General features: G+C 32.9%; 1 protein-coding gene across 2 annotated transcripts; it reads right to left on the reverse strand.

Annotated features, from left to right (window-relative positions):
• Window positions 1-30,949: 30,949 nt before the first annotated feature.
• Window positions 30,950-50,889, reverse strand: LOC141909553 (calmodulin-alpha-like). 2 transcript variants are annotated; one of them, XM_074800000.1, is made up of 6 exons: window positions 50,821-50,889; window positions 50,281-50,317; window positions 50,151-50,181; window positions 49,900-50,043; window positions 49,564-49,806; window positions 30,950-31,374 (listed from the first exon to the last, which is right to left on the reverse strand). In XM_074800000.1, exons 2-6 carry the CDS (start codon window positions 50,281-50,283, stop codon window positions 31,346-31,348), a joined length of 450 nt encoding a protein of 149 aa, XP_074656101.1. In that variant the 5' UTR covers window positions 50,284-50,317; window positions 50,821-50,889; the 3' UTR covers window positions 30,950-31,345. The 2 variants fall into 2 exon arrangements, with proteins under 2 accessions (XP_074656101.1, XP_074656100.1); XM_074799999.1 differs by lacking the exon at window positions 50,821-50,889 and having other exon boundaries at window positions 30,951-31,374; window positions 50,281-50,388.
• Between the last annotated feature and the right edge of the window lie 21,200 nt (window positions 50,890-72,089).

Genomic DNA, 72,089 nt, shown 5'->3' on the forward strand with positions numbered 1-72,089 from the left:
AATTAGATAGAGAATTTAAAAACTGTGTTGATTTAAAATTAGTAAATGTAAGTTTATGTAACTCTTTTTATAATGGATCGGATAAAAGTTTTGATCATAGGTTGTTTATGATTCATGATAGAAATATGAATAAATGGTTTCATCTATTTCTAAGACCAGGATTATATAATTTAGAAACATTAGCGCAAGAAATTAATAGAAGAGATTGGTTAAAAGTGGGCGGATCTGTTGGGTTAAACATTAAATTTAATACAATTGACAGTTCTAATAGAATAAGAATAAAGTTAACTAATGAACAATATAAATTCATAGTAAGAAAACCATTAGCTAAAATGTTAGGAGTTAATCCAAATAAAGTTTATTCAAATGTTGATACTACAGCAAATTTAATGCCTTTTACGCACTTTTATATTTATTGCAATTTAATTGATCCTACAAAAACATTTGAAGTAACTAAAGATACAATTTGTAATTCTGGTTTATTTAATATTTTACCATTGAAGAATGTTAAACAATTTGGAACTCAAATAAATTATAATTTAGCTGAGTGTGATTTCAAACCATGCATTCCAACAATTAACAATTTTAAATCAGAAATAAGAAATCATAATGGGTATTTAATTGATTTAAATAACTTTCCTGTAATTTATCAATTATTTATAAGATGTAGAGAGTAATTTTTTGATATATAAATGAATATAACTGTTGGACCGGGTATATGTTTTGGATCTGATTTTAAACGTGAGAAAGAAATGAAATTTGATATTAATGATGTAATAACTGATATCAAAAGTATTACATTTTCTAATGAAACAACATTTGATTTTGAAACAACAATAAATAAACAAACTTTTAATATAGACAAGATTACTGATTTAATAAGAGGGTCATTAAGATTTTATGAATTAGATGAAGATTTTATCATCGATTATATAAAAAAAATAATTACTGAAATATATAAAAATCATAAAAGTAGTAATGAAATAAATGTTGAATTAATCATAAATAAGATAACTAAATATTTTGAAGATGGTGATTTTTTTGATAAATAAATGGCAGATCAGAAGTGGATAATAACTGGGTTATATAATGGAGCATTACTATCAGTTGGAACCGTTGGTTATTCAATGGTATTAGAAAAAGTATTTAAAATGGGAAGTGTTAATGTTGATAGATTTGATATAAATGATATCTTAAAATTAACATTAGCAGTAACTTTGTCTAATTTAACTATTGATTATTTAGAAAAACAGAAATATATTCCTCCTTTATAAATGCGTAATTTTTTGCTAAATAAATGGCATCTGCAATTATAACTATTATAGGGTCAGCAATTGTTTACGCTTTGGCATTTACTGGTGGTGGATAAAACAATATGGATTACATCAATAAAGAATTATATAATCAGAAAATTACACATAGAGATTTTCAATCAGTTGATGAAGCTATGAGTTTATATAACGCAATAACAAATAAAGAAAAATTACATCTATATAAACCTAAATTATCGGATTATTATACCCCAAGAAAAGAACAACAGAAATATGAAATAATATGGATTTTAGGTGGAACATTTATTATTATATTTGTTGCATATAAATTTACTTATTAATTATATATTATTTTTTACTAAATAAATGGATGATAAAGTTGATAATATTGATATTATTCCTCATGATATAAATAAAACTACATTAAAATTATATTTGGAAAAACAAATATTAGAATTTGAAAGTAATAAGTAATGAAATTGATAATAATGTTTTACCTTCTACATATTATAATGAAATAAAATTAAATTATAGTGAAAATAGAAATTATTGTAGTGAAGGTGAATTTTCAAACAGCCCATCAAATTGGAATAACCATATGAATACATTTGTACATATTACTAATGTTATAAAACGCGTTGGTTTAAGAGAATTTGTAGAACACCCATTTAGAATGTAACAAAGTTTATTTCAAATAAAGAAGTAAATGGTCAAAATTTATATAAAGATTTATTAGGTGAATTTGTATCAAAGGAACCTGAACACAGTAAAGATGAATTAGATTTAATTGGTGCTAATAAAATATTAGGATCAAACATTGTAAATAAAATATTAATACTAACCCAAACACTAAGAACGAAAATAAGGGAAATATAGTTACATATAAGCATATTGATAATGAAGATTATTTAGATACAGATTGGACAAAACATGAAGTAGTAACTATTGATGTTGCGGTAGATAGGTTGAAAAAGGATTATAATGAAGAAGCTTATGATGATCCGGTAGATAGGTTTAATAGATTGTTAGAGTCTGATGATGAATTGGAGGATGATGATGAAAATGATGTTAATTATCTCACATTCACATAAAATAGTATTTGAAAATGGTATAAAATAATAGTTAATAAAAAAGGGGTTTTAAGCATTTTGGTATCTAATACGTGTATCTTATGCATAAATGCTTAAAATACCTTATTTTATAAATTAATATTCATAAGGAAATGTAGTCTCAAAAGTAATTTTGAACCTTTATTATTCTTTGATTTATTCATTTAATTTGATTTTCTTCCAATGATTGTTGCATCGATTTTCTATCTTTATTGTGGAATAATACTAGAAATCTTATATCCTCCCAAAAATCTTTAACAATTGAATTATATTTTTGATTTAAACCCCAAGTTGTTATCCCAAAATGTCTACCAGAGAAAGCTAGATAACATAACTCACTTTCTTTAACTTTTGAATAATGTAAATTAGCACAATCATCTATGATGAATAATGTATTAGATCCTTTGTAAATATTGAATGCTACTTTTATACAATTGTCTAGATTTTCTTTTACTGTTTTAGGATCTAATATAATAAACTTTTTTTATCTTAACTAAATCTCTATTATATGTTTTATTCAATTCATAAGTAGGACAGAATAATATTATATTATCAAAATGATTTTTATAAATAGTTTCTAATAAATCTAATATGAAATGTGTTTTACCACAGTTGGTTACTCCAGTAACTAACATATTATGCGGTTCAAATATAAATAAATCTTTATTCATTTATTCTTTTAGTTTTCCAAGATAAAATCCATTCATTAAATTTATCATCATACCCTTTATATTTCACAAGAGAATACTTTTTTCCTTTAAGAGTTTTTGTTTTGTAATACTTTTTCTATTTTGTATTCTATTTCATCTGGATTTGGTACAAGTGATAATTCTTGTTCATAAAAGTAACCTAATATTTCTTCATCTTTTAAATCTTCTTATTTATAAACAAAAGGTTTAGTTAATATTATCTTTTTAATCTTAAATATTTCTTCAGTAAAATTTGGAGTATAACCTTTATAAAATGTTTTCGATATTTAGATATTCTAACGTGTTGTCCAATTTAAAATTTTGGTTCTCCAAAATCATGTGTAACAAACGCTCCGTATAAATTATTCCAAACTATTTCTGAATTATCTTTTCAGTTTTATTTTTGATTGGAATACTCCATGCGTATCTACTGAATATATCTATAACATTTAATATCCAAAAATATCGTTTATTGTATTCCTCTAAGTTCTTCATGTAAATTAAATCTGCTTGCCATTGTTGATCGATATATGAAACCATAACTTTTCTTGTTAAATAATTTTTATCCATTTTCTTATGGATTTGATACGTTGGTTGATTTTGTAACCATAATCTTAGTTCAATATATTTCATATTTTCTTTATCAGATTTAATTTTATCCCATAATTCTGAAATACTAGAATATGATACTTCACTCTCTGGGTTATAATATAAATCTCTTAAATATTTTTATTTTTTCATCTTCTTTTAATCCATTCGTAATAATCTTGGTTTATTTTCAATGGTTTTATCATTTGACTTATCTTCTGGTATAATAGGTTTATCATCGGAATCATTATTATTAGATTTGAATTTATATTTATATATTACACCAGAGAATATAATAACTGTTACTAATCCAATTGTAACATATAATTCATTATTACTTCCAGCATTAGAAGAATGAGATGGATTACCATTCGAATTAATAACAGATAATTTCTGTGGTTCATTTATATCAGTTAATTTCTTTTTCTTAGCTTTTTTTAATTCTGCAGATCTTTTAGCCCATTTAATTTGTTTCTCAGATCTAGGCTTAACATCTTCACTCATTTATTTTAGTTAATTTTTGTACTGATTCAATATCTTCTGATTTATTTTTATCTTTGTATTCTATAGGTTTAATGTTAGAAAATGTTATAACTCCAGTAGAAATTAATGTCATAATTCCTCCTAATTGGAATGAAGCGTATCCAAACCATTTTTGCAGTTCTGTCATAACTAAGTAGTCATTTTTTAAATCAGTATATAATTCATTTTCTTCATCAATTGGTATTATCCGGTTACATAACTTAGAGTAACATTTAACTATTCCATCACTTATAGAGTCGTTTATTCTAGCTAATCTAGCTTCTTCATATATTTCGAAATGTTTTATTACTTTATCTGGTTTCATGGCATCTAGTTCTTGATAAGTTATAATTTTTCCCAAGAAGTTTAGATTTGCCGCCGGCAATCAATAGTTCTAGATGGTGCTTACACGTCAAATAGTATTCATAATCAATATTATAATCAATATTATTTTCAATTTTGGTTGGAATATCCTTATTATCACTAATGCCCAAATCATCTAAGATTTTTCAATATCAGATTTCTTTGACATTTATTTTAGCAAAAAAGCGAAAAAAATATTATAAGTATTCTTCAAATGATGCTAATAACTCTTTGGGTTAATACTAGCTAGTTAAAGTTAAAGAATTTTAGTATTGACTAAGAATACTGGCTAGTTGAAGATATGTAATTTTTATTCAATTCTTATCAAAATATAAAGTATTCTCCTTTTGAAAAGAAATAATAGATTTTGAATAAAAATATAATAGAATTCATTATATAGTTGAAGTTATTGTTTTTTTTTTATATCTTCTATTTGAGATATACTAATCTTTAACCACTCAATAAAGATTCAACATATTTTTCATTATTTGGATCAATATTCCATAATTCAATGAATTTCTTTGCATTATCTAATTGATCTATATATAATTTTGAATCTAGTTTGTCAGATTTACTCATATTTTTTTTCTTTTCTAAAGGTCTTAGATTCTTCCAATTCCAAAATAACTTCTGATTGTATTCATCACTCATGTCAAATTTCGATATTGGTAAAACATGATCAATATGAAAATATTCACCATGATTATTCATATTCATTTTATCGTCGAACTGATATATAATCCACGATTTTAAGAATTTATCTGAACAATCCAACAAATTTGTTAGTGTAACTGAACGCGTTTCTTTACTGAATAATTTTGATACTTTAGATCACAAACATTTTTTTCATTTTGTAATTAAAATCTGTTTGATATCTTTCCGTTTGATAATTGTTATTATACACTTTATTATGTTCTGGATTATTTGCCCGAAATTGTTTCATATGTTCTGGATTATTTTTGTAATATTGTTTATTATATAGTTTACGACAATTTTTGCAATAATAACCTTTACCATATTTAGTCTTTTTATCATTATAATATTCTGATAATGATTTATCTAATTCACATTTTGAACATTTCTTATGGTGAATATTGATAGTTTGTGATGTTCTGACTCCATTTATAATTCATATTTCAAAATTAAAATTGTTTAACACGTTATAATCCTGTTCATTATTTCCTTTTCTTTTGTTTCTTCTCTTTTAAATTTTAAGTATTCTTCTAAATTGCAACCATAAGCAACTGTATGAATTCCATCATCTAAAATCAGGGGCGGATCCAGACCGTATTAGCCGTATTGCCCAATACGGTCTAGAATTTTTAAGTGCCCTTCGAAATTTCACCGGCAGTATTTTTGACGGCATTATTTCAGCAACCGCTAATTCCGTGTTTGTAATCCGGGCATAATTGTAAAATTAATCGGTATATACTGCTGCCGAGAAAGTGAGGAGAGATAATCATTTTGTAAAGCCTTTAATCATGATAAATTAAAAAGGGCACTTTCCGTTTGCAAGGGGCACTCATGCTTTAGATGAGGGCACCTTGTCCTTGCCTTTTCAGGGAGGGCTAAAGGGGCACTCGTACTTTAGAAGAGGGCACTATACGCGGAAAATGTTGGAGAAAAGGGCACTTTTTTGCCTAATTTTTAAAATTTTAGGGGCACTTTTGGTTTTGAAGATGGCACACGACATAAGGATAAATGTGAAGACGAGGCAATTTTTGCCGATTGTTAACAATGAAGGGGCACTTAGCCGTATTCTGTATAATTGTTAAGGGGCACTTTTAAAGATTATAGGGGCACTAGGCGAAGTTGGCGACAACCATGCTTTCATGGGTTCGCCAGCTTCATTTTTTATCCGCATGTGTTGAAATCTTGTCTTGAATTCGTTTATTCTGGATTGCTCTGCTAGCCTCTAGAAGCCCTCTAAAAGCCTTTAAATGGTACCATATTTTCAAAGTTTTCTGGGGGTGGGCCCCCAGACCCCTCCCTATAAGGACTTCGCGCCTTCGGCGCTCGCATTGACCTGGATACTGGGTGTGCCCTAAGATCTGAAGGGTGCCCTTAAATTTCCTTCCAATACTGTCTACCCATCCCCCTGGATCCGCCCCTGAAAATATATCTTTTATCATCAAATGGGTTTAAACTTACCTTTTCAATTTCTTCAATAATCATCTCGTGGTACTCAGATCTTAAACATTTCATCTTGTGTTTTCTAACTTCTTCATTGAATATACAATTGATGTAATCTTTGAAATGAATATTCTTTTCTACTCCGCTTTTGGTAATTCCTTTCAATTTCTTTGATTCATGAGTTTTAGTTTAATATGAATACATTTTAGATCGAATACCTATGAATTCTATCATTTCTTCACCTCCAATTTTTAGGATAATTACTGAAATCAAAATGATGTTTTAATCTTTTTAAATCATCTGTTATGTTATTAGTTTTTATCTTTAATATGTAACTGTCTGTATCAAAATATAAGATTTCTATATGCTTTTCTCCAAGATGAGGTTGTAATAATAAATTTAGGGTATGTTTGTAAATGTCTTATTCTTTTACCATTACTAACTAACTCAATATCATTTCTATTTCTAACAGTTTCACAAGTCTTACCAGAGAATGCATTATTCATTAACTTGAAGAAATCTTTCTCAAAATCAGTTTTAGCTTTAGTTCTCTGTTAAAGTCTATATATTTTTCCAACCATTTAGATTGACTAAATGAAATATATGTATGTACTTTTTTAGAATCATTCCTTGATTCAAATAGAATTTTAACATTCTATAATGTACTACATAATTATATTTATCTTCCTGAGTTACCATTAACTTTTCTGTATGAATATGATTTTCGGGTTTAATTCTTTTTTGTTAATTTGATAATTCTTCATGCGTAACAGTTTTATGTTCGGGACATTATGCTAGATTTCTAGATTTAAATTTCATGTTTTCAGGATATTCCAAATCTACAACAAAGAAGTAACCAGTATCTGAATCATCTGCAATATCTAGAATTCTTTTCTTCCAATCAAATTTATCATTATTTTCAGGTTGTAGAACTTCACTTATTTCAACTGCTCCATAAGGCTTATTGAGGTACTTCTGAGGGATTTGCAGTTTGCTGACGATGCCGCCTTGGTCACCCACAGGAAAGAAGATCTGCAGCAACTCATGGACCGTTTTGCCCAGGCTTGCATAGACTTTGGGCTAACTGTCAGCATCAAGAAGACAAATATCCTTTGTCAAAACACCGATGACACACCAGAAATAGTCATCCACGACTGTGTGCTTGAAGTTGTCCACCAGTTCACCTATTTGGGTTCCACTAACTCTGATAAGCTGTCCTTGAAGTGCGAGATAGATAGAAGAATTGGAATGGCATCATCGACATTCTCTCGTTTAACCAGTCGCGTCTGGTCCAACAACAAGCTCACAACGAGGACAAAGATAGCTGTCTACAATACCTGTATTGTCAGTACCCTTCTCTACTGCAGCGAGACATGGACAACCTATGCTAAAGATGAAAGGCGACTAAATGCCTTCCACATGAGATGCCTCCGCAGAATTTTAGGTATTTCATGGCGTGACAGAATTACAAATGCTGCAGTCCTTGAACAGGCGGGTATTTCCAGTATGTACTCTCTGCTTAGACAGCGCAGACTCCGTTGTTTTGGTCATGTCCGGCGCATGGAAGACGCTCGCATCCCAAAAGATGTGCTGTATGGTGAGCTCACGCTCGGAAAACGATCCAGAGGCAGAGCTCATCTACGCTACAAGGACAGCTGTAAACGTGACATGAAAGCTATTGACATCGATGTGAACATGTGGGAGGAGCTCGCAAAAGATAGATGTGGATAGCACCAGACTGTCAAGTCACATCTGCTCATAGGCGACGAGAAACTAGCAACTAGATGTACCCGTGCCAGGGACGTGAGAGGTCGACGATGTAATTCCATAGTCTGTTAAGACTGAAAGGGGCCTACTTACCTACTTGCTTGATGAATAAATGAGCATCACACCCTGATAAATTATGAAATATTACTGGAACAAAGTTAATTTTCTTAGCTTGTAAGTTACAATTCTCATGCACTACGCCTCTAAACTTTCCATTCAAATGATCATGGTCGCTAACTTTTTTATAATTAAATGTCTTTTCACAATAATAACATTTATCAGCAAACTCAAATTCTTCTTTGTCTTCTACTGTCATAATTATTTCTTTATTTTTATTTAACAATTTATTAAATTTTATTTCATATTCAATTAATAAGTCTCAAAAATGATTGATAACATTTTCATTTCTGTAATTATAATATTCACTTTTAATTAGTTCTGGATAATCTGATTTTATATATAACCTGAAAGCTGCAGCACTTTGATGAATCTTTTTAATATTATTTGTTATTAGAGGATCTGAATAATCAATTATATCATTTTCATTAGAATTTAATTTCTTTCTTTTATAATATATTTCTTTTCTATCTTGATCAGTTAATTCCTTATTTAATGATTCAAAATCTCCATATATTACAAATGGTACTTTATTCTTGTAATTATATTTTTTGAATTCTAAAACTTTATCCTCTTCATTTGGTAAAACTATTTTACAATAATCATGATTTTCACATAATGATTTATGATTTAATAATAATGCCCTTTCAGTTCTGAATTTAGTTATACATTTTCTACATAGATATATTTTATTATCAAAATCATTTTCTGATTTGAAAAATAAATCAATTCTTTTAATCCACATATAATGTTTCTCATAATATAATATATCTATAATATCATTTGAATCATAATCTTTTGATAAATACAAAGGTTCTAATGTATAATGTTTTATATTATTACCTTTTGTTTTTGGTAATTTGACTAAATCAAATACATTTATCTTTATATTATTATCTCTTTCTATTTTTGGGATATTTTTAATTCTAACAGGATAATTATCTATCTATTAATTATTTTCAAATAGTTTATAATGTGTTAATCTAAAACTATGTGTAATATCTTCTGTTGGATGTAAGCAACTTATAATTGACCATAGAAAACATTTATCATCAGAATTTTGTACATTTATTACAGCATTAGTTTTAAATGGTAATTTAATATAACTTGATCCATTAATATCTGGTTCTTTATAATATGATAAATTATTTTCATCAATTGGTTTTGATTTAGTTAATTTATTATATTTTGTATTGTATACATAGAAAGTCGAAAATATTATTTCATCAAATATTAAACCTGATCCTTCAAAATATTTCTCTTCTCTCTTATTTTTTATTTCATTATAACATTTGTCTAATTTATCATCTATATGTTGTTTTGAAATAATATGTTGTGAACGAGAATTTATATTATATATTGGTTAATCTTCAGATTTTAAAAATTTAACTTTAGAAGATATACTTATTTTAGAGTATTCAACATCTGTAATCATTCTTATAATATTTTTCATATTTTCTAAATGTTTTTTATTTTCTTCTAATGTTTTACCTTTATGAAATTTAAATTCAATAGCAGCTGGTCCAATATCACTTTAAAATGCTTCGGTTATTCCAATATCTTTATTATCTAATGAATAAATATAATTTCTAACATTTTCCATATATGATTTCTTATTATTTAGAGTATCTTTTATTCTTTTAATTGTCTTCGGTTTATTTTTATCATTATCAAAATAATCTTCACCTAAAATATCATTATTCATATTTCTAATATGACTTTTAGATTTTAAATGTTCTTTATAATATCTTTTATCACTGAATGATTGATTACATGTATCACATTTCTTTTTCATGCTTTAATTCATCTAATTTAGTTTCTAATATATCATCGTTATATTCTAACTTTAATTTATTCTCTAAATGTGTTTTAGTTTTATTGTGTCTTGCTTTTTGAGATTTATCTATATCAATTTTACATGTTGAACAGTAGTACTTATTTGCTTCCATTTTAATATCAAATTTTTTATTAAAATTGAACATAACACTTACCTCTCAACGCATCCCGCCGCCACGTGTGAGTCCCACCACGTGTGAGTCCCGCCTATTTATACTACTCAACAGTGGGGAAAACCCAGCTGCGTGTTGAGGCTTGTAAATTATGAGGCTTGTGATTGGCTAGAGTAATGGGGAATACTCAACTGTGATTGGATAGAGTAATATTCAACTGTGATTGGCTAGAGTAATGGGGAATACTCAACTGTGATTGGCTGGAAAAACTCAACTGTGATTGGCTAAAGTAATACTCAACTGTGATTGGCTAGTGTAGTTTTCTAGATGGATGGTTCTAGAATCAACATGTATTACGCAACATTCAACGTGTTGAGGCTTAATTTATGAGACTTGTGATTATATAGAAGTAATAGGGTCTTAGTTGTTCTGTATCAAAGGTTGAATGGTCGAAAAATAAATGCGAGTGTGCGAGAATTTATTTTTCGACCCTTCGACCTTTGGTATAGAACAACTAAAACCCTATTACTGGTGTATCAGCATTTACAGAATCGTGATACAATATTTCAATATTATCAACACCTAAATTTCCAAATTCAGGTTGTAATGTCTCATAATAAAACTTGTACATTAAAAATTTTGATAATTCTAAAACTGTTGCACCAATGAAAACTGGTTTATTGAATTTCATTTTAGTACGTTTCATTTTAACTGCAGCTAAATTCCTTGTTGTTTTGGATAACTTTAGAAATGCCTAATTCTTTCAGCATGAGTAACTTATTCTATGTCACTTTTATTTCTTATATTTTCACAAGTCTTACCGTAGAGAGCATTATTCATTAACTTGAAGAAATTTTTTTCAAAATCGGTTATTGCTACTGTGCGTTGTTTTGTATTGAATTCTATATATTCTAGATATAATTCTAGATAACCATTTAGAAATTGTTTAAATTGAATATATCTATGTACTTTTTTAAGTATCATTCACTGTTCTGAATAGAATTTTTAAGTTTTATAATGTACTACATAATTATATTTATTTTCTTGTGTTAACATTAATTTTCAGTAGACAGCATTTTCTTTGGTTTTATCTTTTTCTGATACTCACCTAATTCTTCATCAATTACGTTTTTATGTTCCGGGCAATATGGATAATTTCTAGATTTATATCTAATTCCATCGGGATATTCTAAATCAATTATAAAACAATATCAAATTTTGGTTTTGTCAATTTTCTGATGTTGAGACTCTCCTGAATGAACGGAAAATTCAGCCCTACTCATAAGTGGCGATGGCAGATGCGACTCGGCGAAGTATGTTCTATACACAGTGATTGATTTATTGAAGAATAAAATCCTTTGCATGTAACTTGTACAAGTAAGATCTTGATAAAGTTTTATGATTTCGTAAAGTGTTTGGTATCATGAAAATAGCCCGGAAAAACTTATCAAATAATTCTTTGAGGCTGAACTGAAGATTATTCGTACTACGTTAATGAGCATGAATAAGACATCAGGTTCTGTAGAAAATCATTTTATCTTTGTTTTGAAATGATTCTTCATTATCTTCTGATGACTCTGGACAACTCTTCTGTGTAACTCAATTTAGGTCTGCATTAAGTGGACAAGAAAGTAAACCTGCTTTTTATCCACCAGTAGCTTCAACCCATTACTTGCTTGGAAAACAATGGAATCAAAGTCCTTTGAAATTACAGGAGGTGATTTGGCACATGAAGATGAATACACTGATGGAGATGGAGCTTCTATGTCATCACTGTTAGAGATTAAGGACCCTTTTCCAAATAAACACTGTTCTTTTTCAAGTCATGAAAATAGTTATGGCGTATGGTATGAGTGTGTGCGTTGTGGAGGTCAGGATGATGTGGACGATTTGGTAGTCAAAGTAAAGTTTCCTGAAGGATAGTAATCTTGTAACACTTTTGAAAGATATGTGATATGCGACACACGCACTTAACGCAGCTCCTTTCACAGTTCTTATTTTTGCCCACTAAGAACCTGAAAGATAAGAATGCAGAGCTCAAGAAATGAGATTCTTCCGGGGAGGGTGGATCCGAATAGACATAAACAAAATTATATAGGCCTTTGTATGGAGCTAGGCCTACTAGACGTAAATGTGATAGTAGGCTAAGCTAGTGCAAATGGTTTTCAATGGCCTAAAAGGGATGAAACCAAACGAAATTTTCTTGAACGGTTTGAGTTTCCGGTTATAAAAACCCTGAAATGAAACAAATTGAGTCGTATTTCTAGAATTGTTTGGGTGGATATGGAGCACCAAAATACATCAATAGGGTTGGAAGATTAACTCCATACCTACGCCCATGATGCCGACCTGTAAACCAAGTGGAAATTTGTTTGAAATGCACCCAAATTATGATAATTCCTGTTTTTCCAACTACGTTTTTCACTGTTAATGCGTTTATTAGCCAGTAATAGGGGTAATGGGCTTTCATACCAAAGGTCGAACGGTCGAGCCCATTAAAAAACAAAACATTAAAAGTAATTAAAAACTATAATATATTTTCATAACCGCGTGCATTTTATATTAAAACTAAATATTTATTCTAAGATATCAATAATTTAAAAAGCATATTGTAAATAAATCAATTGGTCGCTCCGCTTCGCTCCGCTCCGCTCCGCGACCAATTGATTTATTTACAATACACAAATTCATATAATCAAATATATTCAAATAATAATAATTATTCTATTATTCAACTGAAATGCACGCGGTTATGAAAATATATTATAGTTTTAAATTACTTTTAATATTTGTTTTTAATGAACTCGACCATTCAACCTTTGATATGAAAGCCCATTACCCCTATTACTCTTAAAATATTCATATAAATGAATAACATTTAAATCATTGAACTTCTAAAATCAATTTAGTAAAAAAATATGTATAATAAATGGAACCAGAACAACCACAAACTATCAATATTACAAATAACACTGGTGTCATAAATATATACTACAAGAAATGTTCTAAATGTGAATTAGATAAATTAGCTTTAACAGAATTGAGTAAGCGTAAGATTAGCAAAGATGGTTTTCAATATTGCTGTAAAACTTGTTTTAAACTATATACCAAACAATACCGAGAAGATAATATAGAACATTTTAATTATTATATGGCAGAATATATGAGAGAAAGATATCAAACAGATCTTAATTTTAGATTAAAACAATGCTTAAGATCTAGATTAACACAATTATTCAACAAAGAAACACATTCAGAAACACTATCTAATTTATTGGGTTGTACAAATGAATTTCTCAAATCATGGATAATATATCAATTCGACGATAAAATGAATATAGATAATTATGGTGAATACTTTCATATTGATCATGTGTTGCCGATTTCTAAATTTAACATGAATGATGAATACAATAAAAAACTTATTTGGGGTTGGAGAAATTTAAGGCCTCTTGAAAAGAAAGAAAACATAATTAAATCTAATAAACTAGATATACAGTTATATTTAGATCAACTGGATAAAGCAAAGACATTTGTTGAATTATGGAACTCACCACATAATGAAAAATACGTTGAATGTTAAACGCTTAGAAAACCGGTTTCTCTCGATCTATGTCAAACCGCCTGTATGTAATTGTATTAGGTTGTTTACAAAAGACATCTGTGCCGTATTTCATATTCAGTTGAATAGGGCGCACCTCATTTGAATATTGATCGAACGTGCTATTTCAGTTGAAAAGGATTAATCAATTATATTACAAAAGAAGGAACATCTGTTGCACCAGACGGTGTTTAGCTAGTGAATAACTACCAGTTATAAACGCGCAGCACATAAGCATAGGAACGTATTGGATATTCTCTCTTAAAACACGGTTTACAGTTCTAAATCTAAATGTAAGTAAATATATTATGAAGTAGGGAAACCTTTAAACATATTTAAGTACAGTAATTCATTTTCACGACATCTTTTAGATTAAAATGGAATACAAAGATGAACCAGAAATTCTAAGCCAACCATCGGAAAAGGAACTAATGCTGCTGGATAGTGAAACACAGGAATCAATAGAAATGGAGGATGAAACTCTCGTAACACACTGAAGGTCTTTAAGATATCAAAAAATGTAATCTCGATTGTATATATCTGTTTTAATATTGTATTGATTACTGTTAACTGTGTATTGCGCAATAACCGGTCCGATTGAACCGCTTTTCTATTGTTCTCCATTGTTCTATTATTGATCGTTGTTAATGGCGGCGGTTGCTCAATATTGATTGGTTACAGTTCTATGTTTGAATGTTGTAGTTAACAGAATAAAAATATAACTGTGTATTGCGCAATAACCGGTCCGATTGGACCGCATTTCTATTGTTCTCCATTGTTCTATTATCGATCGCTAAAATTTGTATAATAAATATATCTGTTTATGAAATAATATTTCCACCAGTCGTTTCTTTGAATTTATTTTCAGTTGAGGATTTGATATCGAGTATCCGAAATGACTTATCTGAACAGTTATAATTACTGCTCCTAATAGATAGACAATAGTAGTCAGATATCAAATAGAATTTAAATAAAATATAATAAAAAAACAATAACTTCAACTAGCTAGTGAATTCTATTATATTTTTAATACTTTCTTTTCAAAAAGAGAATACTTTATATTTTGAATAGATTCAAATAGAAAATCTTTAAATTCAAATAGCTAGTATCAGTAGTCAATACTAGAGTTCTTTAACTTTAACTATCTAGTATCATTTGAAGAATACTTATAATATTTTTTTTTGCTTTTTTCCTCTAATATAAATGTCAAAGAAATCGAGTAAGAATAATATTGATATTGAAAAGACATTAGATGATTTAGGTATAAGTGATAATAAAGATACAGTTGTTTCTAATTCTATTCAAGTTAATAACAATATAGATTATGAATACTATTTATATTGTAAGCATCATCTAGAACTATTGATTGCCGGTGGAAAAACTAAAGAGTTTTTAAATAGAATCATTACTTATCAAGAACTAGATGCTATGAAACCCGATAAAGTAATAAAATATTTTAAGATTTATGAAGAAGCTAGATTAGCTAGAATAAATGATTCTATTTCAGATGGTATTGTCAAATGTTATTCTAAGTTATGTAACCAGTTAATACCAATTGATGATGAAAATAAATTATATAGTGATTTGATAATAAACCTTTCATACCAGAAAATAAGTCAAATCATAAAGTCATTGAAAGTAAATCTAAATTATTATTAATGGATTAAAATAAGATGAAAAAAGAACAATATTTAAGAGATTTATATTATAACCCAGAAAGTGAAGTATCATATTCTAACGTTTCAGAATTATGGAATAAAATTAAATCTGATAATAGTGATTTAAAATATGGTGAATTGAAATCATGGTTACAAAATCAACCAACATATCAAATCCACAAGAAAATGGATAAAACTTATTTAACAAGAAAAGTTATGGTTCCATATATCGATCAACAATGGCAAGCAGATTTAATTGACATGAAGAACTTAGAAGAATACAACAAAGGATATTTCTGGATACTGAATGTTATAGACATATTCAGTCGATACGCATGGTCAATTCCAATCAAAAATAAAACTGGAATAGAAGTGACAAATGCTTTTAAATCTATATTTAAAGAAGCTATTCCAGATAAGATACAATTTGATGAAGGTAAGGAATTTTATAACAAACATTTCAAAAAACTATTATCTGATAACGATGTAAAATATTTTTCAACACACTCAGATAAAAAAGCATCTATTGTAGAAAGATTTAATAAAACATTGAAAACTAGAATGTGGAAATATCTTACTGCTAATGAAACATACAAATATATCGATGTGTTAGATGATTTGGTGAAAGGTTATAATAATTCTAAACATAGTTCTATAAATATGAAACCTATACAAGCTAGAAAAGAAGATAATTCGGAAATAATTTGGAATAATTTATATGGAGCGTTTGTTACACATGATTTCGGCGAACCTAGATTCAAAATTGGACAACATGTTAGAATATCTAAATATAGAAAAACATTTTATAAAGGTTATACTCCAAATTTTACTGAAGAAATATTCAAGATTAAAAAGATAATATTAACTAAACCTTTTGTTTATAAATTAGAAGATTTAATAGATGAAGAAATATTAGGTTATTTCTATGAACAAGAATTATCACTTGTACCAAACCCAGATGAAATAGAATACAAAATAGAAAAAGTATTGAAAAAACTCTTAAAGGAAAAAAGTATTCTTTGGTGAAATATAAAGGATATGATGATAAATTTAATGAATGGATTTTATCTAGTAAAATTAAAAGAATAAATGAATAAAGATTTATTTATATTTGAACCGCATAATATGTTAATAACTGGAGTAACCAATTGTGGTAAAACACATTTCATATTAGACTTGTTAGAAACTATTTATAAGAATCATTTTGATAATATAATATTATTTTGTCCTACTTATGAAATGAATAAAACATATAATAGAGATATAGTTAAGATGAAAAAGTTTATTATATTAGATCCTAAAACAGTAAAAGAAAATTTGAATAATTGTATAAAAATAGAAATTGATACTTATAAAGGATCAAATACATTATTCATTATAGATGATTGCGCAAATTTACATGATTCAAAAGTGAGAGAAAGTGAGTTATGTTATTTAGCTTTCTCCGGGAGACATTTTGGGATAACAACTTGGGTTTTAAATCAAAAATATAATTCAATTGTTAAAGACTTTAGAGAAAACATTAGATTTCTAGTTTTATTTTATAACAAAGATAAAAAATCTATGCAACAATCATTGGAAGAAAATCAAATTATACCTACTGAATTACATGATGAATATATGAATAAATTAAAGAATAATAAAGGTCCAAAATTATTACTGAGACTACAATTTCCCTATGAATATAAATTTATAAAATAACTATTTATATATCTATGTATTAGAAACCCTAATACCTGGTACCCCATTAGATACCCTAATACCTGATACCCTAATACCTGATACCATACCTGATACCTTAAATACTTAAAACCCCCTTTTTTATTTACTATTATTTTATACAATTTTCAACCTTTATTATTATTTGATTGTTAGATAATTAATTTCTGAATCACTTTCACTATCAGACCCTAACAATTTATTCAAATGCTCTACTGTATCTTCATAAATAATTGGTTTATTGATATACTTATTAGGCATCTCAACTATATCTTTATTTTCTGATTTATGTTTCATAGAATCTTTATTATCAAAGTTATCATTATTTTCTACTTTATGTTTCATAGAATCTTTATTAGTGTTTGCTCCTAATATTTCATTTACAGTGTTTGATTCTAATATTTCATTAGCATCGGTTAGATCTAATTCATCTTTATTAGGTGTTGCTAATAATAAATCTTTATATAATTCTTTACCATTTACTTTTTGATTTGAAACAAATTTTGTAACATATCTAAATGGGTGTTCTATAAATTCTTTTAAACCAACACGTTCTATTACATTAGTAATATGTGAATTTGTATTCATATGTTTATTCCAATTTGATGGAGCGTTTGAAAATTCACCTTTACAATAATTACAATAATTTCTATTTTTACTAACATTTAATATTATTGCATTATTATACGTAGAAGGTATTACATTATTAGATGTAGTAGGTATTACATTATTAGATGTAGTAGGTATTACTGTAGTAGGTATTACTGTAGTAGGTATTACATTATTATCAATTACATTACTTAAATTATCAACAACACCACTTTTATTATTATCGATTTCTATTAGTTTAGTTTTATAAATTTTGAAAATAGGATCAAATATCAAAGCTATATTACAAGGTATTACATAATATAAACCATCATTATTTTCATGTGTATCGATGTATGGAATATGTTTATATACTTTACCTCCTTCCATTTATTATATATATTTTTATTAAAGTTAAAATTTTAATACATAACACTATCTAATTGTGAATTTACAATATTTAATTGCGCGTCAGATATAATATAAATGTGCATTTTAAAATTTTTGATTCCTTTATTCTTTGTCATGAATAATTGTATTCCATCTTTAGTGTTTTGTAGTTTTTTTCCAGAACCATGTAATGAATTATCCTCTGTTGTTCTAAAATCTAACCATAATGCATATTTATTGCCGGTATAATAATCAATTTGATTAATGTTACAATTTTCAGATGATTTTACTTTTTCATTCATAAAATGTTTTCTAATTTCTGGCCATTGATCAATCATTCTCATTCCTTGACAAAATATTTTATTTGCTATTCCTTCGATAGTTATTTCTACTTTTGTTATTTCAGGATTATAATAATTATCAACATTTATTGCGCCATTAGTATATGTTGCAATGGTAAAAAATATTAATATACCTTTAATAGATCTTCTTAAAAAGTTAATATTCTCATTAATTATTTCATCATTTGCATTAATAGTTACGGTTTTAAATTTATCAATATAATCATATAATAATGAAAATCCTTGATTGTACTTAGTTTGAATTATACTTGAAATATTTTCATCAGTTACTGTATCATATTCTAAACATATATTCGATAATTTATAACTCATATCTTTATTAACGCTAGATAATACAATTTCATTTACAGGAGCAAATGTTATTTCGAATATAATATCTTCTTGAATTGCGTATTTATATAAAGGTGCATTATTATTTATCAATTCAAAGTCTAATGGAATTTTATATTTGCTTCCATATATACTTTTTATCAATTTATCTACAGCATTAGTTAATATTGCGCTATTAGCTTCTGATCTTAATTTATTTTGGTTTTCTGATTGGATGCCTTGAAATATCATATTATTTCTATTTTCTTTAGTTAACCATAAATCTTTATAATGCATAAATAAATTATAATCATCTAATGAGAAAACTGTTTCCGGACCAATCTTTATTGTTAACTTTTTAATCAAATATCTTCCAACATTATCAACAACATAATTATTATTATTACCGATTACTTTTATATCGGCCGATAAATAAATACTATTTGGAACATAAAAAGTATTTTGTGTTAATCGAGGAATTCTAACGTATAAAGTTTCATCGGGATTAATATTTGAAGGGTTATGAGTAATTATACGATGTGATCTTTCTGCTTTAATAGCATTAGATATTCTATGATTCTTAGAAGGATTGATATAACTCCCACTCATTTATTTAACAAAAAAATTGATTATTAATTTTTAATCATGGTTACTTGATATCTTTTGATACCATATTTACTAACCCAAAAATAATAGCACTTACAACTGTAATTAAAAATAAAATAATATGTTCAGCAGCAAAGTTAATAATGTTTCCTGCAGATTTCAATATAAAACCAAAAATTGATGCAATAATTCCTGGCAATGCTGCAGCAGATTTTTTAGATAGTTCCCATAAATATTTTGCTAATTTCTTTAAACCATCTTTAACTTTATCTTGTATAGAATTATTATCATTCGGGGTTTATCCGGTTTATTGGGAGTAGGAGTAGATTTCAAAGAATTTGATATTGCTAAACAAATTGTTGTAAATAACATAGTTACAGCTGTTAGAATTGAAAGAATTGTTATTCCTTCTAATTTAAAAAATAACTTTATTCTATCTTTTAATGATATTCCAGAATTTGGTTTTATTAGATATCTTTTAAAAACATCTTTTAATCTTTTAAAATTATTACCAAATTCTTTTAATAATATATCTCTTTCACCTTTTTGTACTTCTAAACTATCTTTTAAATTATCAATTTCTTTTTCTAAACGTAATTCTTTTTGTCTATACTCTATTTCATCAATTACTTGTCGTTCTAAATCAGACTTTAGTTGTTCTATTTCTTCATTTGCATTAGTTAATTCTTTTTCCAAATACATAATTTTTTGATCTCTTATACTTTTATTATGTGCAATTTTATCAGCTTCATTTCTTATACTTATAATTTCTCTAATTGCTTCATCAGAAAATATATTTAAATCTTCTAATTGTTGATCTGTTGCATCAAGTAATCCATTCGGTAAAAGTTTTTCAGTTTGAACTTCGTTTGATTTAATTTTACTAGTTTTGGAAGTTTTATTCTGTTCAGAAGTTGTTTCTGTTTTTGAATTATTTTTGATTGTTTCAAATAATTCATTAATTCTTTGTTTAAATACTCTTTCATTTTTAATAATTTCTTCTTGTGTTACATTTTCTATTTCATTACTATTTCTTATTCTTTTAATTCTAGATAGGTCTAACTTAAGCAAAGTTGATTCTTTTAATATTTTGTGTTGTTTTTTATAAGAGATATCAATATAATAATCACCAGTCAAATGATAATAATATTCACCATCTAAAAATTCTAAATTTTGTGCTAAAATTCTGGCGTCTCTAAAATTTATATTATATTCAGATCTTTCAAATATATGTTGTAATCTAAGCGCTTGGTTTATATTTTCTAAATCTTGTCTTATTAAATATGGATTTTCATTTTCAGGATTTATTCTCGATCTAGTTCTTCTATCAAATTCATCTGTTGATGGGACTTTAGAACCACTATCTGCTAAATTAGAATTATATGTTGTATCATTATCATTATCAATATTAGTATCAGCAGTCATATAATCATCATTGTTAGTATTGGCATCATCATTATTTCCCATGTTTTCCATTTCATAATCTTCTCCACCTTCTACATCCATTTACATAATAAAAAAATTAAAATTTAAAATATAATATTCCTCCGATTACAATTCCTATACAAGTTATAGCTAATTTAGTATTTTCATGGGATTTATTATCATCATTTAATTATATCATGTTGAATAATATCAGTTTTTATATTTTCTGATGTATTATAATCTTTTATTTTAGAATCATTATTTAATTTAATATTCTTAGTTTAAGTTTCTGTTGATTGAATGTGTTTTTTATTTTTTTCACCTTCCATTAATTTTGGAGCAGTAATAATCTTTTTATTTATATCATTCAATCCAAATGAATTATTTATTGTTGCAGTTTTAATAAGATTATTATAACCAATTATGTTCCCCATCTTTAATACTAAATCATTAGAAATACTTAATAGATTAGGGCCTATACAATAATTAAGCCTTACATGAGATTTATCTAAATAATTTTGATATCTTATAATGTTTTCTGGAATCGATCTATTTTTATCATTATGAATTGAATCTTCAAATAAAACTTTAAATTGTTTTTGTGTATCGAATGATGTATTCAAATTTCCAAATATCGGTGATCTTGTTTCAACTTGTGATCCTAGAATACAAATCAAATAAGTTCTAATAGATTGATTTATTCTTTCTATACCTGATTTAGTAAAACCATCACTATTTTCTAAAATAAAATAAACCCAACCATTATTGTTTTCTTGTTTTAAATGATCATAAAATTTCGGTAATTTATTGAAATTTAATGTTTCTAAATCCTTTGTTTCTATTTTACCATAACCTAATTTATTATTATAGATATTATAAAAACTATTAGATGGTATGGGAAGTGCACAATATTCTGCAACCTTTTTAGGGCAAGGAAGTGATCTTATTGTTCCAATTTTTGTTCTAAAATCAGAATTATTTATATCTATATCAAATTCATTACAAATTTTATAAAACTTTGATAAATTAATATTATTATCTAATTCTTTAATCGATCCTGGTAAAGCACACTCCTGATAAAGCATATATATATAGATATAGATCCTGGTAAAGCACACTCTAATTCATTTAATATTATTCTGATTTGAAAGTATGTATGAAATCTAAATAAACTTTGAATTAGTTTATATTTAGAATTATTCAAATGATCATTCCAACTTATTCCACATCCTGTTGTTGAACAATAAACAGCAAAATTTAATTGATTCTGCCAATACTTCATATTAGATTTTAATAACCATTGTTTTTCATCTTTCAATTTTTTAAAATTAATTAAATATACATGAAATATATTTTCCATCTTTGCATTAAAATAATTAGTTTCAGTAACATAAATTTCTAAATTAGTTAATGAATCTAAAACTTGATTCTATATGTTATATCTTTATTAAAATCTATTGCTGAAATATTATATTTAATTGATTTATTATATTGGAAAGCTTTTGGAAAACTATCTGCCATTTATATAATTAAAAAATCAATAATTAACTAATTCTTTTAATAATTTATCTTGTTCTTCAACTGTTATATGACCATTTAAACTTATGATATAATCTAGTGTGTTCTTTAATTTATTAATTTCTTTTATATTAGTTTTAATTTTTTCTTTATTACTTTTTATATTTAATTTTGAACTTATACCGGTTAAAACACTTGAACTTAATCCTAACACACCAATTGATATAGCTAAAGGTGTTAATGGGCTGAATATTGCTAGAAATGTTATTACAGAACTAATTGTAACCGAACCACTTATAATCAAATAATATATAATTTTACTTTTTAGATATTTTTTCTTTTTTATCTTTAAGTCACTTTCAAATTCTAATATTTGTTTTTCTAAATATGTTTTTAATTTAGTTTTATTTATATCATGAGGAATAATATCAATACTATCAACTTTATCTTCCATTTATTTAGCAAAAAAATAATTAATTAGTAAACTTATAAGCAACAAATATAACAATAACAGTTCCGCCTAAAATCCAAATTATTTCATATTTCTTCTGTTCATTACTTGGGGTATAATAATCTGACAATTTAGGTTTGTATAGATGTAATTTTTCTTTATTGGTTACCGCGTTATATAAACTCATTGCATCATCAACTGATTGAAAATCTCTATGTGAAATCTTCTGATCATATAATTCTTTATTGATGTAATCCATATAGTTTTGTCGTTTTTCTGTATATTCTTCTGCAGCTTTATTATATTTCTCTAACGCTAAGTTATGCCTTCTTTGTTCTCCTAATGAACTATTTTTATCAATATGTTTAAATAAATAACCGCCACCAGTAAATGCTAAAGCGTTAACAATTGCCGATCCTATAATAGTTATAATTGCAGAAGCCATTTATTTAACAAAAAAATTATGCATTTATATGGGAGGAATATATTTTTGTTTTTCCAAATAATCAATAGTTAAATTAGATAAAGTAACTGCTAATGTTAATTTTAAAATATCATTTATATCAAATCTATCAACATTAACACTTCCCATCTTGAATACTTTTTTTAATACCATTGAATAACCAACAGTTCCAACTGATAGTAATGCGCCATTATATAATCCAGTTATTATCCACTTATTATCACTCATTTATTTATCAAAAAAATTACTATCATCAAAATATTTAGTTATCTTAGTGATGATTATTTCAACATTTATTTCATTACTAGTTTTATGATTATCATATATTTCAATTATTATTTTTTTAATATCATCGATGATAAAATCTTCATCTAATTCATAAAATCTTAAAGATTCTCTAATTAAATTAGTAATCTTTTCTACATTTAAAGTTTCTTTATCTATTGTTGTTTCATACTCAAATGTTGTTTCATTATAAAATGCAATATTTTTGATATGTGTAATTACATAATTAACGTTAAATTTCATTTCTTTCTCATGTTTAAAATCAAACCCAAAACATATACTCGGTCCAACAGTTATATTCATTTATATAATGAAAAAATTACTCTTTACATCTTATAATTAATTCATATATCACAGGAAAGTTATTCAAATCAATTAAATATCCATTGTGATTTCTTATTTCTAACTTAAAATTATTAAATTTTGGAATACAAGGTTTGAAATCACATTCTGTTAAATTATAATTTATTTGAGTTCCAAATTGTTTAACATTTTTTAGCGGTAAAATATTTAGTATACTAGAATTACAAATTGTTTCTTTAGTTGCTTCGAAAGTTTTTGTAGGCTCGATTAAATTGCAATAAATATAAAAGTGTGTAAAAGGTATTATATTTGAGCTGCCTTCTGCGTTTCCAGTAACTGTAAGCGGTTTAATTCCTAACGTTTTAGCCAGTGGTTTGTTTACCATAAATTTATGTTGTTCATTAGATATCTTTATTCTAATTTTATTAGTACTATCAATTTTATTAAATTTAATTTCAAATACAGAAGTGCCCCCGATTTTCAACCGAGCTCCTCTATTAATTTCCTGCGCTAATGATTCTAAATTATATAATCCTGGTTTTAAAAATATATGAAACCATTTATCTTTATTTCTCATATAAATCATAAACCCTCTATGTTCAAAAGTTTTATCCGATACATTGCAAAAAGAATTACCTAAACTTATATTAACTAATTTTAAATCAACACAATTTTTGAATTCTCTATCTAATTGTACTAATAAATTATGTGATTTATAATTTGTAAGTTTTCTAGAATCTACAAATATTCTGTATTCTTTTAATTCTACCATTTATTTTACATATTTTATTCGAAATCTATTTCATGGTGCCCTTTTTCATTATTACCTTTGTATACGAAATAGAAATATCCAGAACATAATTCTTCTAAATCTTCACTTGATAATCTATGAAATCTATCCGGTAAATATGTTCTGAATTTATATGTATTTCCTTTTAATCCTTCATATTCTAAGTGTATAACTAATTTATCTCCATAGTTATTAGTAACTGTATCAATATTTGTAATTAGATATTTCTTATGGATTATTAATTCTGTTAACTTTTTGAATTTATAATCTACAGATTTTACATTTGTAGTATCTTTAATTCTATCTAGAAATAATTTGTTGTTCTCACTGTGCGCTTGTTTACTCTCCATTTTAATAACATATTTTTATTAAAATTTGATTAACACGTTAGAATTCTTTTCATTATCTCGTTCTCTTTTGTTTCTTCTCTTTTAAATTTTATGTATTCATCTAAATTGCAACCATAAGCAACTGTATGAATTCCATCATCTAAAATATATCTTTTATCATCAAATGGGTTTAGACTTATCTTTTCAATTTCTTCAATAAACATTTCGTGGTACTCAGATCTTAAACATCTCATCTTATGTTTTCTAACTTCTTCATTGAATATACAATTGATGTAATCTTTGAAATGAATATTCTTTTCTACTACACTTTTGGTTATTCCTTTTAACTTTTTAGCTTCATGTTCTTTAGTTTTATATGAATACATTTTAGATCTAATACCAATGAATTCAATCGTTTCTTCACCGCCTAATTCATCTTTGAATATACCGGGAACTTTTTTATTATCATTGCTAAACAATTCATGATCTTTAGGATAGTTACTAAAATCAAAATGATGTTTTAATGTTTTTAAATCATCAGTTATGTTATCAGTTTTTATCTTTAATATGTAAGAATCTGTATCAAAATATATTATTTCTGTATGTTTTTCTCCAAAAAGTGGTTGTAATATATTATAATAGAATTCATACACTAGTAATTTTGATAATTCTAAAACTGAAGCGCCAACATAGATTGGTTTATTAAATTTCATTGATGTTCTTCTCATCTTAACTGCGGCTAAATTTTCATCAAATATTCTGTTACCAATGAACTTAGGATATGTTTGTAAATGTCTAATTCTTTTACCATTACTGACTAACTCAATATCATTTCTATTTCTAATATTTTCACAAGTCTTACCATAGAATGCATTATTCATTAACTTGAAGAAATCTTTCTCAAAATCAGTTTTAGCTTTAGTTCTCTGTTTGGTGTTAAAATCTATATATTTTTCTAACCACTTAGATTGACTAAATGAAATATATCTATGTACTTTTTTTAGAATCATTCCTTGATTTAGATAAAACTTTAACATTCTGTAATGTACTACATAATTATATTTATCTTCTTGAGTTACCATTAACTTTTCTGTATGAATATGATTTTCGGGTTTAATTCTTTTTTGGTAATTTGATAATTCTTCATGAGTTACAGTTTTATGTTCGGGACAGTAAGCTAGATTTCTAGATTTAAATTCAATATGTTCAGGATATTCTAAATCTACAACAAAGAAGTAACCAATATCTGAATCATCTGAAATATCTAGAATTCTTTTCTTCCAATTAAATTTATCATTATTTTCATTCTGTAAAACTTCACTTATTTCAAATACTCCATAAGGTTGTGGTACCATCATTGCCCAACCATACAAATTATTTGCATCTATATATAATAACTTATATCCAGGGTTATCATTTACATTGAAATATCTATCACCTAATACACCTGAAACACCTCCTCTTATAGATTTTTCAAATAATAGTAATTGATCTATATTTGTTAACAAATCCATTTTTATATCTGTAAATTTTAATCCACAATCCCATGTTAATCCTGGTGATGAATAACAATGACAAGGATCAATATTGAAATATTTTAGGTTTACATCTCTAAACCTTTCGAATATATCGGTTAATAATAATACATCTGATTTTAAATATGAATCTACTAATTGCCCATGATTTTCTATTTTGAAATGATTCCAAATATTCAATGTTCTATTATAGACTTCATCTTTAACATAATCATTTTTTAATTCATCATAAAATTGTTCTTTTAATAATTCAGTTTTGTTAAAATCATTATGATTTTTATAGAAAGAATATGGAATTGCTCCTTTATATCTCATTAATTTAAAATCATCAATATTTGGGTAGTGTTGTTTTAATATTTCTAATTCATCATCAACTAATGATTTTGATAAGTTATCTAATGAACTATTTAAAAATCTATATGAATTTATAAATCTTAAACACCCAAATTGGAATGATATATAATTCTCAGATGTTTTAGCTAACATTCTAAATTTATAAGTTGGTATTTTATCTTTTGATCTATTTGAATTAAATATTTCTATTTCATTATTGATTTCTTCTATTTTATGGCATAACTGTTTGATAAATAAATGTGCATCATATCCTGAAATATAACTGGTACAAAGTTAATTTTCTTAGCTTGTAAGTTACAATTCTCATGTGCAGCGCCTCTAAACTTTCCGTTCAAATGATCATGGTCTCTTACTTTTTTATCTTTATAATTAAATATCTTTTCACAATAATAACATTTATCTGCAAACGCAAATGGTTCTTTATCTTCTTCTGTCATTATAATTTCTATATTTGTATTCAATAATTTACTAAATCATATTCAATTAATAAGTCACAAAAATGATTGATAACATTTTCATTTCTGTAATGATAATATTCACTTTCAATTAGTTCTGGATAATCAGATTTTATATATAACCCGAAAGCAGCAGCTGATTGATGAATCTTTTTAATAGTATTTGTTTTTGGTGGTTCATCTGAAAAATCATTTTCATTACAATTTAATTTCTTTCTTTTATAATATATATCTTTTCTATCTTGATCAGTTAATTCTTTATTTAATGATTCAAAATCTCCATATATTACAAATGGTACTTTATTTTTGTAGTCATATTTTTTGAATTCTAATATTTTATCTTTTTCATTTGGTAAAACTAATTTACAATAATCATGATTTTCACATAATTGTTTATGATTTAATAATGTACTTTCATTACTGAATCTATGTAAACATTTTCTACAAAGATATATTTTATGGTGATCATTTTCTGATTTAAAAAATAAATCGATTTGTTTAATCCACATATAATGATTCTCATAATATAGTATATCTATGCAATGGTTTGAATCATAATCTTTTGATAGATATAAAGGTTCTAATGTATAATGTTTTATGTTGTTACCTTTTGTATTTGGTAATTTGATTAAATCAAATACATTTATCTTTATATTATTATCTCTTTCTATTTTTGGGATGTTTTTAATTCTAACAGGATACTTATCTATCTTATAATTATTTTCAAATGGTTTATAATGAGTTAATCTAAAACTATGTGTAATATCTTCTGTTGGATGTAAACAACTTATTATAGCCCATAGAAAACATTTATCATCTTCATTTTGTACGTTTATAACAGCATTAGTTTTAAATGGTAGTTTGATATAACTCGATGCTTCAATATCTGGTTCTTTATAATATGATACATTATTTTCATCGATTGGTTTTGATTTAGTTAACTTATTATATTTTGTGTTATAAACATGTAAAGTCATAAATATTATTTCATCAAATATTAAACCAGATCCTTCAAAATATTTCTCTTCTATTTTAGTTTTTACTTCATTATAACATTTATCTAATTTATCATCTATATGTTGTTTAGATATAATATGTTGTGAATGAGAATTTATATTATATATTGGTTCATCTTCAGATTTTATAAACTTTACTTTAGAAGATATACTTATTTTAGGATATTCAACATCTGTAATTATTTTTATTATTTCTTTCATATTTTCTAAATGTTTTTTATTTTCTTCTAATGTTTTACCTTTATGAAATTTAAACTCGATAGCTGCTGGGCCAATATCACTTTTAAATGCTTCGGTTATCTCTATATCTTTTTTATTATCTAATGAATTAATATAATTTCTTACATCTTCCATGTATGGTCTTTTATTGTTTAATTTATTTTTTATGCTTTTAATTGTCTTCTGTTTCTTATCGTTATCATTATCAAAATAATCTTCACCTAAAATATCATTATTCTTATTTCTAATATGACTTATAGATTTTAAATGTTCTTTATAATATCTTTTATCACTGAATGATTGATTACATGTATCACATTTGTATGTTTCTTTTTCATTCTTTAATTCTTCTAATTTAGTTTCTAATATATCATCTTTATATTCTAGTTTCAATTTATTCTCTAAATGTGTTTTAGTTTTATTGTGTCTTGCTTTTTGGGATTTATCTATGTTGATATTACATGTTGGACAGTAGTACTTATTTGCTTCCATTTTAATACTAAATTTTTTATTAAAATTGATTTTAGAAGTTCAATGATTTAAATGTTATTCATTTATATGAATATTTTAAGAGTAATAGGGGTAATGGGTTTTCATATCAAAGGTTGAATGGTCGAGTTCATTAATAACAAAACATTAAAAGTAATTTAAAACTATAATATATTTTCATAACCGCGTGCATTTCAGTTGAATAATAGAATAATTATTATCATTTGAATATATTTGATTATATGAATTTGTGTATTGTAAATAAATCAATTGGTCGCGGAGCGGAGCGACCAATTGATTTATTTACAATATGCTTTTTAAATTATTGATATCTTAGAATAAATATTTAGTTTTAATATAAAATGCACGCGGTTATGAAAATATATTATAGTTTTTAATTACTTTTAATGATTTGTTTTTTAATGGGCTCGACCGTTCGACCTTTGGTATGAAAGCCCATTACCCCTATTACTTTAGCCGTTAGTAAACGGAGGATATCACTTTTCATCATCGGAGCATCCTTTTCATCCTCCCTTTGACTAAAGCAGACACCAATCTCAAGGTCCTTGTATAAAATTGTGTTGTGTTTTAGGGATTAAAAACTAACTACACATGTAACGGCGAAGCCTTTATCTAGTTCGGTGTATTTTCGTCGCGAGATTAATTCGACGAGTTCATTTCAAAAAGTCTGTCCCAAGCAATCAGAGCGCTATAATGATCACGTCATTGATTAGAGTGTTTTGATTAGTAGTCGAATCTGAGTGAAGATACGTGTTTTGTTAAAAATAAAGGGGACAAATAATAATCACGGCGATAACAATAGGGTTTTCTGTGAAACAACAGAAAACCCTAATAATAATATCTAATAAATGTATAAGTATTGTATACGTCATCCTCGCTTGCCAGGGACCCGGTATCGCTCCCCAAACTCGCTTAAACAGCTTAAGCGTAGTGTCTACTGGATATCCACCATGAAGGTTAAGAAGGAGACGTTGATGGAAAGCTTTTTAAAGGTTTTTCGTGTGTCGGTCAGGTTTCAATAAGAGGAATGAATGGACGTTTTATTAACGTTTAAGAATAAAATTTTTCGAAACGTTTCTTCAAGGTTTTCAAGGTTTTGACAAGGTTTCTTATGTTTTTTATGTAAAAACGTTTGTGAAACGTTAAAATGTTCACGGGATAACATTTCAGAAACGTTTCAAAAGAACTTTTCCAATACTAAACCTTGAACGTTCTTATGTTAGCTAGGTATGCCGCGCATGAACATGGGATTTTCAACACTGTAGAAGATCCTTGTCATTTCTCTTTTAGTTTATGTAGATAGGATGAGGTTTACTAATCTTATCCAGTTCATATCTTTTGAAGTGGGCAATTCCACAGCTCGCGTACAATGGACCGGTTTGCTGAGTTGAAAGACGCCAGCTGCCTACGCGCGTGAATGAGTGCCGGTCTTGTGAGTGCCCAAAATACATTCCTAAGCCTCGTATCATAACCAAAATGAAAGGTGAAAAAATTGAGTCCACAAAAATTATACAATGCTTGTATTATTAATGTATGCAAACACAGCATTATTGAATAATAGATACTATCAAATTATACACAATTTCAACAATAATTTCTAATGGATGCTTTTTGAACAATGGAATTGGAAACGACTTATCTAAATATCTAGCTTATATGACTCGTATGTCAAATGTATTTATAGGTTTTATCGAATGAAATGAATTCTCACTGAACAATCATGAACATCATCCTAATCAGATCAAAGTCAATTATATCCTGATCTGGCTTGGGTAGACTTGACCGTAATTATTTAGAATTTTTGATAAATACATGTTTTGATCATCTAGTACCATATGAGCATTTATTATCAATCGAAGTGTGTTTTGTTAAAATAACGCTCAATGGAATTTTACAATTGACGTCTTGGCGTAACGAAGGTGGTACAGTGTTTTCTGGATTGTGTTAACGATTATTGGTTCCCCATCATTGAAACAAATTCTGAAATGGAAAAGTAAAATAAAGGTCAAGAATATAGCTACAAATCAGCGATACTGCAGTTTTCAATTCTGTAAGTAGGAAAGGTACCTATGACTTAGTATCGACAATAGGCAGTGACATGGCTAACAGATTAATCTATCATCTTTAGAAGAATGTATAACTTAACCAGCTAAGCGCCGTTGTTGGTCAGCTTTTTTCAACCTTAATTGCCAACTTTTGTCTTCATCAGCCCAGTAGCAGATGGCATGTTGCACATAGGTACATTCACATATATCCCAAGATATATGAACTGTGTAATGAAAAGTTATGAATAAAATCTAAAAACTATATTCTAAATTGAGTTTTTAAAGATGTACGCCCCTAGCGGTAAAAGTGAGTTTACTTATTGTGTAAAGTTTATGCTGTCATTTGACATTCAATACGTGTGTATCAACTTGCATCGAAATCCCTTTACCCAATTGAGGTGGCACTAGTGAAACATGGATAGACGAATCCAGGAAGAAAGACACTCTAAATATTTGGATAGATATATGAAAGCTGTGGGTACTGGAGTGTTTAATGGGTAGTGTAGTGTGATCTGTGTGCATTTGTGGCCAGCACACAGATCACATTGTTCAATGGGGTTTGGTCCAGGACTCGCGAGATTTTCAACAACACGGAAGTAACGTGTAATAAATGATGACTTGAATTGCATGACTACCTACCACCCCTCATTATTGTTGGAAAACTAAACGTTCGGCACTGACTAAAAATTAGTAATAACATTTTAGAAATGGCCAGAATTTTAACTTAGGTTCTATCTCATTTTTATTTTACAATTGCGATTGGTATAATTTTTTTTTAAACGGCCGTTTCGCCTGCAATTCACTGCAAATAGTTACGCAACTATGCACATTTCAGTGTTTTTGGCAGCTTTACGTACACTCAACCGGCACCGTTCGTGACTAGCTTCACTGCGGAATTATCATTAATTAAAATCGCCATATCACATCATCAACTTATATTGTGCCTTAAAAACCTAACAGCCGAAATAATTGAAATGCACACACGATTTCTATCATTGAAAATTGAGAGAGTGGCCATGTTTGTGTTTGCTGCTTCGCGTAAATCCCGCGCGGTGGCACATCCGCGCGGAGTGGGGCCGATACGTCAAGAGCCACCCTGTCAAACGATACATTATCATAGGTGTAATTAATGGCTTCTGAATACAATCAATGGCTAGTGGAACCACAGTTTCCTTCTAAGGAGCTAGAAGCTAAAAACTGCTCTTGTAAATCGGGGTAGCCATATATACCCCCATAGCGCCACAATGGTTGGGCCTAGAAAGGTGCAACCACTGGAAAAATTGACAACTGGTTGCTATAACTTTTCCACTGACATCAAGCTGAAATCCAAAGTATTTCAATTTTTGTCAATCAAACAACTTTTGGATCTCTGACATTTGAAAATGTTTAGTGCCCCAAGCAGACGAACAAAATTCAATGAAATAAGAGTTGTATGTAGGTATTGAGGCATAAAATGTGTCCAGCAAATTTGGTATTGGCAATAGAATACATCTGCTGTACATCAAATGTAATGATAAGTTCAAAGATAGCTGCAAAGCAGCACTATTATGGTTTGCTGGTTTTGACCGCACAGTGTACGCTTACTAAAATCAATTGGATAGATGTAGATGGCGGCCTAGTGGACGCACGCAAATAGTGGAGCTCCGACATTACTTGTCAATTATTGGATAATACTTTAATACTTTAATCATGAATTATACTTTAAACAATTCATGTAAGTTTGATTTGAGGCAGTTCGGGAGAAAACTGTCACATTTGGACATAGTGAACGCTCTGAAAGAGAAAATTGACGTTAGCAAGGTTATATCGGTCCAGCTGACGAACTCGTACTGTATCGTGACAACCGCCGACGCAGCTACCAAGGACAAATTATTTAAAACTGAGCTGAATATTTTAGATCGTACTGTAGAAATTACAGATGTGTCGGTAAATTTCATCAACGTGAGATTGGTCGACGCTCCAAATGAGATGGACGATACGATTATAGCTTCATTCATCTCGAAATTCGGGGACTATGTTAATGGATCTATTAAAAGAGGAGTGATAAAGGGAACCTCTTTCTTCACCAGAACAATATATTTGAAGCTTTATAACATCAAGGAGATCATGCCGAATTTCACAAAAAATCGGGAATTTTGATATACGTTTATATTGTGACACCTTATGTCAGCTTTGCATGAGTAGTGCTCATAAATTCTATAACTGCCTGCAAAGGGATAGTGATCGCCGCGATCGTCGCCTTTGCTGTGAATGTGAATCACCCAATCACGTGGTCCGAGACTGTCCGTTAATTAAGGAAACTGTGATCAAACCAGTTTCCAGCGATGAATTAATCACAGCAGTTAACTGTCCGCTAAATCAATCGGTTGAAAGTGATCCCCAAAAATCAGTTCAACCAATATCAGACCCAGCCGACCAAGTTAGCAGGAATACTGATACCCTAGGCGATTCCAACATGCGCGACTTCTTATACGACGGTGGTACGGTAATTTACCAATCTGGAGCGACAGCTGAAAATATCGACCAATTATTGTCAAAAGTAGACTCTAAAATTTTGGATCGCACTTCCGTTACCGAGGCTATTGTACACCTCGGCACAGACGACTTCAACCGTTACACGTCAGACATTGGTTGTATTAAACTTAACATGACGCTAGCCATTGCCAAAGTGCAAGAAAAATTTAAAAACGCAAATGTCTGCGTTTCAAGCGTAATTCCGAAGAAAGGGGTTAACCACACTACAAAAGATTTTAATGCTGCATCGAGCATGGTCAACTCGTGCATGGATCGTTTCTGTAGCAAACAAAATCTACTTTTCAATAACAACGATACAATTCTGAAACCTTCTGGATCGATCAGAGATCGCTACTACAGCCCTAGTGACAAGAATGGCATTCACTTAAACGAACTCAGGAAATCCGCACTCGCATCACACTTCTACAACATTCTTTTTGATAGTCAAGCTGAAGTATTCAGTACTCCCGTCACGAATAAGCGGAAGGATCGCTCACTAACACAGACACCACCAAGTACCGAAAAAGCAACCAAGAAACAAAATGTTGATAGAAACTAAACTGGTATTGTATAGTGGGATATCAAATTATTTGTTCCCAAATATGCTTGAAGTCTCTATAATCTTATTTGATCTGAATACTTTATTTAATCTAAACATATCTATCGAATGGATCTACCTGAAATGGATCAATCTGAAATCTAGTGATGGAGTGCGCTTTAGTGTATTCCATTCTAATGTACGCAGTGCCAGGAAAAACTTTGACAGTTTGGCTGAATATATCCATATAATTTACCATGATTTTAGTATAATTGGTTTATCGGAAACTTGGACAGACTCCGATGTACCAAATGAATCTTTGTTTCATTTACCTGGCTTCACTAGTGTCTTCCGAAGTAGACTAAATAAGGGAGGGGTGGGGTCGGTCTTTTGATCAATAATGCTATATCTTTTAAGATCAGGGATGACTTAAATCTAGCTGAGTCCTTATTTATTGAAACAACTGCAAATTCTAAACGTAAGCTAATTTTTGGCGTTCTATATCGCGCTCCGGACTCAGATTTACTCGATTTTCGGACTGAATTTGATGTATTTGCCCAAGAGGTTAACGGTCTAAATGTTATTCTCATGGGCGATTACAATATTGACTTCGGTAAGTTTGGCAAAAATTACTGAAGTGACAATTTTATGAATACTGCGATTTCTAATTCCTTTTCGCCCCTCATCACTTTACCTACTCGTGTCACCGAGCACTCTGCGACAGTTATTGATAACATTTTATTTAACTTTCTCGACGAATTCCAAACTCTAAGCGGCGTTTTTTAGCTGATCTCACGGATCATTACCCAATTTTGCCGCCATTCAAGGTGTGTATGAGACTAAACCCGACAAATCCCCTTCGAAAACGCAGGTCCATGATATTAACTCATGGTCAATTGAACATTTGAACATGTTTGAACATTCTCCCGCTCTTTGTTGGCCAGTAACTGGCAGAATGTATATAATAATGACGACCCTGAGATGTCGTGTAACGAATTTTATAAAATTGTGAACAGCTATTATGATACATGTTTCCCTATTAAACAAATCACACCGAGAAAAGCCAATAAGCCGTCGGTTACAAATGATATCAGAAACTCTACCAAGTGTAAAGATAAATTATATAAGAGATATTTAAAGAATAAAAACCAAGCAGAGTCAAGACATGTGTTAAATGCGTAGAAATATGTTAAATGCTCTACTTAAGAAAAGTAGAGAAATGTATTATAAAGGGAAATTTATCATGTAAAACGGATCCAAAGGAAATATGGAAAACTATTAACACTTTATTCAGTTAGGCCAAACATAAGGGCAACGAGGGCCAGTTTTTGCACGAAAATATGGTATTGATTAATGCGAAAGAAATATCCAATGAATTCAATAATTATTTTGTAAATATAGCTACACAATTAGAATCTCAGATACCCGCATCAGAAAATGCCTTTAAAGATTTTCTTGGCGAAAAAAATAATGACAATTTTTTTCTATGTCCTACCTGTTCTAGAGAAATTTAAGAAATAGTTATGAATATTAAAAACAAAGCTTCCAGCGAATGTGATAATATCAGTATGACAATGCTCAAAGCTATTATATCCTCAATTTCCAAGCCTTTGTCTCATATCTTTAATTGCAGCTTCATTTCGGGAGTTTTAGCAATTATCGCCCAATTTCTATCCTTCCATCGACCTCTAAAATTATAGAAAATCTAGTCTATAACAGGTTATTGAAATATCTAGATAAGTTTAACCTTTCAGCTGAGCGCCAATTTGGCTTCAGGAAAAACCGTTCCACGGCCTCAGCACTAACTTTCATCACTGACAAAATAGTTGAATCTTTTGATAAGGGCCTCATTACAGCCGGTGTATTTATCGATCTGTCCAAAGCATTTGACACTATCAACCATAAAATTCTAATTACTAAACTAGAACATTATGGTATCCGTGGTTCCCCCTTAAGTGGGTTCCTTATTATTTCCTGGATAGGAAACAGGCTGTAAAGTTTAATAACTGTTTATCTAACCACAAAATTATTACTTCCGGAGTCCCACAGGGGTCTATTTTAGGTCCCCTACTGTTTCTTATTTATATAAATGACTGTCCATCCTCTTGTAAGCTTTTACAATCAATACTATTTGCCGATGTCAGCAACTTTTTTTACAGTGAGCATACATTAAATTCGGTACTATCAAATTTATTACAGTGGTTTAGAGCCAATAGATTATCTGTAAATATAGATAAAACTCAGTATATGGTATTTGGCAATAGGGGCCACCTAGGACTTAATATCTTTCTTGGAGATAAAATCATTAATCGTGTTGATAGTGCAAAATTTTTAGGTGTAATTTTTGATCGTAATTTAACATGGAAAGATTATATATCGTCTGACTGTTAAAAAGGTTTCTCGGGGTATTGGAATAATTAATTGACTCAAAAAGTTCCTGCCATTCGATATTCTCAAAAATCTCTATCCGATATTCTCAAAAATCTCTATCATTGTTTTGTCCACTCGCATTTGCAATATGCAAATCTTGTTTGGGGTAACGCCCGTACATCATATTTACAACCTTTATTTATACTACAAAAAGGCCCTTAGAACCATTACTCAATCCTATTGGCTTGAACACACCTCTCCAATATTTCGCAAACTACATATTCTAAACTGGAAGACATCCACAAATTCCAAATTGGTTATTTTGTCTTCCAACAGGTTAGCCATCTCCTACCTGAAATTTTCAATCATTTCTTTAACTTCAGAAACAACATTTATAGATGAAGGCCGATTCGCAGGCCACGGGACCTACATATAGCATTTGCTAATTCCAATTACAAATACAAGTCTGTCAAAATCCAAGGGGCCAAATTCTGGAACAGTTTAAGCACAAGCCTCAAATGTCCTCAATCTCCATCAGCTTTTAAAAATAGTCTTCATCATTTCCTTAGTTCTAAATATTGATTGATACCCTTTGCGTGCTACTTGCTTGTTCTTCCATTTTGAATATATAATGTATCCTAATGTTTGGTAACGTGTGCACATGAGAGTGAATGAGGGTGTGCATGTGGGAGTGAATGGACGAGGGATTAGGACTAGTTTAAGCCAACTTTGGCTTTTCCTGATTCCTCGTATAATCTATTGCTACAATGATTGATTGTTATTATATTTTCATACTGTATCGTATTGTGTAATTACATATCTTTGTATCAATCTATTATGCAAAATAAACTTAACTTAACTTAACAATTGAACTGATGTTTCAACGAATATGGGTTTTTGTAGGAGCGCCACCTAGGGGTCAATACACGTATTGCTCAATATGGACTACTAAGTCCAACGTGCGCGAGGATAAAGTATAGTCAGAATTGCTGAGGGTATTCCTTTAGTTGAAAACCGACAATTCAGATTTTTTATAACTAAATTTTAACGTCTTTGGTATCGTGATTGTGGGACCAATATTTAGCTTTGAGGGCAACGGATATACTGTTATTAAACAAAGCAGTCCCCTAGTGGCAGTTGTATGGACGTATACCGATTAAAGTGTATATACCAAGCATTTTTATATGAATAGTGTGAATTTCTAAATTGCACTAAAAGAACTGAAGTCGAAATTTTTTTTCGAAAGGATTTTCATTTTCCGTTCTTTCATAGTGGCAAGGGTAGCAACTATATTTGTGTGTAGAAATTTTCATTGAAACTTATTGATCACATTTAGCGAACACTAAATTAAAATCTTACCAGTTTTGGGAAGAAAATGAAGAAAATGAAAGAAATTCCTCATTGGACGGCCCAGACCTTGGTGGTTCAGCTTGATTTCATTAATTCGTACAAGCGTCAACTTCACCACAAAACACCTTATTTACGGACTAGTTTATTAAGTATCTATGGGCTATAGAGCACCATATGTCGGCCTATGATCTCGAGTTCCAATCACGATTCCGTAAGCAATTCGTGTACATACTACTGTAGGTCACTTTAATTTTTCCAATTTCCAAATCACTTGAATGTATTGCTTAATCATTGAAATTAGACTGACAACTTGTGCCATCTATCAAGGAAATAACATAATCAATTAACTCATTGACGATATACACCCGATTCCTTGTCGTTTAAAATATGTTCTGAGATATGATACTGAAAAACTGAATCGACTTTTCCCATGGGTACATAAAAAAACCAAAATCATTTTTTCATCAGTATAAACATATTCAGGTGCGGATCTAGACGGGAGCACGCGGAGCACGTGCTCCTGTCGCAAATTCTGAGTGCCCTTTGTAGCGGGCTTATTTTCCTAACCATTTGGTTTTACTCTATTTTACTTTACGTCCGGTACGTTGTCCGGTCCGGGACCGCAGTTTAGTGTGGAGTGTGCGGGCGCGTGTTTAGAAAGTTCGTGACCTGCCCAATATATTAGTTTTACCCTCAGTTCTTGAGGCTTCACTGTCGGTGAGTGCATTCTCTATTGTTTGTTTAGGATGTATAGGCTATATTGACGTATGTTGTGCAAATCTCCTGAGAGAGTTGTATCACTGGTTTTCGAGATTGGCACTCGCATGCCAGAGGCTGATACCCTTAAGGTTATAGGACGTTTCCTGGTTTTACTTGACTTGATTATTCGTGAGTTGATTACTTAGTATTTTTCTTAGTGTGTTTTCATTTCTTGTCTTTTTAGTCAATCGTAGTTTACTGTTTGACGTCGGATCTTGTGTGATGTCTATATGCAATGTAAAGAATGTGATCTGACATTTGTACTCCTGAGTCTGAGAAGATTAAATAAACGAAAGCAGTAATAACACGCATATGACGGAAGCTAATTAGTGGTTTTATTAACTTAGTCAGAACTGAAGGATATTACATTATTGACGACAACGCCACCTAAGATGTCTGATGTCAGTTATTTGGAGCAATATACCACCGGTGAGGCGAACGAGGTGGTGTCGGGATTTACGTTCATGGATCCTGAGGCCGTTTAGTTGGCAGCTATGACTGAGTTAAAGGAGAGATATGGTGACTCTGAGGTCATTGCGCATGCATTTATTAATAAAGCGCTTTCATGGCCCGCGATTAACCAAGTATTAGATGGTGAACAAGGTAGCAAGTCTTTCGATAAGAGATACGTGAAATACGATAAAGGCAAACGTGCCTATGCTACTTGTAGTACGACGTCGGTCGGTGTCGGTAGCAGCAGCGACCCTCCCTCCCAGTGTAAAACTAAGTCCGGTTATGATAAACCATGTTAACATGGCGGTGATGAAAGGCATAACCTACTAAATTGTGCGACGTTCGCTAACATGTCGGATTCCCAGAAAACGGAATCAATTAAGAACGCTAGACTCATTTTCGGTTGTCTCCGTCCAGGACACATGAAAAAGTTCTGAAAACAACCGTTGGAATGTTTGAAATGCAATAGAAAGCACGCAACGTTCATGCATTTCGAGAGACCTCTACCGCGAACAACGGCGTCTGATGAGAAAATTGGTCTATCCACGACTCGGGAGGAAACAACGAATGTAGCTTCGATAATCGGACACACCAACGATGGTTACGATTCGGGAGTTCTCGCGATTGTCCCGGTGAAAGTTGGGCTACCCAACAGCCCATACAAGGTCAGTACCTATGCGTTTTATGATGGAGGTAGTTCTGGAACACACGCAACAGAACTCATAAAGCGAAAACTTGGAGCTACGGGACCGAAGTGCAAAGTTAAATTCGACACGGTTTTCGCGCGTCATGAAGGGGATAGCTATAAAATCGGCACGCTAGTCGTCTCCGACTGGAATGAAAAAGACACGGTAAAACTGAGTAAAGCGTCTACAATGAAAGACATTCGCGTTTCAAGGTCATTTATCCCGCGTCAAGAGGATATCGTGAAATGGCCGCACTTAGCAGACCTGGATATACCTGACTTAGACATGGAGATCGGTCTCATTATAGGCCTAGGTTACAACAGTGTTGATGCATGTCGGCCGATCGAGTTGCGTCCTGGTTCCTCAGGAACACCGTTCGCTACCAAGACTAAACTTGGTTGGGTGGTTTGGGGCCTTATTAAGGACCCAGACCCACATTCGAGACCTATGTGTAACTTTATCGCTAGTTCCACGACTACGGAGAACCTAGAAAACTTAGTTGCTACGGCTATGAAGTTCGACTTCCCCGAACGGCAATCCGAGGGGAAACAAGAAATGTCGGTCTTAGACAAACAGTTCATGAGTTCGATCGAAAGTTCGCTGAAGCTTAAGGACGGACACTACGAGATCGGGCTCCCACTCCGTGAAAACTGTAAATTACCGAACAATCGAAACATGGCGTTAAAGAGGCTGATGGGTCTCAAGTCGAAATTTCGAACGGATGGAAATTACCATGATCAGTATAAATTATTCGTGAGCGATATGATTAGGTTAGGCTACGCCGAAGTGGTTCCGGTCGAACTCAGCAATGACGAAAATGTGTGGTACTTGCCCCACCACGGCGTGTACCACCCTCAAAAACCTAATAAGGTGCGCGTAGTATTCGACGCCTCAGCGAAATTTCAGGGGATTGCTTTGAATGATGTACTCTTGCAAGGCCCAGATGTCACGAATTCGTTGATTGGAGTTCTTCATCGCTTCCGCGAAGGCCAGGTGGCGCTAAAGGCCGACATCGAGAAGATGTTTTTTTCAGGTACGTGTTCCCGAAAACGACCGAGATTTCTTGAGATTCTTGTGGTTCGAAGACGGTGATATAGAGAAAGGAATCGTTTGCTTGCGCATGAAAGTCCATATGTTTAGCGCCGTCAGTTCGCTAGCGTGTGCGAACATCGCCTTACAGTGTACGGCTACAGATAATGCGGTTAAATTCAGTACTGAAATCGTCAAGTCGATAGCTCGAAACTTTTATGTCGATGATTTTCTTAAATGCCCATTCAAAATCGCCGAATCCGAAGAATTAGCCGTCAGTACACGAAACCTTTGTAGGAAAGGTGGATTCAATCTTACGAAATGGTCATCGAACAAGATCACTGCGTTAAATAGTATTCTCCCAGATCGGGTTGATGAAACTAAACAAGAGGACTCAGCCTTAGGGATGAAATGGTCCATTGTTGATGATACATTGTCATTCATTGTCTATATTAAGAACAATCCTACTACGAGACGCGGAGTGCTGTCAACAACTAGTGCGACGTATGATCCGATAGGGTTTATCGCACCTGCAATATTGCCGGCAAAGCTGCTATTGCAGCAGCTGACTTGTCGGAAAGCTGATTGGGATGAATGTTTAAATGACACAGAGTTGATCGAATGGAAGAACTGGCTCACTGCGATGGAAAATGTTGACAAAGTCCAGGTAACCCACAGCTTGCGTCCGTCAGGTACTGTTAACAACGAAATTATATCATGCGAAATTCACTGTTTTTCGGATGCGAGCGAAGTCGGATATGGGTCGTCGTTGTATGCTCGACTGGAAGATAGCGATGGAAATGTCCAGTGTTCGTTGATTCTTGGTAAATCCAGGGTTGCTCCATTGAAACGACTGTCGATTCCGCGGTTGGAGCTCACTGCAGCGGCCATGTTTGTCCGGCTGTGTAATATGATGCTGCAGGAGAACGACTTAGAAGTCACCGATACGGTTTTCTGGACTGATAGTTCCATAGTCCTATGCTACATTAAAAATGAATCGAGTAGGTTTAACACATTCGTTGCGAACCGTGTCTCGTGTATTCAGCGGAGTTCAGATGTAGACAAATGGCGTCATGTTAGGACCGCTGAAAATCCGGCTGATTTGGCATCGTGTGGCATGACTCTCGATGAATCATCTTTGAAGCGATGGCTTCATGGCCCTGAGTTTCTGAGTAAACCGAAATCGGAGTGGCCAGACACCCGCGTAGGCAATAACGTCGTTTCGCTCGACGGTGATCCAGAAGTGAAGCGTGTTACAACGATCAACACTACGTTGGCTGTAGATCTGCCGGAAGACGAGCATCCAGTTGACAGAATCCTTAGACGTCGGTCGCAGTGGTCTCGTGTTAAACGTATATTGGCATGGGTCCAGCTAGCGGTGAAAAAGTTCAAGCGTCAGTCGTTAGATAAGTTCGAGCTCATAACCGCTGATTTAATCGCAGCTGAACTATTGATTATTTCGCATGTTCAAAAGCAAGACTTTCCCGAAGTCTACCGTCGCTTGGAGGAAGGTCACGAGTTAAAAAAGAAGTGTAATCTTAGGAAGTTAGATCCCAGGTTAAACAAAGATGAGGGTGTTATTAGGGTTGGTGGCCGTCTTAGTTATGCCAGTCTTGCTTATGATCAGAAACATCAAATCTTGCTAACGAGCAGATCCAGATTAGCTACAATACTGATCGAAGACGCGCATCGTAAAGTTGGTCATCTAGGTTGCGAGAGTATTCTAGCGTACCTCAGGACACGATACTGGATGACTCAAGCGCGTAAATCAATCAAAAGTTTCCGAGGGAAGTGTATCGTGTGTATCACTTCTGATAGTCCGCCTGGCAATCAGAAAATGTCGGACTTACCGATCGAGCGTGTCACGCCAGACAAACCAGCATTCGCAAACTCCGGTGCGGACTATTTCGGGCCGATCGAAATTAAAAGCGGTCGAAGCGTGGTGAAAAGGTACGGCGTGATATTCACCTGTTTGGCTAGTCGCGCAATTCACCTCGAAGTAGCGTACTCGCTTGATAGCGACTCGTGTATAAATGCTACCAGGCGATTCATGGCATGACGGGGAAATGTGAAATCGATAAGGTCGGATAACGGTACGAATCTTGTGGCTGCTGATCGCGAATTGAAGGAATCCATTAAAGGCTGGAACGCCTCAGTTATTCATGATTCATTGCTTCAGGATGGCGTCGATTGGTCCTTCAATCCCCCTGCTGGTTCGCACTTCGGGGGTGTGTGGGAAAGGCTAATCCGTTCACTCCGCAGAGTGTTGAGATCGTTGATGAAGGAGCAAATGACACGCTTGGATGACGAGTCGTTTCACACGCTCCTATGCGAAGTGGAGAGTATTCTAAATAATCGGCCGATCACGAGAATCTCGTCAGACCCCGCGGACATGGAAGTTTTGACCCCGAACCACGTGCTGTTATATAAACCTGGTCTATGTTTACCTCCAGGTGTGTTCGTTAAGACGGACATGTACGTAAAACGCAGGTGGCGCCAGATTCAGTATTTAGCGGACATTTTTAGGAAGCGCTGGATAGCAGAGTACATTCCTACATTGCAAGTACGTCAAAAGTGGCTAACTCAAAATCGAAATGTAGCTGTCGGAGATATAGTTTTGGTAGCAGACAGTACACCAAGAAACTCGTGGGCAATGGCTAAGGTCATTGAGGTGCTTCCGGACAAATATGGTGCAGTACGCGTAGTTCGGATTAAAACTAAAACAAATGAGTTGATCCGTCCCATAGACAAGTTGGTTTTATTACTGGAGGTCGATGAGGAATAGTGTGTAAACCATCCATAGATATAAGTTTTGATCGTTTAAATTTTTGACAGATGTATGTATGCCTAGTTGGTACAGTGGTATTGTATCATGTTCTTATTCCCTCACTCAGGGTGAGATGGTTTTGCCGTTAAGGTGTGTTCTAATCTGTGATGCTGCTGTATCCATTTAGTTTAGTAATAGTGGTTCATTTTGCAGCAGTGGTGTATAATTGCTAGTTGTTATTTTCTGCTGAGTAGTTTGCGTAAATTGTATAGGATACCATTCTTAAAATGAGTCCGTTAGTAGTACTATCTTCCTGTATTAAGTTTTAGGTTCGTTTATGAGGATGCGAACTCTTATGTCATAAGAGATAAGTTGAACTCAAATATTTATGGGTCTGGTGTTCTTATTGTGTAGATGCGAAATTAACTTCAGGTTCACATGAGTTGAGTAATTTTTCGTAAGATCGAATATTCAGGTTAATTCTGTTTAAGTCCAGTCGTGTGTGCGTTGCTCTGATGTATTTAGTTTGCTTAGGTGCATATTATTTTGTTAGATGTATGCATACATTGTATATGTTATTCTGTTATAAACTTTTTGTAAAGAGTTTGCACTTAACCTCAGAGGCCTTTTTTTACTATTGTAATGTGGTGGAGAAATTGCAATGCAATTTCGGGGGCCGGTGTAGCGGGCTTATTTTCCTAACCATTTGGTTTTACTCTATTTTACTTTACGTCCGGTACGTTGTCCGGTCCGGGACCGCAGTTTAGTGTGGAGTGTGCGGGCGCGTGTTTAGAAAATTCGTGACCTGCCCAATATATTAGTTTTATCCTCAGTTCTTGAGGCTTCACTGTCGGTGAGTGCATTCTCTATTGTTTGTTTAGGATGTATAGGCTATATTGACGTATGTTATTTCTGTGTAAATCTCCTGGGAGAGTTGTATCACTGGTTTTTGAGATTGGCACTCGCATGCCAGAGGCTGATACCCTTAAGGTTATAGGACGTTTCCTGGTTTTACTAATGTCTATTTATTAATGGATGAGACCTGTTTTTCTTGGATATTTTGCTTAATTTTTGGGGTACATACCTCATTTATGTCTTAACAGAATGCCAAAAATCGCGGACAACAACTGAATATCCGATATATTTCCAGTTCAGTACCAATTAGATGGATTGGCAAAAAGACTCCTTAAGTCCAGTTGAATGAGAGAGAAAATCCTCCATTTTGTGAAATTTCTTGAATTTTTACATTGTCACCATGCCTACGAAATGAAGTTATTTTTCTTGTGGGGTCTCAACAACTAAATCAGGGTGGCGTAGGCATGGTAACAATGTTCAAATCCAAGAAACTTGACAAAATGGAGGATTTTCTCTCTCATTCAACTGGACTTAAGGAGTCTTTTTGCCAATCCATCTAATTGGTACAGAACTGGAAATATATCGGATATTCAGTTGTTGTCCGCGATTTTTGGCATTCTGTTAAGACATAAATGAGGTATGTACCCCAAAAAGTAAGCAAAATATCCCAGAAAAACAGGTCTCATCAATTAATAAATAGACATTAGACTTGATTATTCGTGAGTTGATTACTTAGTATTTTTCTTAGTGTGTGTTCATTTCAATTCAATTCAAAAATTTTCTGGATGCTTCGCGCCTTCGCCGCTCGCCTGTCATGGATAGTGCCTTTTCTTATGAATTGACCTTTTTAAATTCTGTGCTCCTGTCATTGTCTGCCTCTAGATCCGCCCCTGATATTTCTAGTTATATTCCCTGTACCACATGCGAGCGCAGTCGTCATACACCGGATGTTAGTGTATATAGTGGAATTGACTTTGGATCACTCAATTGCACTTCGTATAATAACATAATCTACTTTTCGCTGCAGAATCAGATTATTTCATTGACGGCGATTTTTTGCTGAATTAAATATCGGTTGCGCATTTCTAAGATAGGTGAGGCTAAATTCTTTTATAAAAGCTATGCTACGACAGATCTTACTGAAAGTCTGCAATGGCCTTAAACCCAAACAATTGGAGTCTAAAGTACGAAACGACGAAATAACGAAATACGAAGAAAAATTACTATAAAACAACGAAACGCGAAGCGAAATGTTAATTTTTTGCGATTAGTGATAAAGTACGAAACGCATAGGTCACAAGCCTGGGTTTATTGGGTACTGTTTTCTAAAAAAAGAACAATTACACCCAAAACACCAACACCTATCATTCTAAAAGTTCAGGTTTTAGCGTTTAGTGGTGGGAGGAATAAGCATCCCTAAGTCAATATACTTTGAATATAAGACTCGGGTCAATTTTCCTATATTTGACATATCACTATATTTCGAATATCAGACCAGGTTCATTTTCCTTCGTTTGACATTGGGAGGAACATTCCTCCCAATGTCAATACTTTGAATATCAGACCTGAAGGCCAAATTCTCTTCGTTTGGCCTTCGGAGGAATATTCCTACCAAAGTCATTTGTTCGGATATCACACCCCTTGGTCAAGTTTCCATCGTTTGTTGACTTTTGGAGGAATGTTCCTCTCGCTGTCAATTTTCACAATAGTGGTCCTCTTAATTAGTGATGATCAAAGAACGTGCGGCTCAGACTTCTATTGTGTACCTATCGCGCGCTGCGCGTGATCGCTTACGTAATCTTTTCTGTAAATGTGAAGACCTCGGGGCATTATGTTTTGTAAAGTCCATCATTGTTCCACAAGCGGGGTCGTCAATAGGTTGATTCTACGACAGATTCGACAGGGTTCAACAATTCTAAACAATTTTTATGAATATTTGAGGACTTAGGAACTAAAAATTCTGATACATTTTGAGAAAGTCACAAAACATTTGAGACTGCGTTCCCAAACCGGCAGTTCCAAAATGAAATTGCTCAAATATTTTTATCGATGTTGTTACAACTCATGATTTTGTTTGTGTCGACAGATTACCTTGTGATCCGCAGCTGAATTGTACTTTCAAAAAGATCAAACGATTTATATACGTAGGTTTCTTGGCATGTCCTGGGAGAACACACGCATTGTTCGTTATGTACGATAATACATTATCCGCCTTAATGGTTGTTTGTCTGAAACATTTATACTCGTATCAGACGATCATTCTAAATCATTTGAAGGTAATCACGGCGCTGTAGTCATGAGAAGAATTCGTGGAAATGAGCAATTATGAAATAAACTTATGAAACACTCGCTGACCCTTAGTCTGATAAATCGATAATGAGGAGTAATATTAAAGAGTAATATTAAAAAGTAATATTAAAGAATTTTATTATTTTGATTAATACTATTAAGAGTTTGTGTGTTTAAATTTGAATGTACTAATAATGATAAAGAATATAAATAAGAAAGATGATTTTTCGGCTTACATTGTATATTACTATTTAGACAAAATTAAATATCGTTCATTATGGGAATTGTGTTCATTGGATAAGTTAAAATAAATGAGTTCGAGGGTTGGATAAATAGTATGTTATCTCTTCGGTGCCGTTGAGAAGGAGAGCAGACCGGCAGGTATCATGACGTCGAGGGTCGGGTTAAAGTTAGCAGCGAATGAAAAGTCTAGGAATCAGGACCCCAGCTCTGCGTCGTGGTGCTGCGTTGGTTGCTCGTACCCTTTTACGGCTGGCCGCAAGCAGGGTTCTGGATTTTTCTTGGGTGTGGACGCAGCCGTATAAAAGGGGCCGAACCTCGAGAGAGGGGGAGAGGGGGAGAGGGGGAGAGGGAGAGAGATAGAGAGAGCGGATTCTTTTAGAAAGCATTTTCAGGGGAAGCATTAGAAGACTATAGAACAGATAACTTTCGGCTATCCGGTTGAAGTGCATCTTCTTGTGTGCGGGATTTGTAACAAAATTCTAAATTAAAAAGTAGGGAATTTTATAAATTGTTGAGACTAAAGTTCAGTTTAAATTGTAGAATAAAAGTTGAGTATTATCATATTTAAATCCGGTGTTCCTTTTATTCCTTGGTTTTCGGGTTTCTGTGTTCGTGGTCGACTTTCTCGCCAGGGACCGGAGTTTGTAATAGAGGAAAAAGACAATAGCGAAAGGGACCGTGGAACACTTGCCTATGCAATGTTTACTGTTCGTACAAAGTTAATATCTTTTGGAAAGAACTGTAGTTTCAATAAATCATACAACCGTTTTTCACCTCCGATTAGTATTTGCCGTGGCTATTATTCATCTGCTTTAGGAGGCTTTCTGTGACGTGAAGTGGGAGACTGGAATAATTGGATAGACAATCAAAGGATTTCTGTGAAATATGGTGTAGCGGATTGGGCCCCCATATGGGGATACAAATCATCCTCGCTAATGATGAACTTGCTCCATAAGTTGTACGTACGTCATAAGTTATACAGCCAATTTCTCCACGAAGCTGAATATTAAACCACTCCCTTTGTTCGAATACACGTATATGGTAAAGTCATACGTCGTCTTTACTTTTCTTTTACTTAATAAGTAAACATAGTCACTCTCCATACACCTGTTTCTGATAAGAAAAAACTTGAAAATAATATACAGCCGGTTCCGTTTTATCACCCTCACGCGTTAAGGAATCCTAATCCACTAACTAAGCCGTTCCCCGCTGGTGGAAGCGAGTTCATTAACGATACTGGACCCCTGGCAAGTGAGGGTTTCCTTTTGACTGGTATCCTCATGATCCGGCAGCCCACTTCGAAAATTAAGTTACTAATATCCCGGAATTTTAATAAATTTTTAGCCGGTCTTCTTAATCAATTGATGAAAATAGGTCCACGTTTATCGCATCTTCACCCGTCAAGGGATTCGAACCCACTACGCTAAAGCTGTTCGCCGAACCCCTTGACCTCACGAGTCGTTGGAGTCGTGACTAGCCGACCAGAATCCGGTCGTACCAATCACAGCGCTTGTAACAAACGACTTTAGGCTTCTATTGGTTTTCCCGTTAAATGGACCAATCAGCGAACGTTTTACTGAACAAGGAAGTATTTCGCAAATCGATATATGACGTCATGCGCAACAGCGCCAGTAATGAAATCATGCTTCGTGAGGCCAGGGGGCTGGTGGAAGCGAGTTCGGGAGTGATACCGGACCCCTGGCAAGCGAGGATGCGTTTATCGGCGTCAATATCTGATAAATGATGGTACCCCAGATAGGGCTCCATTTGGGGCCCGATCCGCTACCCCATGTTTCACAGAAACTCGGAATAGAAATACTACTGTTCTTTAACAACAATGCGAAAATAATTTTTCCAGAAAATAATTTTTCCCGATAATGGTGATGTCACGTGGTTATACGTATATAAATACATACTGGGCAACGTCATAAACGACGGTTCAAAGCCCATTATGTGGATTAATCGACTCTTTACCGAAAGTAACAAAAAGGCCACTTGTGTCAATGTATAGTTGTGCGATGTAATGGGCGTATTATCAAAGGTTTCTCAAGCACTTCAAATTCTCCATTTTTGAGACATAACGAAGCGTCAGTTGCGGCCTTTGATTGTTTGTTTACTCTCTACCATATTAGGCTGAGGCCTATCGAGGTTTTTGGTGACTGGCTCTAACACCCCCATAAGTATCTGATAGATACAACCTAACCACTGATAGCTACAATTGGATTTTCGATGCAGCCGTCCTAGTCAAAAGCCTTGTGGCAGTATTCATACCTGCATAGTTGATTTGTCCATCGCCGTCAATATCAGCTTCTCTTATCATCTCATCGACTTCTGCGTCACTAAGTTTTTCGCCGAGATTTGTCATAACATGTCTCAGTTCAGCTGCGCTAATGAACCCATTGCCATCTCTGTCGAACACTTTGAAAGCCTCTCGGAGATCTTCTTCGGTATCTTGGTCTTTCATCTTGCGCGACATCATCGTCAAAAATTCCGGGAAATCGATTGTTCCATTGCCTGTGACGAAGAAAATTATACGTCTAGAATGAAATTATACGTGCAAACTTACGATTTTTTAACCCTAGTTCACAGTTTTTCCGAATGAATTACCATCAGCATCAACTTCGTTTATCATATCTTGTAGCTCGGCTTCTGTTGGATTTTGACCTAAGGATCGCATCACGGTTCCAAGTTCCTTAGTAGTGATCGTTCCGTCACCATCTTTATCGAACAAGGAGAATGCCTCCTTGAATTCTGTAGATAGATATAATATTCAGTAACATGTGAATGATCTATAAATTCTGTCGCAGTAGTTTTCCCATTTAAATTATTTTAGAGCACTTTAATTTGTCTTTTTGTACCTGTTATTTGTTCCTCGGTTAATGTGTCAGACTAGATTAGAACCAAAATTGTTTTCATTAGACAAACATCTGAGTCGTGGTAGGGGTTCAAACATAAGACTATGATATTAATGAAACTATGCGTACTTACCATGGCGAAATGGAATAAGGAATAATTCACTGGCTACCTGTAATGCGTAAGTGTCGATTGAGCGGTCGCGGTGCTTTTCGTATAGCACCCAATATACAATGCATGAAGGGAAACCGAGGCTCTAGTGGTGCAGTGAAGAATATATGTGACAGCCGTTGTTTAGAAATGTTTTTGGAAATAATGACAACGTATTGACGTGCGTTTAATATGATTCCTGGATAAAGGTGTGGGAAAAATTAATGATATATCGATCCCAAATGAACAAACAAGTTTTAACCACTGGGAAAACATCGCGAATAAATCGTCCATAAATTAACGTATAATATAACCGTATAATAGCAATTGAGAACGCGCAAAACAAGTTATTTTCTGACGTTAAAGGAGGTAATAATAAGAAACAAAAGTAAACTTTTAGACTATTTACACGTGAAAAACGACCCAAAAACATAAAAATGAACAAAGATGATATTCAACGTTGTGATACACTTATTTCGGCTCAAGTTGGGTATTGCACAGTGTAGTTCCTTCGCGTATGCTTACTGCGTTGTTCGGTTAATGTGTATCCCAAAGAAAGTTGAAATGTCGACACGTTCACATCGCCAGCCATTAACATTCCATAAGTCAACGTGTCGACGTGTCTACCCACACACAAATCAACTAATAACGATCTATTAACCCAATACACCAAACACACCACGTGACCAAACACATGAAAAACCCAACCAATTAAGTCTTTTAGAGATCGCAATCTACGGACTATATGCCACTTACCAGGCCCTTTAGTCGACAGCCACCAGAAACAGCGACACACAAAAGGCTCTCTAGCTCAACAAATCATAGATACGCTATGCCAACTTCCAATTAATTACATGTTATTTTACATTTTAAATCAATCGTAATTAATCTAAGCTATCCACATTGTTATGTTGACCACAGTTTCGGTATTTCGATTTCGAAGTACAGGCACAAGAGAGTGTGGGATTCGGTAAATATACCTAACGCCAAATGCGCGACGCGACACGACTTTTTTTCTATACCGGCGCCAGAGGCATTGGCGCCTGATGCGACGCAAAGCCGGAATAAAGAAGGACATTTATACCGCGAAATTATTGGACACTACTGGAGTGTCTGACCTTCTAATGGACTTGTGCATAGCCGAACATCCGAACATCGAGCTTCTAAGAGACATAAGATAACAGCGAGACCAATGATAACAAGGAAGGCGATGATAACTATCTAACAAACTTTTATTGTGTGTGTGATCATTTTGTTGATAAAACCTTATCCATTGATAAGTTGTTGATTTCCTTCTCTTGTTTGTTTGTGTTTTGTGGTCAGCGGTCGACCAGTCAACCCACAATCCTTGTACATAAATCTCGACAACATTGCGACGTGTCATCCGTTGACCGTCAACCAGTGAATGATATAGGTCTATGCAGTCTATCGTCTTAATCACCTTGTACATAAATTGGCGACAACAGTGCAACATGTCATCCGTCGACCGTCTACCAGCGGATGAGATATGCACTCTATCATCTCTGCAATGGCCAACCAACAAACAGCAGTAAACAGTTTTTCCGATATAGAATTTGTGCGTTCCGTTGCTTTTATAAGCGGTCAGAAGGATGGCATGTCGATGCAGGTCGATGCGTATGTGTACTGTAAAAAACGTTTTATTCCGTTACAACATCCGATGAATAACGTCAAATTCCGATACGATACAAGATCGCCGTCTTTTATCGAGAATCTCCGACAGAAAACGTCTAAACGCATCTCACAGCGCATGCGCAATAAAGAAGTTTCCAGTTTCTAGGCGCCATTTTGTGGCGGTCCCGCGAGGTCCCCATTGTTGCGATAATTTGCGCTCATTTTTAAAACATACGTTTAGATTGAATATCATATAGTTCTGCAGTCCCTTGCTCGACGAAATCAATTTACACACCATTTTAAAGGTAATGAAATGCAGATATTTGCTGGCGATTCTTGGAATTTTTGAACGCAACAATTGAGAACAGTGACGATGTGAAACCAAGGACCGCATATATTAACCGTGCGTAAAAGAAATCGCAATATTTATTAATTTTAAAATATCTTAGTATCTCATAAAGCTATATTTCCAATTTTCACAGAGGTTAAAGAGGGTTATTTGCAGTTAAAGCCTGCGTTGAATTTTTTAAAATGTCTTCCCTGACGACTGATCTGTACCCGCTTGAGTTAGAGATTACGCGCAAAAGGGGTCTCCCACTGCGCACCGCCATTTCACTGAACATTGAGATTTGTGAAAAGAAATCGCAAAAATAAGATTTTATACTGGTTTGTAATTATCAATATTGCTTCTGATGGTTATATATTACCTGTATTTTCGTATGGTTGAAAATGGACTTTGAGTGTTTTGATGAATTCGAGTTTTTTAGCGTTGGGAAATTAAAGGATTTCTTGTTAGAGTGGGGACTTTCTGTGTTGGTTGCAAATGTGGCCTAGTTGAGAAACTAATTTGCGTTTCAACCGAATGTACCACTCATGCTTGGACACTAGAAAACAAATCTAAGTTTTTATATAGTTTTGAATATGCGGCGCAGCTGAAAGTTGCCAAACTGGACGTTGACCCCCTAAAACAGAATATCAAATGCGGGACAGATATGAACCCCTTTAAATATTATATTGGAATTTTATATCAGTAAGGTTTTCTGGTCGATGTTTTCCAGTAAGAAGGTTGAGATTCATTAAATTCATCGTATGATCCCAGAATGAGGGATTATCAGAGAGAGATATGTGTTAAATATGTCCTAAGCGTTTAAATTGACTGGCACATTTCACCATCGACTCTAAAACGTTTGATTTCACCGAACACAAAATCGGCGCTAGGCTGGACGGGCTGTATACGACAATTCCTCAACTGGGCCGTTCACACTTCAATAGCGGGACAAACCGGATCCCGAAACCAGATTAACGAATTGCTCCCGCCAAAATACGGTACAAAGAAGATATGGATTATCATCTCAAAATATCCCCATGGAAAATGTGAAGAAATCAAATTGCATTTAAAAATTTCTTGTCGCAAATCTCAATGTTCAGTGAAATTGCAATGCGCAGTGAGAGACCCCTTTTGCGCGTAATCTCAAACTCAAGCGGGTACAGATCAGTCGTCAGGAAATATATTTTAAAAAATTCAACGCAGGCTTTAACTGCAAATAACCCTCTTTAACCTCTGTGAAAATTGGAAATATAGCTTTAAGCAATACTTAGATATTTTAAAATTAATAAATATTGCGATTTCTTTTACGCACGGTTAAGATATGCGGTCCTTGGTTTCACATCGTCATTGTTCTCAATTGTTGCGTTCAAAAATTCCAAGAATCGCCAGCAAATATCTGCATTTCATTTCCTTTAAAATGGTGTGTAAATTGATTTCGTCGAGCAAGGGACTGCAGAACTATATGATATTCAATCTAAACGTATGTTTTAAAAATGAGCGCAAATTATCGCAACAATGGGGACCTCGCGGTACCGCCACAAAATGGCGCCTAGAAACTGGAAACTTCTTTATTATTGATGGAGCGCCATATTTGATGTTTTGGTCTTGATGGAAGAAGTAACCCGTGGGAAAATGGAGGTAAGCTTCGTTCTTATACTGCATGCAAGTAAACGCAATAGTGCCACGGGTAAAACTGTAAGGTCATGCAACAAGAAGATTTGAATCGAATGCGAGATCAAGTCGGCGTTCAACCGTGTGGCGATATGATTGAAAGTCTGTTGTTCGTGCCTATCGATGCGAAAATTAACAATGCCAAAATATATCCTTTTGGCCATTGAATTATTCAGGCCTAAAAGAATTCTTGACATTCTTAAGCGTTCGTTGTTTTTGAAGAATGTTCGCTCTAGCAGCAGCATACTGACTGTTAATTTACTGATTTTTTAGCTGGTCAAATGATGAATATTTTTCTGCTGTAGGTGGTAAAGGCCTACAATTCACCAACACATTATTGCTATTCATTCACCTCGAATTCATATATCCAGTACACAAAATGCCTGATTTACGAACGATTATAATACCATAATTAGGAATTTTGGGTTCCAAGCTGAGTGAGATTGAGACAAGCATTGTTTTTGTGTTTGGGTTTAAACATGTCTGTATGAATTTCCCCTTTTATCTGTTTTATCTCTAGGATCAAAACAAACATGAGAGATATGTGTGTAGTTTTTGTAAATCCGTGACGTTAAAAGCATATTGCCGTCATTATGCACAACATCGAAATTCACCGAATGTAGAATTTCCCTGTCCGCTTAAGGATTGTCTTACAACATGCACCACGTATCATGCACTGAATATGCATATTAGCCGCTTTCATCGACGGAATCGCATTGCCATTCGCAGATCAAGACTTCCAAACTGCTCTGGATTAGTGACACGTTGTGTAGATTCCTGTAGAGAGTCCTTTTTAGATTTTAAAGCTCTAATCAGTCATTTGAAAGTACAGTATCTAATACATGTCTAATACAATCTAATACAATCTAATACATAAAATATCTTATTTTATAAACTGATATTCATATGGAAATTGAAACCTCAGTTATAATAAATAACCTTTATTATTTTCAAACTTATTCATATATTAGTTGAAAAAATAAAAATAAATTGGTTGAAAATTGTATAAATAATATTTATTTTAAAAAAGGGGGTTTTAAGTATTTAAGGTATCTAATAGGGTATCAGGTATTAGGGTATCTAATAGGGTATCTAATACATAGGTATATTTTAAACATATTTCAATATTTATATTTGTATGAGTTAGATTTTTAAACATTAAAAGTGTTAGTAAAGTTTTATTGAAATAATTCATATATATTCATGAATAACATATAAATGAATAACTTCTAAAATCAATTTAGTAAAAAAATATGTATAATAATAAATGGAACCAGAACAACCACAAAGTATTAATATTACAAATAACGCTGGTGTTATAAACATATACTACAAGAAGTGTTCTAAATGTGAATTAGATAAATTAGCTTTAACAGAATTTAGTAAGCGTAAGATTAGCAAAGATGGTTTTCAATATTGCTGTAAAACTTGTTTTAAACTATATACCAAACAATATCGAGAAGATAATTTAGAACATTATAATTATTATATGGCAGAATATATGAGAGAAAGATATCAAACAGATCTTAATTTTAGATTGAAACAATGCTTAAGATCTAGATTAACACAATTATTCAACAAAAAACGCATTCAGGAACACTATCTAATTTATTGGGTTGTTCAGATGAATTTTTCATACCATGGATAAAATATCAATTCGATGATACAATGAATATAGATAATTATGGTGAATACTTTCATATTGATCATACGTTACCAATATCTAAATTTAACATGAATGATGAATACAATAAAAAACTTATTTGGGGTTGGAAAAATTTAAGACCTTTAGAAAAGAAGGAAAACATAATTAAATCTAGTTTATTAGATTTACAGTTATATTTAGATCAACTGGATAAAACATATAATAGAGATATAGTTAAGATAAAAAAGTTTATTATATTAGATCCTAAAACAGTAAAAGAAAATTTAGATAATTGTATAAAAATAGCAATTGATATTTATAAAGGTTCAAATACATTATTCATTATAGATGTTTGCGCAAATTTACATGATTCAAAAGTGAGAGAAAGTGAGTTATGTTACTTAGCTTTCTCTGGGAGACATTTTGGGATAACAACATGGGTTTTAAATCAAAAATATTAATTCAATTGATAAAGACTTTAGGGAGAATATAAGATTTCTAGTTTTATTTTATAACAAAGATAAAAAATCTATGCAACAATCATTGGAAGAAAATCAAATTATACCTACTGAATTACATGATGAATATATGAATAAATTAAAGAATAATAAAGGTTCAAAATTATTACTGAGACTACAATTTCCCTATGAATATAAGTTTATAAAATAACTATTTATATATCTATATATCTATTCTATAAGAGCTCACACTTTTATATTGAATAATCTGTCAATTTAAATGTTATTCATTTATATTTTATTCATGTATATGAATATTTTAAGAGTAATAGGGGTAATAGGCTTTCAGGCTAAAGGTTAAAGGGGCGAGTGAGTAAAAAATGAAAATAACAATAATTTCCAGTTGAATTAGGAGTGTGCACGACTAATTAAACTGGAAATTATTGTTATTTTCATTTTTTACGAGCTCGACCTTTCGACCTTTGGCCTGAAAGCCTATTACCCCTATTACTGAGGCAGATCGTTTTTTCGTGGACGTTCACTTGATAGAGGGAAATTTCATCCCTACCGAAGAAATAATTTTTCCTTTAAACCTCTTTATAGTGCTGAAAAACTGGATATTTGGCGAAGACGCAGCAGCAGCAGCAGCAGCAGCAGCAGCAGCAGCAGCAGCAGCAGCAGCAGGAGAAGTGGTAAGTTTTTCATCTTAGAATTTTGCAGTTGCTGGTCGCATTAGGCATTTTCTGCCTTTCTGGAAAACAATTTCGTCTGATCAATCTATTCTACAATCTATAAAAGGTTATCGTATTTAGTGGACACTTCTCCACCTATCCAGTTGAAGTTACCGAAACCTATAACGTTTCCGTTTGTTGAATCTGAAGCTATTGATTATTCAACATGGCGGCTATGTGGTAGCCAGTCCCATGACGCTCCGTTAAAAAGTCGTCAGAAGTGCATTCATTTTATGACATAAGCCTCTGAAGTTAATGTATGTTTAAACTAGTTCGATAGGTATCATCATCAAAATTCGTCGGGACGATAGAAAATGCACGACATGAAAATGAATGTAACGGAATATTCCTACAATGAAAACATGGGAATAATCCACTATTAGAAAATACTAGAAACCTGATAAAACAAGAACTGGAAAATGTAGGAACGTACACACTGGATTATAAAATAAGCATCAAGAGTGGACTATACAAGAAATACCCCTTACTGGAAAAAACAGGAACTGGAAAATGTAGAAATTTCCTGAATATTCCAGTTCCTGCAAAGTGTGATGCATGTTTTTCCGGCAGTTTCCAGTTCCTGTACTTTCCGGTTCTTGTTTATTATTGATGTGCACATTCCTGTATTTTCATGTCATGCTTTTTCTAGTTCTTTTGCGCCACCGTCTTATTTCTAGTCCACGCTGAAGACGGGAAGTTTCATTTTCCGAATCTAACGCAATTTTCTTTAGATTGTTCAATTGAACAAATAAATTGGGATGAATACCCAACTTTTTCTAAGGGTAGCGTGAAAACTTTCCACACCGTTGTTGGTTCTTTCGGTACAACCGTTGACTGATAAACGTTTCACACCAATCCAGTTAATCCAAAACCGCTCTAAATAGATGAACTGGTTGAGCTGCCTACGTACAACTTCGGGGGTATCCCGTTTTATCGACTGGAGTCCCTCTGCAATCGATTCTGCAGGCAGAAGTGTCAAGCACATCGTTTTCTGTACCGTCTCGCGCAAGATTTGATCTGTACGATAAGAAACAATTGCGTTGGTCTGTGCTTGTTCGAAATCAGCCATTAAACGATCTGGTCTAAAGACAGGAGCTACCAAATCGATCTTCTCTAACCTGCTTTATAAAGCGCCTCAGTCTTTCGAGTCATTAGTACAAAAATTGTCGGGGAAACGTGTCCGGTAACGGTAACGAAAACCGTGAACATTTGATAAAACATCCGCGGGACTGTTTTGAAGGTTGCATCCATACTGACTGGTTCTCTGCCAGTGAGTAGTTGGATCTGTGCATCACTAGCAAATATCAACGCAAATCCATCGGCACCAGCATCATCAACACCACGAAAAAATGGAGAACCATCAGCCATCTCATTGTGAACGCTATTAGGATTGCAGCGGGCAATTCCTCAGGTTGATTTAATCTCCGTCTTTTATACATCCCACTCTCTATGTCGCAGAAACTTATTCGGTCTTCCCCGACATCATTTCTTCTAGATTCTTCATCGAAAATCTATCTGAGTGACTGAACTTCCTCAGCAGCCCGCTCTCTGCATTTGTTTACCAATTTTAACTCAGGGATTTTATCTGCCGATGATCCGAGTGTTGCCTCTGAAGAAAAGAAAACAGTTGAACTTTAAATTCATCTCAGAAAAAAATACTAATTTTTGATGGCATCTTCTCTTTTACGATGGGCCAGATATGGTTTTTTTTCATATGAAAATGGTAGAACGACCTTCAGTTGTATTTCCATACATAAGTTCTGGATTTAATCCAAATAAATCTGCTATTGGTTTCTAAAACATTAAAATACATTAAAAATCTGCCCGTATTTGATTTCACTAAAATTGGCAATGAAATTGGACATACTGTTTAAAAAACTCAAAATAGATTCAAACTCTTATTCTTTATTCAACTCTACATAAAAGAAATTCCGCCGGGTTTCAGAACTTCGCGGAATGTCGGGATTCTACGGATTCTCCGGAATTCCCGGATTTTTTCTCTGAATTCTCCGGTATTCCCGGATTATAGAAAGGATTCCCCAGTTCTATTCCAATATAGCGCACATACATACGACACAATTAGAGTAAATGCTAAAACCGGACCATGAAAATTCAATTAAATTTTATTCGACATTTATAGAATTAATCGTTGACGGCGTTATTATTATATATCTTATTATACACTCTATCAGCATAATTCTATAAAATTAATCATTGCCGAATATATAGTGAATACTGAAAATACAATGCCACTCTCCCCACAGATTTCCAATTGAAATTAGAAAACTCAGTACACTCTATTCACCACGGTCACGGCTGGCTTATCGGCCCCGAGGACGAACATTCTGAAATTGTCTGTTTTCTATTAGTTTACCGATCCGATATTGCAAAACATCGCGATAGATAGAATTTAAAATCAACCCGGCACCGATAGCAATCGTAAACATTAAAGAATAACAAAAAGACACTGATTTATATTACAAAAATATCAATTTATTTCAGAATGTGCAACCCCACCTTCTATCCTTCTACACGCATTACATAGACTTTAGAGAGAAAGTGCAAGGTGAAAATAACCTACAACCAAAATATAAGCCATAGCCCCATAATAAAACACTACCACGATTTAAATCTTTACTTACTTATGGATCTCAACATCAAGTTACTTGAAAAACCTTTAAAACACACAAATTTGATAAGTGTGAATAGTGCAGTATGGAAGTATCAGACCATAGTGAACTGATGTTAATCTCAGTATAGAGTTAATAAATAAAAACCCACAATAGATATGTAGAATAGTAAATTTTCGTGGTTACTTCTAAACCCCATCATCAGAGAAACTAATAAAATTAGTTTTTTTACACTGACGATGGGTTTAGAAGTAACCCTGAAACTGTTAGAAAATAAACTTTTCTACATATCTATTGTGGGCTTTAATTTATAAGGAAGAATCTGCTAAAAGCAATACATATTTGTTCCCTCCATTAAAACCAGTAATAATTTATAATGTTCGCTGGTAAAATCCTTGAGAACTTCCGGACTTACCTGCAATTGATTGGATTGAAACGAATGGTATTTTCGCTTAATACATTTTTTGGTAAAATGGTAATACACGTTCTGGGGAGTTGTGGATTTTATAAGCTGTTTAGAAATTGGGTCTGTGTATGTTCGATAATCTGGCCTTTTTACAATCAAGTCATTTGGAGGGATAAACTCACTTGAGGAAAAACTTTGGCGACATCCATAGCAAACTCTAAACACACCCTGCATAAAAATTAGTTGAAAATTCGCCTTACTGCTGTTGTTAGGTACATCAGCTTTTTCTACTACACGCTCGCGTCTATTCCTGCCTCCTTTTGTTCCTACAGCATTTAAATTGAGATCAGCAGTGTTGCGATGCTAGCTAAGTTTGTTTTTTTCCTTGATTTTTTGTGCCAAGAAAGGAATTGTGAAAGAAAGCTATTTTTTCTGACACCGCAATACTGTGGGAGCACAAACTATGAAATTTATATTGTTTGCAAGTACATGGACATTGGTTATTTTTCAAGTTATACGACACCTGGTGATTTACATGTGAACTTTCACTAATTACGCTAAATCTAAGTATACTTGAATCCAGAGAAGGAGAATTGGCTATATATGTTTGACTAGAATATAAAAGTTTCGATGCTTTGTTCCAAATAACCCTAAGGGTTGCCTCGTGTATTTTTATACAATACAAATCCCTAGCTGCAAGAGCACCCACTGACAGGCCGTGACTGAAAGTCAATGTTTGGTTATTTTGGCTTAAAGCATATAACTCGTGTATTGACAGGGAATCAAACAGCTATGAAGGTATCGGTTAAAGAAAAGGCTGGATGGGGGAAAACTCATAGATTTGATGAAAAATATGAGTTCATATCAGGAATCAATGAAAAACCTGATGGAAAAATTGTTAAATTGATCATAAAATGTTCATTGAAATCAAATGAATGTCGCTCCGCATGTGGTGAATTACTTAGTAGTTTAGACAGATCAACAACAGCTATGAACTGTACTGCATGTGGTCTATCGCGCTAACTGAAACTAAACTCGATGATACGGACGAACAGTGGATAAAGCAGTTTTTTTAAAGGTAAGGATACAAAATATTCCTTAAGAACCGGAAAAAAATATCATCGTTCCGTTCAGGAGGCATAGGGATCGCCGTTAGACTGAACTTAGCTCCACACGTATGCCCTATTGACAGCGAAACTAAATTAGTTCTGTGGCTGCGCGTTCATAAGCAGCTTACTGGATTTGAAAAAAAAAATATCCAGATTGGGTGTGTTTACGTTCCACCCGAATCCAGCAGTTACGGTGGAAGTGAGTGTTTTGACGAATTGAATCTCGAAATAATAGAGAATTATAATGCTAATGATTCGCACTTATTTATTTGTGGTGATTTAAATGCGTACACTGGAAGCCTATTTGATTATAGTGACCCAAACGACTTTTTAACACAAGGGCTAGAATTCGAAAACGAGGTTTTTGCAGACACCCATTGTTGGAGATATGATTTAGTCATTGAAACGGTAGATTAACTTTTATATATTTTCCATGCTCCAACGCTCACCTGGGTTGGCGGGATTAGGCAGAATAAACGGCGTGATGCATCGTGACGTATTTACAATTTAAGACATCAGCGCCCGTTGTAACTGGTTCTCAAAATGTTGAACCGGAGGAGGTAATGAACTGGGAACCAGATAAAAAAGATCAATTTGCACAAGTCATTTCGAGGAATTCAACGGTTCTTATTGAGTAAACGAAAACCTGATGAATGGGTCATTGAACGCCAGCGAAGCCAATGAACGGCTGTGTGTTGTTATGTTACAATCGGCCGTTAAAGTAATGGGCAAACGAATTGTCAAACGTAAATCGAAACCTCGGCCACCAGCCAAGGCTACCCAAAACGAAGTCGTTTGAAACACCAGGTTGGATTATCGTCGTGCAAAAAGAACTCATCTTTACCCTCACGTAATACTCATTCCATAATGAACCGTGCGTTCCGTAAATACAAAAACGCCATTCACAAATGGAATAGTGATGGGAAAAGGGTTTTCAACGAGAAAATGCGTTCACTGTCAAAATCTGCCCCTCACAACTTCTGGAACTATTTCAAGAAGAACCACAATAACACGTGTAATGTCTCAAGCGCTGACTTCCTAAAACACTTTAAATCTATGAACGAGCGTCCCGTGCTGGATGGAAGTGAACCACCGCTTCATAACGTCGAAGACTTTAACGGCAATAACTATGACCAAACCCCTTTAAATCAACCTATTAACGGGGATGAAATATTAAAGAGTATAAATAAATTAAAAAACTTTAAGGCATGTGGTACGGACAAAATCCCTAACGAGTTCTTAAAATCGGCCGAGGAGAGTTTATTACCAACACTTATGTGTCTTTTTAACAATGTCCTTGATACAGGTAATATCCCCGAACCATGGTTAAACGGAATGATTATACCTATTTACAAACAAAAGGGTAGTGCCGATGACCCAAGTAACTACAGGGGCGTGACTTTGTTGAGCAATGTAGGCAAACTTTTTACTAGTGTCATCAACAACCGGCTAACTAATTACCTAGAGACGAACAATATACTATTGAAAAATCAAGCAGGTTTCAGACAAAAACACAGTATTCTGGACCATATAAACTCCCTAAAGTCACTTGTGGATATGTTTTTGAATAGTAATCGCAAGCTTTACTGCATTTTTGTAGATTACAAACGTGCTTTTGATAGCATATGGAGAAAGGCTTTGTGGCATAAGATGATCAATAGTGGTGTTACGGGCAAAGTTCTAAATGTAATATATAGCATGTACCAGGGCATCAAGTCATGTGTATTTTCTAGTGATAGTAAAACAGATGCCTTTGAAAGTTTTATGGGTGTCAGACAGGGAGAAAATTTGTCCCCCGTGCTATTTTCAATATTTTTAAATGATCTGGAAGGCTATTTAGATGCCCAAAATTGTCCCTCCCTAAATCTGCGCATGCGTAATGATGCATGGGTCAAATTGATGATCCTTATGTACGCAGACGATACAGTTCTTATGAGCGAGAGTTCACAGGGACTTCAGAGATTGATTGACAACCTGCATGTTTATTGTAAAGAATGGAAGTTACTAATAAATTGCGAAAAAACTAAATTAATGATATTCTCGAAACGAAGACTCCGAAACCCTCCGGCGTTTAACTTAAACAGTCGAGTGTTGGAGTTAGTATATAACTATAAGTATTTGGGTATACTATTCTCCCATACCGGGTCTTTTGTTCAGTGCCGAAAAGCGTTAGCGAACCAAGCGAAGCGGGCTATGTTCTCTGTTTTAAAAATGGTTAGCCAATATTCACTAGACGTTGATGTTAGTTTAAAGTTATATGATAGCATGGTATAACCAATTCCATTATTTGGATGTGAAATTTGGGGTTACGAAAATCTCCGAGTTCTTGAGTGCGTGCAGCTGAAACTTTTTAAATATTTACTCAAGTTAAAGAACTCTACTAATAGCTCATTTGTCTATGGAGAACATGGTCGTTTTCCTCTCGAAGTTTACGTGCAGCTCAGAATTGTAAATTTTTGGGCAAAATTAATAACTGATGATAAATTATCGTCAAAGGTTTACAGTTGTGTTTATAATAGCTATATTGATGGTCAAGCTAACTCTTGGATGGATTTTGTGAAGAATATTTTGCTCCGAAATGGGCTCGGATATAATTGGGAAAATCAAAATATTCCAAACGTGAATTACTTGAGTCTGATACTTAAACAGAGATTGGCAGGATCAGTTTATGCAAGTCTGGCATGCAAAACTTACTGATTCCACTATGGCTGTTACGTATTTAACAATCAAATGCCGTTTCGAAATGGAAAAGTATCTAACTCAATTAACTCCTAGGGACCAGTTAACTTTATGTAGATTTAGATGCTCAGCTCACAGGCTACTGGTGGAAGTTGGGCGGTGGCGTGGAATTGCCCGCGCCAATAGGCTGTGCCAAAAGTGTGATTTAGAGGCAGTGGGGGATGAATATCACTTTTTACTCGTCTGCCCGTACTTCCAGGAATCCAGAGCTAGATACATCCCGGAGCGTTATTGGAGAATCCCCAATAACGTAAAGTTGTATGATTTGTTCAACTCAAATTGCCAAACCCTTAAAAAAACTGGCGTTGTATATACGCAAATGTTTAATACATTTCTAATGTTATATGTTGCAATGTATATTGTAAAATAATTTTGTTCTCTGGGCAATTGTATAATTGTGGAGTAAATAAACTAATTGTAAACTTAGAATTGCCTAATAACATTTGTGAACACTGTGCATATGTCGAGTGAGAAATGGGTTTTAGGTGTTAATGGTAGAAAACTTTGTAGTACTTGCTACAATTATAAATTGAGAACAAAGAGGGATCGGCCAGCCCAGATAAGATTAAATAATCAATCAAAACGCTTTCATCACCCTCATCTAGTTTGCGATTGGAAATTAAAGCTTGTCTTATACGGTGATAACCTTTCAATGTGGAAGGTATATAAACATTGCGATAATGATAAATATCATAAGAACGTTCCCGTACAATAAGCCTTTTTACAGTTTCCAGGCGCCATTTTTTGGGTACCCGCCGGGTCTGCATTGTTGAATTTTTTGTCTCTATTTTTTCCCGGTTTAATGTTTTTATTTCGTTCATATCTCTGGATTGGATGAAGATAGAAACAAAGTGAAAATATCGATGGACTCAGCTGATAATAAGTTTTTTTTATATTACTCAATCATAAAGTAAATGCAACAATGCGCGCTGGTGAGGTTATAAACATTGATGTCGTGTTCCCAATAATTCAACTTGAATTATTGCTCATCTCATTCAAAAGTTCGTAATTCTTACAAATTTTAATCTACATTTTTGAAATTATCAGGATCAATAGCCATCTATATGTGGTCTTATATACCTTTTACTGTTTTCAATTATCTTTATTAGTTTTTAAGTAATTGCGAGTCAAACTTCCAAAACACGTTTTCCCGGGTCCCCTGCGTGCATCTTTACATCAGGAAATTTCACAATTTCACCGGTTGCTACTTTGTTGAAAATCAATTTTTTAAGTAACCATGGAAATAAGGTCACCTAGGTTTTTGAAAAATTGTAATTAAAGATATATATTCTCTAGGATTTGTCAAAATAAACGAAATAACCCATGTGTTGCTTTAACCAGCTACCTAGGTTCGCAACAGAAATTATCATTTTGTCCAACGTGTTTCATTCGATTCCAAAACCGCACGTACGTGTATACGATTGCAAATGTGAAAGTCAGACATTATGTGGCACATGTATGAGGACCACAGTCTCAATGCTGCGTCGTATTGCCGTCGCAAATTTACATGGCTACTTACGTGAAGTAGGCTAATGCAGACCTTGTATGATCAAAATTGACTTAGAATTCGTGCCAAATCTCAAAACAACTATCAAACACACGAGATCAATTTTGACAGAAAGTAAACGAATGTTATGTTCCTCAATATATACTAATATATTCCAAAGTTCCAATCTTTCCAACACAATCAACTAAGCCTAATATATTCAAATTCAATTTGAAACACCTTCCAGCTCGTGTCACGATCAGTAATAAAGATCGAACATCGAATATTCTCAAAAAAGCAAACCCGATCCAACGGTTTGCAAGCGTCAAGTTTGACACAGCCATGGCTGCATTTGCGTGGAGCTGCTGCTGAAAATTCAAAAATGTAAATCGGGTACCGGTATTTAGCTAAAGACCGAGCGCTTGCGATTACACCATGGTATTTCTGATGGTTAACTTTTGAGCAACTGGCTCCAGAATCATTTGCCAACGGCCATATTTCATTGATGCAATATACTGTGAAACAATATTGACGGGAGATCAATGAAACTTAAATGCCTGACACTAGAAGACTTATTTCGACTTTTTTGACTATCTTAGATGATTGGGTGAGGGGTCCAAAAATAAGGACATTTTCCGTAGATTAAGGCTGCGAGTAGGGTGCCCCTCGGTGTTCAAACAAATACATCCAAAACAATTTAATTTGCAAGAGGATGAGTGTTAGATTTGTAGGTTTTATGCGATCACTGTCTTGACAAAGATGGTTATCTTAATGGGAAGGAGCAGGGGTCCGGACTACCGACCCTCCAAACCCGTAGTCTGTCCCTGTGTTACTAGAAATATATCTCTATTTACCATTTTTTCAAATAACTAGGTGCCCTTGTTTCCATAGTTACTGAAAATTTGGATTTTAACAATGTAGGACTGGTTAAATTGGCAAATTTCTTGATATAAATATGCAAACATGATACTCGAGAAAACGTATTTTGGAAGTGTGACTCGCAATTACTTAAAAACTAATAAAGATAATTGAAAACAGTAAAAGGTATATAAGACCACATATAGATGGCTATTGATCCTGAAAATTTCAAAAATGTTGATTAAAATTTGTAAGAATTACGAACTTTTGAAAGAGATGAGCAATAATTCAAGTTGAATTATCGGGAAGACGATATCAATGTTTATAACCTCACCAGCGCGCATTGTTGCATTAACTTGATAAATGAGTGATCTCATAAAAAAAGTTTATTATCAGCCGAGTTCATCGATATTTTTACTTTGTTTGTAACTTAATCAAATCCAGAGACATGAACGAAATAAAAAAATCAAACCGGAGAAAAATAGGGACAAAAAATTCAACAATGCGGACCCGGTGGGTACCCAAAAAAATGGCGCCTGGAAACTGTAAAAAGGCTTATTAAATAAGCGTCCATCCCTGGCAACCAGAGATAAATGGGATCAACAACGAATAGTACTTAAAGCTACTCCAAAACAAGTTCTTTATGCTACAAACAATCAACAGAAAGTCCATTCGTCAAATGAAAATGAGGAAAGCTCCTCAGTAAATCATACATTAAAGCAAGTAAGTGATCGATTGCTTTATATCGATAGAGAGGTTAGAAAAAGTATGCGAAGCCAAGATGATATCCCTTTGATTGGCTCAGATTGGCACAATACTAAAAAACTACTAGAGACTGAAGTAGAATCGGTGATTTTATTTCAAAGAGGAGATCGCAGTTTTAAAAGAAATTATCATTTTGTATTAGCTCCTGAAAAAAATCTTTCATATTTATCAAAGTTTGGGCGTTCGGTTATAGGAATGGATGTTAAACACGATTTCAATGCAGTTAGATTCAAAACAAGCTTTATTACATTTACTGATAGTTTAAATGAAGGTCGTATAGCAGTAGCTTCAGTAAGCAATTCTGATGATGCAGATTTTCATGCTCTGTCGCTGCAGATTTTATGTGCTAATACACCTTGTCAAAGAAAAGAATGTCAACATCCTAGAGAGTTCTATATATACAGTCCTCAGTCCCTATATCTCAATCCGTCCATGTTCTTTCATTCAACCCCTTTCTCCTCTGGTTCAACATGACAAAGATACTGCCCTTAAAAGGGGAGCATCATTAAATGGTTTGCTGTCTGTACTGTGTAATTTTGATGCTTTACAGTGCATTCGACGTACTTTGATGATGATTTAAATGCGGCCAATTTTAATTACCAGAAATCTTCGGAGAAGATTCGAACTAAACGAAAGAAGACATTAGTGCGAGAAACCTGTGATAGAGCACTTGAATTGTTAAAGGGTGGATTTTTGGTTGCGTGTGATGGAGATGGTTAGGGTGTTTTTAAAAGTCCTCGCAGAAAGTCGAATAGAAATAAATGCAGGTCTGAAGATCTATCAGATGAGCCGCTGCCTGATCAATTTTTTGAAAGTGTCACTTATGATAATTTCCTTCAAATGTTAGAAGATAGATTACCATCAAGGTCACCTATAAGTAGTCAGTTTCTCTCCTCCTGTGATTTTAATCAGATCTCTAATGAACACAGTTATGATATAATCAGTAAGTGTCGCAGTTATGTTGGAGACTTAGATTCACTTGCTGCGAGACTTTATTTTAAGTATTTATTCACCTTGGTTCCGGATGCAATACAAGAGAAAATAGGCGATAATTCTCATATAGTTAATCTTCAACTTGGTATTTGTAGCTGCGAAGCATTTATTATGAAGGGTCAACCTTACTTCTTCATACATCTATTTGCCCTAATGGCTCACAACAAGAAACTAAACAGTGTTGATGAACTGATGTCATCTTACTTGTCGCATAAGATTAAGTCAACAATTATCCATCTCGGCAGTCCCTTTCTAGTCATTTGATTGATGAATTAAAAAATATTTCACATTCAGCAACAAGTGAAGAGCTTGAATTTATAAAAGAAGGCAAGATATTGAAAATCATGCATGATGAAAGTCATTTAGGGGTTCGACTTTTTTCAGGTAAATTGGCCAAACGGCAGCCTCACAATCTTGGCCAGCGACGCCTCAGTGGAATTGTTAAAGACAGCAAATATGATTTTAGTATCTTCCGATGAGTCAGTTGTTTATGATCCCTATCGCCCAAATGTTTCATTTCCCCAGGCTTCTTGGAGTGACCGACATGGTGGTAGAAAAAGAACAAGATTATCAAAAAGAGGTGTTTCATTTAATTAAACTGTCACGGATGCATTGTATAAATTAGGAAAAACGGTACTCGATGAAAAGATTGACTTGTCACAAAATGAAGAAAACCCCGACTTAGGTATTGATAATGAAGATGATATTGGTAATGAAGACTCGACTGTAGACAAAAAAAAAACATGTGAAGTTACTTCAGACCTGAAAGAAACAAATAAAAGTGTTCCTGTCAACACAAATAAGACAGTTCTATGTTCGTTATGCGTAAAAAATAATTCTGAATCTCTTAATATTTGTTCAAGTCGTCCGGAGCTTGATAAACATATATCTATTGTCCATAACTTAAAACTTATCATGTGCTCAATATGTTGGGCATCGGGTGTTAATTTATCTTTTCCTAGTATACCTCATTTAGAAAAACATGTTAAACTTGTACATAAATTCAGTAGAGTTAAAAGAGTTAAATACTCAAAGACTAGAAATAAGAATGTCACAGAAAAAATATCAGAGGTAAATAAATGTAACAATGAAGTCGATTTGGAGAAATTAACAAACAATATTGGTTCCCCTGGTATTCGAAATAAAGTTAAAACTAAAAGATGTCTGTAAAGATAAGAAAGAGAAAAGTCCATCTGAGATTATAGGCGCGGTCACACGACGAAATTTAGACCGGTCTAAATTTGGTCCGGTCCAATTTAGACCGGACCAAGCGTTGACACGGGCAAAAATACCGTTCCAAATTAGACCGGTCTAGTTTAGACCGGTCTAATTTGGCACGGTCTAAAAGAGCGAACCAAGTCCGGACCAAATTTTGGACCGGTCTAAATATGCGTGTGTGGACAGAAACTGGTACCAGGTCCGATCTAAATCGTAATTCTGAATCTCTGCGGTGGATGTTGCAACCTCTGCGGTAGAGTGTGAGTCCAGTTTATTAAGTTTTAAATGCTTTTATTACCGTTTATGTAATTATTTCTAAGTACTGTTTTTCCTCCCTATTCAATGGAAATGTTTGGAGCGTAATTCGTAATTCGTATATCGCGATCATCATCCGTTTTATTGCCGTGCTTTGAACCGTGTTTAAACGACACTTAACAGTTTCAGCATGATTGAATAAAATCGAATTCGCAAAAATGTATTAACCTGACAGAGGATCGAATTGGTCAATTGAAGAATGTCTTGCTCTACTTGGAATCTGGAAGCAAGACTTCATCCAGGCGCAATTAATTATTTAGCAGATGGCGACATCTTGTGGGCCCGGTGACAAGCGCTTTTATCATCGCGTGTCAAAACGCCGTGTGAACGCTCACCAAAATTTGGTCCGGTCTAAATTTGGACCGGGCCACGTACGGACCCATTTAGACCGGTCTAACTAGTTTTCGTGTGAACGCGGCTTATGGCTGAAACAAAAATACAAAGACAATGGAGGTGTCCTGTATGCAAACAGAATTGTAGCTCTAACCGACGTAAACATCAATCAATTGGGTGCGATACATGTGACCAATGGTTTCACTGGAAATGTGTTGGTTTGACTGATGAACCATTGACTGAGAAATGGTTTTGTCTTTCCTGTGACCCGAACATGTAAATTCCTTAGATTTTGCTTTGAGAAAGTTGCGGAGTGAGTACCTGGGAATAAAAACGTGGGAAGGGTGATTTCTCTGTGACTTTTTTGAAGTGTAGCAATTCTCTTACAAGAAAAACAAGATATCAAAGTCGGTCACTCCAGGGCTGACCTCCCTGTTCACTCTAAGTCTTTTCCCTTTTTACCGCATTATTTGATAGTAGATTTCATTGAGTGAAAGTTGTTATGTGATAGTAGATTTCATTGAGTGAGAGTTGTTATGTGATAGTAGATTTCATCGAGTGAAAGTTGTTATGTGATAGTAGATTTCATTGAGATCTAATGTTTAATACAAACTTGTAGATTTTATTGCGTGAAAGTTGTTATGTGATAGTAGATTTCATCGAGTGAAAGTTGTTATGCGAGAGTAGATTTCATCGAGATCTAATGTTTAATATAAACTTGTAGATTTCATTGAGTGAAAGTTGTTATGTGATAGTAGATTTTATTGAGTGAGAGTTGTTATGTGATAGTTTCATTGAGATCTAATGTTTAATACAAACTTGTGGATTCATCAACATCTTTCTTTTTTCAAGTGGACTTATCTGCATTCGTTGTGAGTTTATTCCTTTTTCTTATTCTGCCCATTCCTCTCAACATGTATCCTCATGTATTTACATTCCATCACATTGTGTTGCGTAATAGTTATTGAAATAAATATATAGCTGTACAATTTAAACTTTCATCTCTTTTAGCTTTATATGGTATTGTATATTGTATAACAATTATCAAAATTAATATTCAATTTAAACTTTTATCTTTTAGCTTTATATGAAAAGGTAATGAAATTCATGTTTTAACTATATACATGTACTACACATTCACTTGTAAACATTCTTGCACGCGTACAATATTCTTCGTGCTGGTTTCTTACTGGTGCTTTTGTTGCTTAGGTTTAATATCTCACATCTCTATGTACAGTCAACCCCCCCCCCCCCCCCTCCTCGATATACTGCGCCCACATCGGTGCAGAACAATTTTGGCGGTATAAAGAGTATGGCAGTATATCGGTGTGTGTTTTACTATATATTTGTATAGAGTAATACATAGAGCAAACCGGGTCGTAGGCATTTGTGGCAGTATATGGGAGGGCGGGGCGGTATATCGGGGTAGACTGTATTTCTTTCACTTTAATATTATTTATATGATTTATTCCAGTGGTATTGTTTTCTCTTAACATCTTTGTTGTTCTTGTTTTACTTTGATTATAGACGTATTGTTTTTCTATACATCTGTGTTGTACTTTTTTATATTATTTATCATAGATGTATTGTTTTTCCCTACTATTTTGTTGTACTTGTATTGTTTTTATAAATCTTCGGTAGAGAGTCGAGTTAAATAACCATAAAAGCGTAAACATGATGAATCTAATTTTCAAATGAGTAAATAAGTTTATAAATAATGAACGTTTTCATAAAACAAGTGACCACAAATGGATAACAAGATACCTTGTACCTGATGAAGGGAAAAGTTCCTGAAAACGTTCTTTATTAATGAACTTATTTACTCGATTGAAAATGAGATTCATCGTGTTTATACTTTTATGGTTATTGTTTTTATACTTACATCTTCGGTGTACTTTCTCACTTCAATGCATAAATGTATTCAAGATGTATTGTTTTTTTACATTGTCAGTGTACTGTTGACTTGAATGTATGTATGTATGACTTGAATGTATGGTTGTATTCTATGTGTATGTTTTTAGATGCCCCAAAAGACATGTGTACTTTAAGATCATGTAGATCAAATTGAATCGGTAACTTTTCGGGTTTTGAGTTTTCATTTTGTGTTCTCAGAGGTTTGAGAAAGCTGTCAACGTTTCATGTACTAGTTTTATAATTCTGAAATCACGTGAAGATATTGCAACATGGTTGATGGGGAAATATTAAATTACTGGCATACTCCAGTGAGTATTTTATACTATTTGCAGTGTTAATTTAGTAGATTATGGTGTAATAACATAAGAGAATATTCCGTAATATAAGAGTATAACATAAATCAGTGAAATAGAGAAGTAATTCCATTAAATTAAGGCGAAATATTATGATGCAAGATAAAGGTTTATTTTGTATTGCGCAATCTAGAAATAGCTCAGATATTATAAGTTTGTATTATCGGTTTACAGATTTGAATCGTCCAAAATCCGTTGAATAAAGAAACA

Source organism: Tubulanus polymorphus, chromosome 8 (assembly GCF_964204645.1).
Source record: "Tubulanus polymorphus chromosome 8, tnTubPoly1.2, whole genome shotgun sequence".
NCBI lineage: Eukaryota > Metazoa > Nemertea > Palaeonemertea > Tubulaniformes > Tubulanidae > Tubulanus > Tubulanus polymorphus.

Excerpts from the sequence above, each read along its gene's own strand:
- LOC141909553 (XM_074800000.1), bottom strand. Across the intron at positions 49,807-49,899 it reads AAACGAAGTTGATGCTGATG|GCAATGGAACAATCGATTTC; the intron begins GTAATTCATTCG and ends TCTTCGTCACAG. Across the intron at positions 31,375-49,563 it reads TGGACAAATCAACTATGCAG|AATTTGTTTCAATGATGGGG; the intron begins GTATGAATACTG and ends TTTCCATTTCAG.